The sequence below is a fragment of the Arvicanthis niloticus genome, unplaced genomic scaffold (genome assembly GCF_011762505.2).
Source record: "Arvicanthis niloticus isolate mArvNil1 unplaced genomic scaffold, mArvNil1.pat.X pat_scaffold_890_arrow_ctg1, whole genome shotgun sequence".
In the NCBI taxonomy this organism is placed as follows: domain Eukaryota; kingdom Metazoa; phylum Chordata; class Mammalia; order Rodentia; family Muridae; genus Arvicanthis; species Arvicanthis niloticus.
The window spans coordinates 1-53,423 of record NW_023046466.1 but is presented as its reverse complement, the minus strand read 5'-3'; the positions used below and the strand labels follow the sequence as shown (position 1 = coordinate 53,423).

General features: G+C 41.5%; 9 non-coding genes across 9 annotated transcripts; 2 read left to right on the top strand and 7 right to left on the bottom strand.

Moving 5' to 3' along the window:
- Positions 1–17,888: 17,888 nt before the first annotated feature.
- On the bottom strand, positions 17,889–17,961 carry Trnam-cau (transfer RNA methionine (anticodon CAU)). The gene has a single exon. It is a non-coding gene; the product is annotated as a tRNA-Met (tRNA).
- Positions 17,962–23,450: 5,489 nt separating this feature from the next.
- Positions 23,451–23,524, top strand: Trnai-aau (transfer RNA isoleucine (anticodon AAU)). The gene has a single exon. It is a non-coding gene; the product is annotated as a tRNA-Ile (tRNA).
- A 2,122-nt stretch (positions 23,525–25,646) lies between these two features.
- On the top strand, positions 25,647–25,720 carry Trnai-aau (transfer RNA isoleucine (anticodon AAU)). The gene has a single exon. It is a non-coding gene; the product is annotated as a tRNA-Ile (tRNA).
- A 1,739-nt stretch (positions 25,721–27,459) lies between these two features.
- Positions 27,460–27,532, bottom strand: Trnaa-agc (transfer RNA alanine (anticodon AGC)). The gene has a single exon. It is a non-coding gene; the product is annotated as a tRNA-Ala (tRNA).
- A 212-nt stretch (positions 27,533–27,744) lies between these two features.
- On the bottom strand, positions 27,745–27,817 carry Trnav-cac (transfer RNA valine (anticodon CAC)). Its single transcript has one exon. It is a non-coding gene; the product is annotated as a tRNA-Val (tRNA).
- Positions 27,818–31,192: 3,375 nt separating this feature from the next.
- Trnav-cac (transfer RNA valine (anticodon CAC)) lies at positions 31,193–31,265 on the bottom strand. Its single transcript has one exon. It is a non-coding gene; the product is annotated as a tRNA-Val (tRNA).
- A 1,202-nt stretch (positions 31,266–32,467) lies between these two features.
- Positions 32,468–32,540, bottom strand: Trnav-aac (transfer RNA valine (anticodon AAC)). Its single transcript has one exon. It is a non-coding gene; the product is annotated as a tRNA-Val (tRNA).
- A 9,776-nt stretch (positions 32,541–42,316) lies between these two features.
- Positions 42,317–42,389, bottom strand: Trnaa-agc (transfer RNA alanine (anticodon AGC)). Its single transcript has one exon. It is a non-coding gene; the product is annotated as a tRNA-Ala (tRNA).
- Positions 42,390–42,602: 213 nt separating this feature from the next.
- On the bottom strand, positions 42,603–42,675 carry Trnav-cac (transfer RNA valine (anticodon CAC)). The gene has a single exon. It is a non-coding gene; the product is annotated as a tRNA-Val (tRNA).
- Between the last annotated feature and the right edge of the window lie 10,748 nt (positions 42,676–53,423).

The following is a 53,423-nucleotide window of genomic DNA, read 5'->3' as shown; positions in this document are numbered from 1 at the left end:
TGTTCTTATCCAATCCAAGAAATGCTTCCTTTCAAAACTCATAATTAGCCAGACATGGTGGTACATTTCTTTAGCCCTAGCACTCAGCATTTTGCACTTTGGCAGAGGCAGGCAGATGTCTGGTCTACAGAGTAAGTTCCAGAACAGCCAGGACTACACAGAAAACAACTTCCATTTTGCTTTTTCAGCAGATCTCATGTGTAAACCAGGCTGGCCACACACTTGGAGTCTTCATGCCTCAGCTTCTCGATTGTGGGGTTACAGACACACATCATCATACCCAAGACTTTGTTTGCTTTGTTGTTCTAGGTAAGGTCTCTCTGTGTATCCCTGTATGTCCTAGATCTCACTTTGTAGACCAGGCTAGTCTTGAACTTAGAAATACTCCTGCCTCTGCCTTCCAAGTGTTGGGGTTAAAGGCATGTGCCACCACTGCCCATCAAAACTAATTTTTATCTTTGTGTCTGCTTGTCTAGACATGCACCACTAGGTGTGGACCAAATGTGTCCAAGTTCCCTGGAAGGCCAGAAACACAGTACCAGATTCCTGAAATTGGAGTTAGAGGAAAGCTGTGAGCTGCCCAGTGTGGGTGCTGGGAACTGAACCAGGCAGGATCCTTTCAAAGAGCTGCTGGTGCATTTAACCATTGAGTCATTTCTCCAATTCCCCAAGACTCTTCTTGATTCAAAACGATTTGGGGGAGCATCATCATTGGTTCACAACTATCTATAAATTCAGTTTCAGAGAATCTGACACCCTCTTCTGGCCTCTATGAGCACATGCACATATGCCCTTGTGAAATTTCTAGAAGAGAGAGGATTGGAATCATTTTAGGAAGTGAAATTAATTTCCAAAAGAATTGAAATCAGGAGATTTGGAGAGATGGATCAGCAGTTAGAAGCACTTGCTGCTTTTAGAGAGGTTTCAAGCATTTAAGTCAGGTGACTCACAACCATCCCTAACTTAAGTTCCAGGGCATTTGATGCTCTGTTTGAACTTCTGTTGGTCCTGCATACACATGATGCACATAGAAACAAGCAGGAAGATGTACATACACAGAAATGTAAACTAGTAAATGAAACGTTAAAAGTTTAGAATTGTAATCAGGATCTCATATTGACATGGTTTCTTGCAACATTTTGATATCCGTGATATGCAAACAACCTAGATGTACACTGCTGGATGAATGGAGAAAATGTGACATGTCTATGCAATAGACTATTCACTGAGCCTTAACAAAGAAGAAAATCCATCTTCTATGACAATATGGAAAGGCCTGGGGAATATAGTAAGTGAAGCAAGCAAGTTATAGAAGGGCAAATACTACATAGGACTACTTACATGAGCTATCAAATGTAGCAAAACTCATTTTAATAAATAGGAGAATGTTGGTTATCAAGGGTTGAGATAGAACATTGATGTTCAAAAGAATATATTCATATTTCTATATGTAACTTGAAAGTAGATGAGGAAATAATACCAATTACCTATAATATTGCATTTATTGTTAATACTGTCAACATAAACCCTGCCAGGATACAGAAGACCAAGAGGTCACTGGCTTCCATTTAATTATAGGCAATCTGCAAATACTTCTGTTTTTCCATTGCATATGGGAACACATTAAATTTAAAACTTTTAAATTTAATAAACCATTGTCTCTAGTTTGGGTTGTCCATATCCTTCTGGATGAGGGGCCATCTACTGAAGTATGGTTACTCTACAAGGAGCCAAACCTTTAATGAGAACTGACTATATCCTTCCCCAGAATTCAAAGTATCCATATTTCTTTAGTTAAGAATGAGAGCACACAGCCCACTTCCTATCTGTTCTAGACTATTAACTGGCTTGATTTTGAGCAGGTCTTAAGCAGTGAACCACTGTGGCTCTGAGTTTATAAGTGCAGAAGTTCTGTCATATCTAGAAGACATTCTTTCACTCTGATATTCATTGATCTTTGCCTCTTATAATATCCTTTTCCCCAATAATTACTGTGATTTGGGGAAGGGGTCTGATAAGATAACCCCATTTAGACAGCCAACCATTCCACAGTTGCTTTTTCTCTGCTTTGACTACTTGTGAGTTTCTTCACACAAGTTTCTCTTATGAGCTCTCAGAGCTAATCTTTTTTGGTAAACTAGGGGTGGGTTCAAGACAGGGTTTCTTTGTATGTAGCCCTGGATGTCCTGGAATTAGTTCTATAGACAAGGCTGGCCTTGAATTCAGAGAGATCTGTCTGCTTCTGCCTCCCAAATGCTATATTAATATATAATAAAGCCCATCTGAGCTATATTAATACATATATGTGAATTTAGAAGTCCGTTTGATACTGAGTTCATGTAGCATAATAATACTAGTAGTCACCAGTGGGGCCCAAAATCCTTAACCATGGGTTCTCAACCAGATTAAGTGATTCAAGCCAGTTTTTTTGTTTTGTTTTGGTTTTTTGTTTGTTTGTTTTTTTGTTTTTGTTTTTTTGTTTTTTTTTTTTTGTTTTGCTTGTGGATAGGCCTTAAAACCAATAAGAAAACAGTTGGTGACTCCTATAACATTTGTGCCACTATTGTACCCATAGACATATCTTGCCATGCTGGTCATTACTGCATGTGAAAACATTCACAGCTATAACACAACATTTTGTATTCATAAATAAACATTTCAGTACTGAGGTCAAAATCATTCACTTGTTTTCTTACCTAATCACTTCTCTAAAGACAGGGTTTCACTGCATAGCCCAACTTGACCTCAAACCCAATCCTGTTGTGGGGGAGCCTGCCAGTACAGTCAACTCGAGAACCACAACTGGGAAAGTGAGAATGATTATAGGAAAGGCAGAAAGAAGATGCAAGAGACAGATATGGGAGGATGCTGGTCAATACCATGTCAGCATCAAGTGTATTTTCTCAGTAAGTTTTAAAGGGAAGCAACAGAAAGCATAACCAGCTCTAGGAAGTTAAACAATGACTACAAATGCTTATGAGGCAAGCTTATGGTACACAATATCTATGTTTGACTAAGGCCATTTTATTCAGGCTTGAACAGTCTCTCAAGGATGTACACATAAGCAGAGGAACTCGGCTGGATATAACACTTCTTAATTAAAAACAAAGACAGATGTCAGCAGACTCATTCATGATTAATCACAAGCAAGAAGTCAGCCAAAGTTAACTCTGGATGGGCTCCCCACATGTCCCCCGTTTCTATCTATACAAGCCAAAGCTGTCTCAAGTTACTGGTGTAGAAGACTATACCTGTCTTAGGTATCCCCTCAAGAAGTGTGAGCCTTGCTGGGTGGTGGTGGCGCATGCCTTTAATCCCAGCACTTGGGAGGCAGAGACAGGCAAATTTCTGAGTTCGAGGCCAGCTTGGTCTACAGAGTGAGTTCCAGGACAGCCAGGACTACACAGAGAAACCCTGTCTTGAAAAAACAAAACAAACAAACCCCCCCCCCAAAAAAAGAAGTGTGAGCCATACCCATCATTGGCACATGAATCCTAGCATTCATGCCCTGTCTTACATTGATCCACCTCTGAGGGAATCTTACCCATCTTTTTTTTTATATGTAAGAGCTGTGCACTTTGTCAGTCATGGAACAGAAATTTGTGCCTGTCTTATGTTACCATCCAAAACCACAGCAATGTATACATCATTGGTACAAAAATAATCTTGTATTTATGGCTTGTCTTAGGTTGAGAAGGTTTTCAAGACAATCTTACCTTTCATTGACTACTAACTTCTGCTAGTGAAAACGCTGGAGCTTGAACTTTTGTAACACTTCTTTGATTTCTGTACAAGCTCTGATGATTTCTCCCAAAAGAACAGGTAATAGACATGCCATAAAAAGGATCATAAAGCCAAGTCCTGCTAGTCCCAATAAGAGAGGTGTTAATGAAGTCCATGAAAGAAAAACAGCCTGTAATGTTTTTCAGAATATCATTTGCAATGCTAGCAGCATCAGAAGACAAAGGCGTTGCATTTCTTAAATTCACAACCTCCTTGTGAAGGGCTAAAGCAGTATTAGTATTATGCCATCTACCTTGAAGGTGCCTTTTTATTCTGGTCCAATTATGCTGATTCTCATTGTCCATTTTTGAAGTTATATAAATCCCTACATATTGAGCATGACATTTCAAATGGCTTCTGACTTTTATTCCTTGTACCTCACCTCTCATGATCTTCACTATATCATATAATGTGTCAATTCTTTGTTATAGCTGTCTAAATCCTCTTGTATGCTCAGGGCATTGGTTACATTTTCAGGAAGATGATTGACAAAACAAGCTGTTTGTACCTCTTGTACTAAAGCTTATGTGGAAGTAGTAGCACTGTTTATATAAGTGTTATGAGTGCAATAATACTGGCAATGATCAGCCCAACTGTATGCTTGCTCCTTGCCAGAGCAAGATCTAATTCTTCCAATATTTGTAAGCCTTTTTCAGAATACCAAGGTTCAGATAAATTTACAGGAATTATAATAAAAGCTGATTGGTGTATTACCATCACAGATAGACCATCATTCAGTGCAGAAACACAGTTGGACAAAAGACAATTAAAACAAGAAACATCAAACTCATTATCACAGCCAATAACAAAGATTAGGTGGGGTAATACAGCATGTCACATTTACCTTAACCCAATAAACCATTTCAATTTTATCCACAATAAACATAACATCATACAAGGCAGCTGTTAATTTCCAAATATGTCTCTTCAAATGTCCAGAACCAGTTCTCCAAATGCCCACTGTTATTTCCTTGTTCAACATTGAATTGATTTCTAGACCAGTTCATGATTGAGTCGGAATAACTAGTCACATTAAAGGAAAGAGGAGGGTCATTATAATAACTCCATTTGATTAAATTTTTTGAAGGCAGATTCCACAGTATCCATGTTCTCTGTCCCACAAGGTCTAAAAGTCCAAGGCAAGGCAGCTTGTCCAGTCTGGCATATATGCATTCCCATCTTAATGATTTGCACTATAGTCTTAGAGATATTCTTCCTCCAAGTCTGGGGGTGCACAGAAACATATCCAGGATTGATACTATTCCTAGTAAAACAAATAGGCCCTGACCCATAGCAATGTAATTCACTGATTTGAAATACTTTTCACTCCCAGACCAACAGAATCTTAACAGCTGAGTATTATTAGCAGTCACAAGTACTTCTGGCCTTGACCATACAGCATTTAGCAAAGGTGGGTCAGGAACATATGTCCAACATAGCTTCTCCATCACCATTCTCAGGGCACTCATCAAGATCACAGTCAGCGTATTTTATAGGAGTAGTGCTAAAATTATGGACAAATACAAACTCATGAAGACTAGTTATTTGTAACAATTTATGGCAAGGATAATGATTATCAGTTTTCCTGGAAAACTGGCAAATACCATAGACCAATCATTCATTTAATCTTTTTAATTTATCCTTCTTCAGCTGTATTTTTTGAGGTTAAAATAGTTTTGGGATATAATTGGTATCCTAAATACCTATGGGATGACCTCACATTGAGTGTTCTCCGAAGCAATAATTAACCCTTTTTCCTTTAATACCTGTTGTAATTGGGCATAGGCTTGCAGCAAAGAACTTTCATTTTTGTTAGCTAACAATATATCATCCATATAAAGAACTATATAACATGTGGATATAAACATCTAACAATGGGAATTGCTTAAGCTACAAACTTTTGGCATAAAGTGAGACTGTTAGTTATGCCCTGTGTTAAAACTTTCCAATGGTATCTTCTCACAGGTTCTTTAAAGTTGGTAGATGAAACACTAAAGGCAAATCACTTGCAATCTTGGGGATGAAGGGAATGGTATAAAAGCAGTCCTTTAAATCTAGTATAATCTTAATAAGCATTAGAGGGAATAGCAGAGGGAATAGGTAATCCGGGTTGTAAAGTGCCAATTAATTTCATAGTTTTTTGACCTTTCTTAGATTTTGCAATAGTTTCCACTTCCCATATTTCTTTTTAATCTCAAATGTATGAGAGTTCCAAGGAGAATTGGAGGGTTCAGTATGACAGTTTCTAAGTTGCTTCTGCACTAACTGTTCTGCAGTACTGTTTTTTCTGTATTAAGAGGTCACTGATCCACCCATATAGGCAAATCATTGAATCAGGTAATCTTATCAGCATGGTGTATAGGTTGGTCAGTGGCCTCTACTGAAAATACCCCAACCTGCTTCGGAATCTCCAAATTCCAGGTATAATAGTGTCCTTTCTGCCCTGACCCTGTACTCCTAGACATCCTGTTGGTTAAAAGCCCTGGATGAACATTTGTTGCATGACTACATCATTAGGAATAAATAACATAACACCCATTTCCTTCAGAATATACTTTTGCTATAAATTTAGAGGCAGTCCTGCCACAAATATGGCTGAAATGGACACTTGTGCCCCTCTAAATTCTCCCAATTAAGGAGATCACTGCTTTGTTCAGGGCTTTGACTCTGCCCTATCCCTTGTAGTTGAGTCACAGTGGCCTGCTTAGGCCAGGTACCAGGCCATTGTTTGGCAGCAATGACAGATACATCAGCACCAGAATCTAAAGGATCAGAAAGAAAAAATTCCCATTAATTTTTAAAATAAGGTCTGGTTATTGAGAAGAAATGCTTTGTACCCAATAGGCATCAGAGGATCCAAAACCAACATGCCTTCTGTGTTTTATTTTACTCCTATTATGTGTCTCTATTATGGATAATAAGAGTAATTGAGCTATCCTCTGTCCTGATTGTAGCACTTATATGGTCCCTAGAAGGGAGATCATAATTTTTATTTCTCCTCCATAATCTGTGTCAATCACCCCTAAGGCTACTATGATCTGTTTCATGGTGATATACTGTTTCTACCTAGCAACAAACCTGCTTTCTGAGGGATAGGACCATAGACACCAGGAGGCAATGCTTGCTTACCCATTTCAGGGGTCAATACTATGTAGGTGGAGGAACCAATGTCCAATCCTGTGCTTCCTGGGATGGTTTGACAGAAATCTCAAATGGATTTTCTTGTTGTGGGAATAGACTCTGTTACCCCTTAGTATTGTTCTAGGACCTGGGGCTGGCCTCTTCCCTTGTTTCCTGAAAGGAGAATGTTACCCAGATTCTCTATCTTAGATTTGCATTCTTTAGCCCAATGTTTTCTTCTTTTAAATGGAGACATAAGCCTGCATCTTTTATATGTGCAATATTAGACTTTACACTGTAACTCTCTCTGGATATTGCCTTATTTGATATTCCATCCGTCCACATCTAAAACAACTGCCTGGAGGTCCAGGATGCCTATGAAAATTTCAAAGTTTTTGTTTGCTGAAACAAAATTTGTTTAATAGTTTTTCCCTTCAAGGCAGCAGCCATAGCACATGCAGCTTCTAAATCCTTAAATTGTTTTAAAAAAGTGTAGATTGATGAACTCTAACAAGATTGCCCTGTGGTGGTACTGTAAATGAAATCCTTGTATATCCTCTCCCTGGAACACTGCAATCCTGCCTGCAATGTAGACATAATAGTTTGATTGAGGGCAAGAGCCAGCCCACCCTATCCCCATCTTAGGGTACATCAATGTCACTAGAGGATCTTGTCTTTTCGCTGGTGGATGTAGGCCTGCTATAATACTAGGCATGATAATATCCTCATCATCCTCCTTTCCTTCAGGCTATAACTTCCCTAAATTTTTTTTCCCGTTAAATGGGTACAACCTTGTAATGGGTTGTTGGAATTGCTCCTCTGTCCATCCTTATCCTTGTATCTGCGAGTTATTGCAAAAGCCTGAAAGGCCATTTCTCATTATATTCTGCAGGTTTCTTCCTCTAAGTTTTCTTCTTCCTCAGGGTCAAGACACTCCTCTTTCAGTGTTGTTATAGCCTTTTTAGTATCCTCATAAAGAAGAAAGGCCGTAAGTTCGGTAGCACTATCTTTGTTTAATCTGAGTTTATCAGTAATCACTACTAGAAGACCTAACACTACTTGGACCTTTTTTTTTTCTCTCATGTCTAGGGTCCAAGCTGTCCTTAATTAAAGCTCACAAGCCAAAAAGTGTTCACGGGGATTTTCTCAGGCCCAAGGATATCATAATGGATCGTGCAATTTTTGTCTTGCCTTTATCCAGGTTTTTAAATTTATGATCCCTTCTTCAGGGAACCAAGGACATACTTCCTGAATAAAATCTAAAACTTAAGCAACTACTACTGGTGTACCTTAGCTCCTCATGTTCTAAGTTTATCTCTCAGCATATGTACAAAAAGCAAGCAACTATTTCCTTATCCCATTTTTCTGTCTCTTCTCTATTGTTTTAAAATTTTTTCTATAGTTTTTGTTTTTTTCTAGATCCTTTACTTTTTCTGAGCTTCCTTACTTTTTCTGAGCTCCCGTATCTACGTTTCCCTATGTCTTTTACTCCTGAAAGTTACTCACTGCTGCCAACACACTTTGACTTTTCCGGAGTGCTCCACTTCCAGAGGTGTTCTTCATTCATTGCTTCCATGTAGTAGTCACCTAGGGCACCACTCTGCTTCAGCCAGTGCTGACATTACAGGCATAAGCCACTGCTCTGGCTCTGGCCTTTAACTATAGACTGGTTGTAACTATAAAGCATTCATTGCTTGAAATTCTTACCAAGGTAAATCCCTAACCAGGAATCTATGAGAGGTGGTCAGACTGTGGCTGCTTTGTCTTCATGAGTGGGATCAGTACATATAGAACTGAGAGCCCAGAGACCTAGCTTCTTTATTCCATCATGTGAGGATATAGGAAGTAGATGGCATTGCCATAGCAGAAAGCAGACCTTCAGACAATGAATCTGAAGATCTGATGGTGCCTTCATTTGGACTTCCCGGTCTGAAGAAATGGGAAATAAATTCACTTTGTTTACAAACAGCCTGGCATGTGATATTTTGTTCTAGCAGAATGAATTGACTAAGCAGCACAACTCTAAATGGAAGCAATTAAAAATATAGCTAAGAGATCTGGGATAAAGTGCTTGCCCCACACTACAAAATGTCAATAATGTGAATTTTTAAATAATGTGCTGTTATTACTGCAGTGCAGATGTTTAAACCCAGGGTCTTCCTCAAGGTAGGCATTTCATAAGTAAACCTCATATTGGCATCATGTCCCAGTCCCATGGGGCATTGAACTGGGATCAGGAGACCTGGAAGAGAGAACTGGAAGACGGGATGCAAAGAACGGTGGCTTGTCTATAGTCTGATCAAACTGCCGTTTTAATTTTTTCACACAGGGGTTATATACACATAGAGGCAGGATGTGGGGAAGAGGATGACACAGGAGTGTAGGTGTTCTCAGGGGGAGTACAGATATCTTCCAGAACAGGGTATCTGCTGGGTGAAGAAGCAGGGAACAGGTCACTATGACTCTGTCTATGATTCACTTGTTTCTTATCTAAGCTGGTACTCTCCAGCAAGGCTACCTATCCACAAGGTCTATGACTACATGTTCTTATCCAGGCTGGTAGTTTTTCACTAAGGCTGCCTGTTTACAAGATCTATAACTGTGCTAGGGTCAGTGTTTTTCCACAGAGACCAAGACTGCTAACATATATGTTAGCAGGCATATATGACTAACTTAGGCATATGGCTGATTTTAGGCCTTCAGCGTATAAGCAAGGCTGCTCCTGACAGTATCGTCTCAATATTTTAGGGTGTTTAATAAACAAGACCTATACAAAAGCTAAGGGGATATAGCTGTTGAAAGATAGTACAGCAATTTTTAGAAATAAACTATTAATAATGAACACTAGCAACTAACCAACAACCCAAACATAAATGAAATGCAGCCCTTCTATGTGGGATAACAGAGAAAGCAGCTGTCAATCTATGTGTACAGAGGTTGGAATGTATACTAGTGAGTTGAGATCTGAGTGCTGGGATACTAAGGAACATTACAGTGCTAAAGTATTTATAAAATTTATGTATTTATAAAATCAGTAATTCTGTATAGCCCTGGCTGTCCTGGAACTCACTCTGTAGACCAGGCTGGCCTCGAACTCAAATATCCACCTGCCTCTGCCTCCCTAGTGCTGGGATTAAAGGCATGTGCCACCAATGCCAGAAAATCAATAATTCTAAAAGGGATTTATTCTCCCCTTCGTTTTCTCTCACAAAATTCCTTAATGCTAGTCTCAGTAGCCAGAGAGTCAGCAAAGTTTATGTACTTTCCATTGCTTATATGAAATTTCATTGCCTTCTTTCGAAGTCATTCTGATTTCAGTTCAATTCTTAAATCTGTGATGTTTTGCATCTGTAGTCACCACAAGCAAACCAGCAAGGTCAGTGGTGTAGCCACTAAGTCATAAGCCGATCTCCAAGCAACTAAAATTGTTCTCTGTTTATTGTAAAGGTTACTCTCCATCTTGTCATTAATTATCAGCTTGCACACAGAAACCACATCCTTCATAAATTCTGGTGGATAGAGTAGTCTTTATGACCTTTGGTTAGCCATTAGTTTTTGTGTATGTGTGAAAAATTCTAAAAAATATATACCTTTGAAGTACTTAAGGACTTGTACATAACTGATGTAAGATGTCCGAACTGGAGCTTAAGAATTCAGTACCATGCAATTTAGAGCTAGGCTTCAAAGTCACTAAATTAGCACAAGAAAAAATAGAAATAATATATCATGAAGTAGGTATGATATGGAGAATAAATGAGTCAACATTTAAAAGGCACCCAAAAACACATAGGGAGGGACCCATGACTCCAGCAGTATATGTAGGGGAGGATGGCCTTGTGGGGCATAGGTGGGAGAGGAGTTTCTTGGTCCCATAAAAAACGAACACAGAGTGGGGGGGGGATGTGAGGGTGGGGAGGGAGTAGTGGGGGGGGTAGGTGCGGGCATTGCCTCATAGAAGCATAAGGAGGGGGGATGGGATAGGAGGTTTCTGGGTGGTGGGAGGAAGTGGGGTAAGGGGATAAAATCTGAAAGGTAAATAAAATACCCAATTTTTAAAAACAGAGAGAGAGATGAGAAGAAAAGAGAAAAAAAGAAAAGAAAGAAAAAAAATAGGAGATTTAATAACACAAAGGGAAGGATTTAGAAATTTTAGAGGCAATTTATGTTAATGGAAACAGCATCATAGAAACTGGAAAAAATCACACCCTCATAGAAGCACAAGGAGGGGGGATGGGATAAGGGGTCCCTGGGTGGTGGTGGGGAATGGGATAAGGGGTTAAATTTGAAATGTAAATATTACAACCAATTTTAAAAAGGGGAAAAAAAAAGAAAAGTTGTTAGAACCAACATCTTTAAAAAAATGTCAGCCCTCTAGGAAAAAAATTTTTTTTTCTTGATACTAAAACTTGTTCTGAGAATTGTATATTGCAGAATACACAACCTTGGTGTATCTACTCATCAAGCATACTGAGCAGACCTGCCCAAACCTTCGATGTCCTGGAATTCCATCTGGATGCAGTGAAGACACAGCATCAGAGGCTTATCAATTTACTCTTCCTCCCACCCCTCTTCTAATATCTCAACGCCCGTAATCAGCTTGAAGAAGTTAAAGAAGAGTCAGCGCCCCTATTCCCTGGGCTTGGGGACTAATGTGGTTAATAATGGTCTGTCTTTCTAGGGAAAAGTAGTGGTTTTGTTGGAACAGGGAGGATTAGCTAGGACTTATTGCATAGCCATAACCTATTGGTAGAAATCTGTATAATTAATATCAAGATGAAGTTATAATTTCTTAAATGGTAAAAATAAATAAATAAATAAAAATAAAAAATAAAAGGTGCCCAAAGTAAAAATACTTGCAAGTATTATATAAAAGCATATTGTATGCATTATAGGAAAATACACAATATTGACTGACTGAGCATAAGTATTGATTGGTTACTGCTCTTTTCCAAAATACAAAGAAAAAGAAATGTCTCTGTAACCATAACAACACTGACTGTCCTGGAATTTGCTTTGTAGACCAGACTGGTCTTGAACTCACAGAGATCCACTTGCCTCTGCCTCCAAAGTACACCTCCATGCCCAGTCTTTTTTAAAAATGAGTTTTTATAAATTAAGTTTATCTTTCATTTTTTTAAAAAGTTCTTTAATTTCTAATTATGTATCTATGTGTGTGCATGTCTATGTGGTGATATGTGCATGTGTGAGTGCAAGATCTCTAGATTCTAGAAGAAGCCGTCAGATCTCCTGGAGTTACAGGTGAACATGAGCTACCTGATGTAGGTGTTGGAAATCAAACTAGAGTCCTCTGCAAGAGCAACAAGCACTCTTAATTTTTGAGTCTCCAGTTCCAATTGCATTTTTTTTTAAATCTCAAAGGAAACAATACCTTATTTCTATTATAAATATTCATAGTAAGCAAAAACACTTTTAAAAATACTGTAGAATTTTTTTTCAGGGTGAGTGTGAACAGTAAATACATAGAGGAATCAGCAATATTAGTGTTGTACTGTGTTGTTGAATGCTGAGAGGCGAACTCAAGCTCTTGCTCTACCTAAGACCCACAGCCCTGAGATACTTCTTATGGTATAATAAGCACAGGTACAGAAAATAAGAGACTTCAGAATGCTCAGCCCTAAAGAGAATAACTCCACTCCCATGGTTCACAGATCACTGTGAAATGGGCAGAAAAGAGTATTAAAAAAAAAAAAATAGAAGAACAAGCAAAACAACCCCCACCCCCCCAGAGCAAGAGAATGACAACAAAGAATTACTGTCTTTTGGATACATTAGGATAACTGCACATATGAACTCACAGCATCTACAAAACCCATTTTGTGATATGGGTTTTTCTGTTGCTATGATAAAGCAGCATGACTAAGGCAATTTATCGAAGAAAGGGTTTAGCTTAGTGTCTTGTGTTCTAGTGCTGTGAAGAGACATCATGACCAAGGCAATTCTTATAAAGGAACACATTTAATTGGGAGCTTGCTTACAGGTTGCAAGCATCATTAGTACATTATCATGGCAGAGAGCATGGTGGAACACATGGTGCTGGAGAACAAGCTGAGAACTTACATTCCGATCCACAAGTAGAGAGAGACGGGCGGGGGGGGGCAGGGAGGGGGAGGCATTGGGCTTTTGAAACCTCAAATGCTACCCCTAGTGACACACTTCCCCCAGTAAGGCCATACCTACTCCAATGCCACACCTCCTAATTCTCAGACAGTTTCATTCCCTGGTGTCTAAGAATTCAAATATATGAGCCCATGGGAGGCCTTCTCATTCGAATTACACTTGGCTTATTATTTGACTCCATAATGGCTGACATAGCATGGCAGTAGACAATGTGCATTGAAAGCAGCACCAGAAAGCTCAGAACTCACATCCCTCAGGTGCTTTTCTACTCCACAGTACTAAAGTCTTCCACATTCTTTAAAACCACCACCACCACATCAGGTTCTGCACAGCAACAGCCAATGCTCTGATACCAACTTCTACATTAATTACTTTTCTGTTGCTGTTGTTGACTATAGCCAAAGACAATTTAAGGAAGAGAGGATTGATTTTGGCTTACAATTCAAGAAGGATAAGAGTCTATGATGACATAGAGAAGACATGGAGACAAGCTCAGGCATGGTAGGAAGAACAGAACACTTAAAGCTCACATCTTGAACTGTGAGCATGAAGCAGTATATGACACACTGGCACAGAGCACACTGGCAGTATATGACACTTTTTAACCTGAAAGCCCACTCCTAGTGACCTACTTCATGTTCTTCCTGCAGTAAGACTGAGCCTCCTAATCTTCCCTCCTGTGACACCAACTGAAGACCAAGTGGAATATTGGAGCCCAGGGGAAACAGTACTCATTCAAACCACCACACTACCTTAAAAAATATGTTTCCTAAAACAAACACCCAAATTTATGTCCTATTTTTTTAAACTTCAAAACAAATTTGTGCTACCTATATATCCTAGGATGCCTTTAATCCCAGCACTTGGGAGGCAGAGGCAGGCGGATTTCTGAGTTCAAGGCCAGCCTGGTCTACAGAGTGAGTTCCAGGACAGCCACGGCTACACAGAGAAACCCTGTCTTGCAAAAACAAAGCAAAACAAAAACAAAAAACAAAACAAAGTCGTCCCTGGCTGTCCTGGAACTCACTCTGTAGACCAGGCTGCCCTCGAACTCAGAAATCTGCCTGCCTCTGCCTCCCAAGATTAAAGGCATGCGCCACCACTGCCCGGCCAGAATCTTATTCTATGGGTTTAAACTAATCAATAAAATTATAAATTACCATGTATGGAAGACAAAAAAAAAAAAAAAAAAAAAAAAGCAAAATCTCTAACTTGGTGTAGTGGCACCGGCCTTTAATCCCAGCATTTGGGAGGCATAGCAGAGCATGCTTATCAGAGGCATGCAGATATCCTCAGTTTCAGGCCAGTTTGGTCTACAGAAGGAGTTCCAGGACATCAGGGTTACTCGGAGAAAACTCATCTTGAAACAACAACAACAACAACAACAACAACAACAAAACAATAAACAAAATACAGATGAATGAATGAATAAATAAATAAATAAATATGAAAAACCCTTATAATGGTTCTGCTTCACTCAGCTGGGTCCTCTTTTCCCTTTCATCTCTTCCATGTGGGTTTCATACTAACTAATCTCAGCCCTCATACACCTCCCTGATCCCCAGTACAATAGGAAAGGATATGAGGCCCAACCACTTGGTACCCCGTGAGCTCCAAGCTCCTCTGAAAGCTTTACTAAATATCTTCTTTTTAAATGGTTTTAACATGGTGTGTGTGTGTGTGTGTGTACACAAGCATGCCACATTGCATATATGGAAATCAGAAGACAATTTGTAGAAGTGTTTTTTTGTTTTTTTTTTTAAACTCCTTCTACCTAGGTCCTAGGGATCAAACTCAGGTTGTTACCGTTAACAGCAAGTGTCTTGCTAAGCCATCTCACTGATCCATTTGATGAATTTATTCTTGGTTGACATTTTCCCTCCTTTAAGACTTTTAAATAAGTCCTCTCTCTGGCTTCTTGCTTTATTATTTCTGAGGAGAAATTAGCTATTAATCTCATTGAAATTTCTCATTGTTTTTCTAAAAAAGTAATTGCTTCTCTTTTGCTGCTTTTAAATTTCTCTCTGTGTACTTGCCATCTGGGGTTTGATTGTAGTAAGTCTTTGTAGCTCTTTAAGGCAATCCTATTTGAAATTTGTTGAAATTCTTGGATGTGAATATTCATGAGTATTGTCAAATCTGAGAAGTTTTCACCATTAGTTTTTCAAGTACCATCCCTGCTTCATCTAATTCCTCCTTCAGAGTCTCTCATAAAAATTGTCAGGTCACCTGACACTATCTACAGGCAAAGTCAGCTTTTTTTTTTTTTTTTTTTCCATACCTTCTGCTTGTTTTCAAGGATTTTCTGTCAAGAGACAGGAACATAGAGTCTCCTAGTCTTACTGCAAAAGTTTCTCATAGAGCAATTCAGACTTTTGTAGAGAGCTATTACTGTATTGATTTTAAAAAAAAATTCATTGTAACTGGAGTCCTTCCTCTCCTACAGCTGAAGAACACTACCTTTCAACTAATAAAAAATAATTCAAATTTCCAGCCACACAGTCAACCCTGCTTTGTTCATCTGAGACAAAATAAGCCCTCAAAATCTTAGAAACTTTAAGAAGTGGATGGAAAGAACAAAAAACAAAGAGAAAAGCAGGGAGCCACTTTGTATAAGACAGTTGGTGGCTCTTGTGTTTGGAAAACAACTGAATAGAAACTCATCATTCAGCTGCAGCTCCAGCTGGACAGTGTCAGGTGAACAATTATGTTCATTCTCTTGGGTACAATGAGAGCACATTTACTCATCTAGTAAGGTTGTAACAGACTCTTGGTGTGAAGCCATGCCTGTGAAAGAAGTTGTGTCCTAACATTTCCTTACAAGAGAGGAGTAGCAATTCTCAAAACAGACACAACTGATCTCTTCTGTATACTCCAAAGAGAATGGATTATTGTTGCTAGCATGTATGTCTTCAAAGATGCTGAGTTAAACAATGTGATGACTATAATGATGTTGATGGTTTTATCATCCCACAGTTCTATAGATCAAGACTCTGCCTAAGTGTCTCAGTTATAACTGAGTGTTGTCTGTACATGTTCCATCAGGAGACTCCTTCTCTTCCCAGCTTTCAAGTTTCATCTCTTCCTTAGGTATAGCCCTCTTCCACCATCTTCAAATCCAGCAATGAAAGATTGGTTCCTTCTCACATCTCTCTAAATCACCTGCCAGCGAATTACTTTGGATAATATCAGGGAGAGGGTCTTCATTCTTACTGACTCATTTGATTATATATGGGCTGGCCTGGGTAAATCCAGGCAATGTCTCTGTGGTGATTTGAGTGAGGAATGTCCCACCTTAGTCTCTGGTACTTTGAAGACTTGGTTTCCAGTTGGCAGAGCTGTTTGCAGAGGTGGTCCTTCTCAGAGGGTCAGCTTTGAGACTTAGTGACCCACCCTGCTTGCAGATTCTCTGCTTGCTGCTTGCGGTTGGGATTCCTCAGCTTCTTGTTCTTGCAGCCATGGCAGAGGCTTGCCTTCCAGCCTCCCACCATCTTGGCCTCTTAGCCCTGTGGAACCCAAAGCTAAATTAAACTCTCTTCCTGATTCTGTGACCTTAACATACCTATAAAGTCATGCATGGCAATTCCTCACAGGTTCCAAAACTTCAGACAGAAGGATCTTTGGAAGGGGCTTGTACAATGTGTAAAAGAGGAAATTTTGTTTTTCTCATTTTCCTTCTTCCTAGACTGATGTGTTGTTAGAATTTGAAAACTCTGTTTTGCAAGAAATTCCAAGAAGGTCAAGTAATATTTATTACAATGCAGCCTGAAAAGTGTCCAATTTCAGGTCAGATGACTGCATTATAAGAAAATCTAACAGGCCTCAAAGCAGAGACATCTGGAAGACAGGAATTATAATTATAGGTTAGAGATTTAACAGAACACCTGTTTTGTCTGCTCGTTGGAGCTACTTTTAGAGAAACACTGTTTTCCTGAGGGTGGACGAAGGGCAGGAGGAATATTAGCTCAGCAGCACCACACCTGGTTGCTGCCACGCCCCTCCTCCTCCCCGCTCCCCCGCCGCGCTCCGGTCCCTCAAGGCATAGGTGTTTTTTTTTTTTTTTTATCCTTTATCATTTTTGACCATCAGCGGTTTTTTCATAGCAGATTACCCTGATGTCGTTGTGGAAGCATGGCTAGTCATTTTGTTTTTCTCTGAAGTTTGAGGAATTCCGAGGCTACAATTGAAATAGATAGAAGTGCAATGCAAGGAGTGCAACTAACTCTTACTTGAAGACTGCTTCTCGGGGTCAGATCTCTTTTGGACCACTCCTACAGGTTCCTTGGGTGTCATGTCCTCCTTAGGAACTCAGAAGCTTTGCAGTCCCCCCCCCCCACTCACCCCCAGATAGCTCCACCTGACCCTCAAGCCAATGTCCTCGCAGTCTGAATTTTCCCTATTCTCGCCGCCCTTCAAAGCATTCGTATCTTGCTTCTCTGCAGCACTAGCAGGTCTGTGGTTCCATTAGGGGACAATTCAATTCACTAACCTCCAAAACGCCTCTGTCCTCTATGGCTCTGAGCTCAAATAAAGATGAGCATAGAAAGATATTTGGGCTGGTCTACAAAGTGAGTTCCAGGACAGCCAGAGCTACACAGAGAAACCCTGTCTCGAAAAACCAAAAAAAGAAGGAAGGAAGGGAGGGAGGGAGGGAGGGAGGGGGGAGGGAGAGAGGGAGGGAGGGAGGGAGGGAGGGAGAGAGAGAGAGAGAGAGAGAGAGAGAGAGAGAGAGAGAGAGAGAGAGAGAGAAAAAAATAGATAAATATTTGGGAAGGTAGTTTTCGGTCAGTAAGAGTCCTAAAGTTGTGAAGCTAATTTCAGGAATGTGTTGACCTGTTAGCAAAAACTGCCTTCTCTGAGGTTCGAACTCAGGACCTTCAGATTATGAGACTGACGCGCTGCCTACTGCGCTAAGAAGGCTACAAAGTCCCGTTTCTTCCTTTATCTCACAGGTACTTTACAGGAAGTATTCACTATCTTCTGTCCTAGTACTGCCTCTTGACTGCAACTGGGAACTCTTGCATTTTGAGGTGTTTGTTTTGTTTGGAGGCGGGATATTTCCAAGATAGTCAACACAGGTACTTTTGAAGAGCCTCACAAGTCTCAAAAACAAGATGTAGGTCTTAACAAGAGTATCTAGTCTCTGCTACTTCTTGTGATCTTACTTTGTTACTTCATTGTTGTCTATCTTTTTTTTCTCTCTGAGTCAACCCTACCCTGTTGGAACAGTGCCTATCACAGAATACTTAAAAATATAAACAGCTCACACCAGTCCTGGAAGAGGTATGCAGGGCAGCTGATGCAAATTTTCAGATCCAATCATGTTCTTTGAAAATTTTCCTCAAAATGCCACAATTGATATTAGCACATTATATTGATATTAGCACATTATATTGATATTAGCACATTATATTGATATTAGCACATTATATTGATATTAGCACATTATATTGATATTAGCACATTATGTTGATATTGTGTTTTTTGTTTGTTTTGTTTCTTTTTTTCCATCTCTATGACCACCAAACCTATTAAGGATTTTATTGACATTATTTCTCTCAATCTATTTTTCATAAGCCTATATATCATTATTTCTATCTTACTGATAAAACCAAGGCTCCGTAGAACTAATCACACAGTGATTATTAACAAAGACAACACTGGGCAGTGGAGATGCAAGCTTTTAATCCCAGCACTTGGGAGGCAGAAGCAGGTGGATTTCTGAGTTCAAAGCAGGACTAAGGACTCAGCTTTCATTTTTTTTTTCTTTGAGAATTTCATACATGTTGTTCTAGGTAGGGTTATCATTGCTGTGATAAAACACCATGACCAAAGCAACTTTGGAAGAAAGCGTTAGTTTGACTTATGCTTCCACAGCACTGTTCATCACCAAAGGAAGTCAGGACAGGAACTCAAGTAGGGCAGAAACCTGAAGGTAGGAGCTGATGCAGAGGCCATGGGGAAGCGTTGCTTACTAGCTTGCTTCCCATGGTTTGCTCAGCCTGCTTTCTTAAAGAACCCAAAACCATCTGCACAGTGGTGACCTCCCTCCCCCAACACACTCTGTGGGCTGGGGTCTCCCCTATTGATCACTAATTAAGAAAATGCCCGTAGAGGCTTGCCTACATCAGATCTTATGTAGAAATTTCTCACCTGAGGCTCCTTCTTCTCCAAGGACTCTAGCTTGTGTTAAATTGACACAAACCAGGCAGCATACAGGCGTACAACGTATCTTCATCATTTTCCCCTCTCACTCCTTTCCTGCTCACCTGCCCCTGCAACATATCTCACTACAAGTTTCATGTGTTCCTGCAGGCAACACTTTATAGTCTTCTTTCTCTAGAAATTTCTGTTCCTTTATTAGCATAGATCTGAAAGGCCACCCAGAGCAAAGAAAACCAGCAGCTCCACGCTGTCTGATCTAGAGGCACTTATCTCTTCACCCTACCCTGCCTCCGCTTCTCTTGTGTTTACTGAGCCTTATACTCTGCTTCATCCTCCTTGCAGTCTATCTCAGTATTCAAGTGCCAAAGGAGTAGAGGAGGTGTAGAGCTCAGAGAGGTTCCACGTCTGTTTCTCACCCAAGCAGGACTCGGGTTTAATACCGAAGCATGGTTATGTTCTCTGAGCATAGCTGGCAACAGGATGGGGATTTTGTTTAAGATCTGTGGCATGACAAGGCCAGTCTACTCTACATAGTGAGCTCCAGGACAGCCAAGACTGAGAGAGACCTGACTCAATCAAAACAAAATAAAATAAAACAAACAAATAAAAAAAGATTTGCAGAAGAAAGAAATTGGAGCCAGGTAATTTAGAAATCTTTAAGAAGAGTGCAGTTTCATAAAAAGAGTGGACAGAGACAGGGGTCTGAAAAACCCTTATCTAAGAAAGAAATGTCACTATGAAAGAGTAGAAGAGCATTGTCCTCTGAGTGACTGATGGGAACAGACATTAGCAAGTGCCTTCCATAAAACTGGAAGTACCTGGGGAGTGAGGCTTGAGGACTTTGGGTTATGAGGCTGTCTGCTAAGAATGGGAAAGAATGATTGTATGGACTCATGGAAGTAATAGAGTGTGTCTTCTTTTATGAGTCACATCCCACACTTGAGAGGAGTTGAGTCAATTGCATGAGATGGAATGGGGAAAGACACAGATGGTAAGAGCAGGGGCAGGGCAGGGACCTGAAGACAGCCAGCCCTTAGGAATCCAAGACCCTCTGTACCACGCTGGCTGTGCTCCAGATAAGTGAGCTAAGTCACATGTCTGGTGATTAATCCAGAATCTCACCCAGTTTCTTTAAACAGGGAATGATGTTATAATTGAATTACATTGTAGAGGTGGTTAAGAGTATATACTTGCAAAGGAACAGAGTTTGGTTCCCAGCACCTAGTCAGGGCAACCCAATATCTTCTTATCTTCTTAGGCATTTGCACTCACGTGAACTCAAATACACAGAGCATCTATAAAAATTTAAATGAGCAAAATAATTTACACACATATTAAATTATATTGCTCATGTACATATAGATATACAAAATATATATCAAAAAAAGCAAACAAAATTTGTGTCTATGTGTGTGTGTGTGTTCAAAAGAGTAATTACCTAAATGACATTTACATACTCAGGTTTAGAATTCTTTAGGGACTCAGTAAAAAGTAAGTATTTTGTCAGGAAGCCAGACTTCAACCTGTGAATATAAGGTGGGAAATGGCTTGGGAATTGAGTCAAGGGGTGTCATTGATGAAGTGTGCCTGTGACAACCTTTTGCCTTATTCATATCCACAAGCTCTGCTCAGGGAGCTTAGGGAAAGTATTCTTTCAGATTACCTGAGTGTGGGCCAGGTATCCAGAAGGAGGATGAGCAGGATATCATCTGAGAAGAGGGTGGGTCAGAGAGCCAGACTTGTAACTCTGCTCATCAGACACACTCTCACTTAGGAAGGTGCAAGTCATTCTATAAATCCAAGTTTGAGCTTCAAAATAAAAACAAAAGAAAAAAAATTTAAAAAATCTGGTGTGGTGGCTGTGTTTGTAGTCCTTACTCTAGAGCGGCAGAGACAGGAGGGTGCTTGGAGCTTTCTGGACTAGTCTAGACTACTCAGCATGTTACAGGCCAAAGAAATACTGTCACCAAACCAAAACCAAAATACCCAATGGGAGACTTAAGAAGGGAATGTAGTTCCCTGGTCTTGATATGTATATATAAACAGATTTTTAAATTTTTGTTTGTTTATTTGTTTTTTTTTGTTGTTGTTTTTTTTTTTTTTTTTTTTTTTTTTGAGACAGGGTTTCTTTTTGTAGCCCTGGCTGTCCTGGAGTTCCCTCTCTAGACATGGCTGATCCCAAACTCAGAAATTTGCTTGCCTCTTCCTACCAAGTGCCAGGATTAACAGCATGCACCTCCTCTCCCCCAGCTTTTATTTATATTTTAATATAAAATGTATATATGTATGTATGTATGTATGTATGTATGTACATACGTACGTATGTATGTGTGACGTTTGTTTTCTTTTTTAACCAGCGAATACGCCCCAGGGCACTTGAAGATACTTACCAGAGAACAATGCCCATTGGAAGCCTAGGGCTCTAACAGGGCTCCAGACCTCAGCAGGCCCCCAGACTGTAGCACAACAGACTCCATGATGAAAGTACCATTCAGGCCACAATCTCAACTGTAGACAGCACCATCTGCTAAAACAAAAACAAAGACCTAATCAATCAAAGTCCATACTTCTGGGAAGATCTCTAAAATGTTGCTTTTGAGCCTCTGTAGTTCTGCTTCTGGCTGGTTTTGTGAACTGAAGTATGTCAACCAAGGACACGGTTTTTGTGCTTAAAAGCTCACCATGTGAAAGGTTCGGTGCTACACTTGGATCCTGAAACTCATTGTAGTCCCTGCCGCCTAATGACGGCTTTCTGTTGGCTGAAATCCATTTCCGAGAAGTCTTCTCTGGTGAATTCCCTATGACATAGCTGGAGAGGGAAAGACATAAAGAGCAGGATCTCTTTCCTCTCATTCTAGGTCAGTGAATGAAATGTCCATTTCCCCGTATCTCCCAAAGAAATTAACTATTCTGCTGAAATGTAATCAAGCTCGCTGTGCGGAAGTCTTCTGTGCACACTCGGCAGAGGCTCAGTAGTTTTGATAATCGAGTCGGAGACGCAATTCAAAGGGATTGTAGTTACGAGAATTTCCTGGGTTAACCTCAGAGAAGGTTTTGTAAGCTGCGCGCTCACGGGTTTTCTAACCCTGGACAGTTACTAAATCAATATTCCTGACAGGGCCTTGGTGAAATGACCCAGCAGAGCTTGTGGACCAGCCGTCGGAGACAGCCTGGTGGTAAAAAGCAGCTTTAAGTTTAGAGTGGTGCAGTGGCTTGTGACGTTTCTAGGAACTGTGCCTCACGCTTCACGCGGCGTGCTTTTTTCGAATCCTCCTTTGTTCGTGTCTATTTTTGTGATTGTTGTCACAGCAAGGTCACCAGTTAGGGAACTGGAGCTCTGAAGGTCCCTGGAGACCAACGGTGTTTTTTTTTTTACCAAAGAACGGAAGAACAGCGTCTTTTCAACGAAGAACAAACGTCTGGGGAGGTGGAGGCCGATGCACTGCGTTGGCCTCCTCAGTTACAGTCTTGGAGGTTGCGAGCGACTTCGGAGTCACAGATATTCGTTGTCACCAAAGCTCTTTGTCTTAACGACGAGGGTCTTCTGTCTTAGACGACAGGATGAGGAGACTTCAAGCTGGATCACTATGCCCTGGTAGATAAAGGGAAAACGGGCATCGGGTCCTGGAGTGGTCAGCGCTGGCTCCGTCCGACCCCGTGTGAGTCACCTTGGGTTTGTCCCTTTTGTCGCCGAGGCTCTGGATATGCTCAGACAGTAAGTGCCCGAGGTATTTCCTGGGTGACCTGAAAATACTCATTTCAGAGTCTCAAGTTCTTCATTCCTTCACTACTTCATTGAAGGAGGACGGAATGAGCACGGATAACCCCACTGCGTTATTCAAATGTTTTTGGTGAATGGATTCCGAAATTCGGTAAAATTGGATAAAATTCAGTAAAAATCAAATTGTCACTTAGGGGCAACTAGGAGAACTGTGCGGCAGACGAACTCCGTCGTGGCTAGAGAGCGGCTTGCCGTCTGTGTGATTACTGAGCAAGTAGGTTGTGCTGTAACCAACTCTGGGTTCCACAAACTGGTCAGGAATCATTGTAACGAGATGTTTGTTGCTTTCTTACAGAATTTTCTTTATGCTCATAGAGACGTTCTAGTTAGAGCAACACGAGGTTCGTGATTTTTTTCGCTTCAAGAAAATCTTGAAAATCGAAGTAAAGAAATTCAAGAAAATTTATCAACTGACAAGTATGTTACACATCTATAGGGGTAGATAGGAAGATCTCTTCCAGTTGGCCGGTTAGCTCAGTTGGTTAGAGCGTGGTGCTAATAACGCCAAGGTCGCGGGTTCGATCCCCGTACGGGCCATACAGTCTCTTTTTAGCCTGCTATAAACCCAAAGCAGAACTAAATTTGTTGTACAACAAAAAACAGTTTACATCTACTCAGAGGCATTTAAGGAATAATGGAGTCACTCCCTTTCACCTGTGGTGGCTTTCAGTCTGACCTAGTGTGTCGGACTTCTTTAGAGTTCCACAAAACAGCGTCAAGAATAAACCTTACTTTCTTCTAAGAGTTCAGGCTTAGGACAGTGCTAGGTTTGTAACCTTTTTCAGGGAGGAGCGTTGTCTAAGATTAGTGGAATGGTTCATGTGGATAAACACACACATAATTTTAAACCCAAGATAAAACGATATAAATGTATTTCTATTATATTGTATACATGTGTGCACATTTAAGAGGATAACTGGTCCCTACTAAACCTTCCAATTGGTGGTTTGGGTTTGTTATTTTTGTTTTTGGTTTGGAATAGTAGTATATCTTTGTCCTGTGACTTTCTGAATAGCTCCAGTCTGTGCGTCTCAAGAGTAAGGATTACAAGGACAGCTTAGCATACTTGGTCTTTAAAATTTTTTTGTTTTAGTTTTAATTCCGGGGATCAAACTCTCCTTCTCTCGAAGAAATTAGCTATCGCGCTAAAATGTAGTGATTAAGCTCGCTTTGTCCAAGAGCTACACTTCGGCTGAGGCTCAGTAGTTTTGATAATCGAGTTCGATACTCAAATTTAAGGGGCTTGTGGAACAAGGATTTCCTGAAACAACTTCCCTTGCGCACGCCCAGGTTTTCTAACCTTGGAGAATTACTGGATCAATAGCGGGGACAGGGCGTTGTTGAAATGAAGACCCAGCAGAGCACTTGGACTGGCAGTCGGAGAGCTTGTCCCCAAGAGTCCTGACAGTCTGGCGGTAAAAGCAGTTTGAGTTTAGAGTGGTGCAGTGGCTTGGGACATTTCTCAGAGCTGTGCCTCACGCCTCACACGTCGCGCTTTTTAAAATCCTCCTTTGTTCGTGTCTACTTTTGTGGTTGTTGCCACAGTACAGCCACCAGTTAGGGGACTGGAGCTCTGAGAGTTCCTAGAGAACAGGACCAACGGTATCTTTTCAGCAAAAGGTCCCCGAAGAACAAAGACTGGGAGGTGGAGGCTGATGCGCTGCGTTGGCCTCCTCAGTTACACACTCAGAGATTGAAGGCGACTTCGGAGTCACAGATATTCGTTGTCATCGGATAAGTATTTTCTGGGTGACCCGAAAATTCATTTCAGAATCTAAAGCTCTCAACTGCTTCGCGACTTCATTAAAGAAAGACCAAGCGACGCGGGAGGGTATTCCTGTCGCCTCTTCCGGTTCCCGCTAAGGCAAATAAAAACATCACGAAGCGCTGGCGTCCCCAAAACTTCTGGAACAGCTAGCTACAGATCTAGTGATGATGGTAAATCCTAGTTCAAGCTGAGCAGAGCTTGGCATTACTGCGACCCAGGACAAGCGTGTATGCTCCGAGAGGTCTTGTTCCTGCGACGGACTAGGGCGCGCTGGTCCCGCACCCTTCTCGACACGCAGCTACTCCACCGCGATAGGGTCGGGAGAGACCACGTCCCGCCGGCCCGGAACATCGCATCCGGTCTGGGCAGGAACATCGGGTCTCTCTGGAGCCGCTGGTCCAGAATCCTCGCCTCTACAAGACTTAGGGAGATGCGCTAGCAGCTCAGTAGAGGGACGCGATCTGGGGGAGGCCTGGCATCCACTGCGTTTTCTAATTTTTTTTTTTTTTTTTTTTTTTTTTTTTTTTTTTTTTTTTTTTTTTTTTGCGAATGTGTTCTGAAATTGTTTAAAATTGGGAAGACTTCAAATAGTCACTTGTGGATAAGAGGGAGAAGTAGTCTGCAGAACTCCGTGTTGGTCAGATGACGGCTTGCAGTCTCTGTGGGTCCTGCAGACCGAGTTGAGCAATGAGTGAGCACAAGGTGACATTTGTTGCTGTGGTACAGAATTTTCTTTCTGCTCACAAAAACTTTATATTTAGAATAAGAAATTTGTAAATCTTTTACATCTTAAAAAAAAATCTTAAAATTCCAAAAAACAAAACCCTCTCTCATATAGCAAATTTATCATTAAATATCTGTAGAGTCCGTAGCAAGACCCTTCTCATGTATGGCCGGTTAGCTCAGTTGGTTAGAGCGTGGTGCTAATAACGCCAAGGTCGCGGGTTCGATCCCCGTACGGGCCACGTAAATACTTTTAGCTACTGTGCTTTGCCTTCAAACTAAAAGATGAAGTGAATGTGGCGGTATAGATCTATCTACTCTGTATAACTGTGTAAGTAAGGCATACTATTTTTAATGTGTTTCCTTTTTATTGCCCTATTCCATCTAGCTGCGTTTTTATTTTGTGGGTTAGCGTTCTGGAAGCACACTTCGTAGAAAACCAGAAAGAATCAATCTGGAAACTGAAAGCCGTGGGCAACAGCAGTGAGTACCTGGGTCTTCTTGTCACGTTCCCGCCTCCTCTCCAATCACACTGACTTCACCAGCTGACTTCCTGCAAAGCTGTGTAGATTAGAAGGCTAGGTAATGCTCCCAGAAAAACGCAGTCCTGACCTCTGGCTGACCCTTCGTCTCTGCCTGCTGTTATTCTAGAGACACTGAACTGAGGAATGTTGGGTTCAGAACTTCAAGCCCGTCATCAATGTCCAACTGCTTAGTGAGGTCCAAAGCATCTTGCAGCCAAGATCTTTCCTGACAGTTTTGTGAACCTGGGCTTTGTCCCTCCCAGCATTCCCAGGGAGCCCAGCAGAGGTCTGTGTTGTGGCATTTACAGGGATCCTTTTAGTGAGCTTCCCCTTCACATTATAGAAAGTAAATAGCTAGCTGTACCCTAATGGTCACTGTCCTTGGTCCCTTGTTCCTGATGGCTAGCAAAGCATGCCTGCTGCTTCATTCTTTCAGAAAAAAACAAAACAAAACAAACAAACAAACATCATCATCATCATCATCATCATCATCATCATCATCATCATCAACAACAACAACAAAACCAACTGTCGATAATCTTATTTCAAATTCCGGAACAGAAGAAAAATCTGTCCAGGATCTGGATAGTTCACAGAGGATGTCCCGGGTCAGATTGTCTATTCAGGCGCCATGGAACCAAGGGTTTCCACTCAGGTTTTTCCAGCTGCCCTGGTGGAGGTGTCCTTTGTGGGTTTAATGGTTGTTTTTCACACTAGGAACGTCAGCAGGGAGCATTCTCAGTCAAAGCCTCTGGCAGGAGGCAGGGCAGACATTCCACACTGCCTTCTGAAGGTAAAGACAAAAGGGGTTATTGCAGGGGAGTGGCACCTGTGCAAAACTCAGGGAAGAAAGGGGAATGGAAGAGCTGAGACAGTTGGAGACACCTGCAGGAGAATGTTGTAGATGCCAGAGAGCTTTTGAGGGAACCCAGGCAAATGGCTCAAATGGTCTTAGCAAAGCGATTCTCAGTTTTTCTCAGAGCTTAGAAATGAGAAACTTAGACGAGTGGGGAGGGGCCACAGCCCTCTGGCCAAGTGGAGGTTTGTCCACATTGATGATAATGGTGGTAGTAGAGGTGTGTGGGACGCCCCCTGCCTTCGAGGTGCAGCACTCCACTCACGCGGTACCTGTGAGCAAAAGGTGGAGGAAGAAAAGGAAGATTGCAGAGAAGCACTGAAGTGCTCACAGGGCAGCACGATATGGAGAATTAAGGAAGAAGTCCTAAACCTGGTGGCACAGAAGAGGTTCTGAGCCAGTGTCTATAGAGTGAAAGAACACATATAGACACTCACAAACTTTTGTGAAACGCACAGACTAAGGAGTACATGCTATGTGTCTGAGAGACTGGCAAGTGAGTGTGTGCCGAAGGGAGCAAGAGCATAAGGCTGTTTAAAGCCTGCAATTTCCAAAATTGGAAAGGCAGATTGTCAGACTGGGGACGTGCTGTGAAAAGAAATGGAGGATGTGGGCATCGATCCCACTACCTCTCGCATGCTAAGCGAGCGCTCTACCATTTGAGCTAATCCCCCACCACACAAGAAGATGTTTTTTTCTTTTGTACTTTCTTTTATGCTAAGAGTGTCCACTGGTCATCAGAGAGGTACCTGGTATAACTAGGGTGCAGGAAAGCATGATAGTGAAGGCTGAAACCGTGGAGTTGAGATTGTTTCACCTCCCCAAAAGGGTAAGGAGTGAGCTGAGAATCTGAAACCACAAGAGGAAGTGAGAAGAAAAGTAATGTTGTTTCCGCCCGGTTTCGAACCGGGGACCTCTCGCGTGTGAGGCGAGCGTGATAACCACTACACTACGGAAACCCCCCACAGCTGCCATTCTATCACTTTACCATCCAAGACACCATAAATTTGCTACAATGTTATCTGGACGCCTTTACAGTGAGAATTGCAATGCAACCAAACCAAAGATTAAAAAGCCACAGTGGAGAGGCGACATCCTGTACAGGGAAGGATTGAAAGTTGTGTCTTCCACGGCGCGAGTAAAAGAGCTCAGCGGAGAAGCTTGTTGTAGGAGTGGAGACTCATCAGTGCCTCTCAGGGAAATCTGTAACGTGTCAAACACAGAGAAAGAAGGAGGATGGAAGGGCCTGATCAACTGGAGACACCTCGAGGAGAACGCTGTAGATGCCAAAGAGCTTTTGAGCGACGCTCCGCAGGTGCCTCAAATAGTCACAGCATCATGTTAAGGGAAGATGCTCAATCTGTCACCGCGCTTAGAAATGGAAAATTGAGACTAGTAGGGAGGGGGTAGGTTCCACTCAAGCCGAATGGGGTTTTTGTCCTCACCATGCTGGCGGCAGTGGTGCAGGGTAGCTCCCTGCCAGTGAGGCGAAGAAAAACCTCCTACCATGGCGGTGGAATGTGTAAAAGATGAACGAGTATGGGGAACATTCCAGAATGGCGGGCAGAGCAGCTCAGTTTAAGGGGAAGAGGGGGCTCTAAGATGGTCTCACAGAAAAGGTTCAGACTTTTGTAAATGCTTAGAAGCATTGTTTAAATGCACAGATCAATGTATGCGCGATGTAGATGGAGGAATTCTGAAGAGACTGGGACTAATCCTTCTGGGAATTATCCTTCAGTGAATGCGTTATGCTTCAGTGAATGTGAAGGAGAGAGTGTCTCAGAAGACAGTGATCCGTTATGGTAACCAAGCAAATGTCTCAGAACACCTTAATTCCATTACTGTGGCCACGTGCCCAGTGGAGGGAAGGCTCTGTGGCTCTGTTTTCAATTTCTAAAGAAACCGTTAAGCTAGAGCACCAGCTGCTCTTTCAGAGGCCCTGACTTTGAATTCTAGCACCACAGGGGAGCTCGTAAACCAGTTCAGCTTCAGTACTACGGCATCTATTGCCCTCTTCTGGCCTCTACTGGACACTGCATGTAAATACCCATACACGTAAGAACCACTAGACTTTCCTGTGGATCCACTCAGCTTTGCCTTCCTTTGTGTCAGCCAATGACACACAGAAACCCTTTTTACCAGGGATTCCCAGTGACCATACTGAGCTGAAACCCAGGAGCCTGTCCTCCTTACCCCACCTTCATCCCTGGGGACTTGGCCGCTTGGTGGGGCTCTAGGATCCCCTTAGCTCTTTCCCACAGCCCCCTCTGAGCCTTCCTCAAAGCTCACTCCATTCCTTTGTGTCAGTTATCGATCAGAAATGCTTTCTACCATGAACCTCCAGAAGTCACACTGAGTTGGGACAAAGCTGGGCTATTTCACTATCCTTCCTGCCCTCCATTCTGATCTCTCCAGACCTACCCTTAGTCCTGTAGCATCCTGCATGCCATAGCCCCTCCTCCCACCCCGCCGCCACCCAGTGGGGACCGGGTCAAGCCGGGTCCACTAGCTCTTCCCACTGCCCCTCCGATTCTTTCCTCAGAGCCCATCTCCATTCCTTTGTGTCACCCAGCAAGCTATAGGAGCCCTCTCTACCAGGAACCCCACAGCCACCACACTTGCCAAAGAACCAGAGTGAGTGACAGTAACCAAAGAACAGAATACCCACCCAATAAGGACAGGAACACATATCTACACCAAGAAACACCTCAAGTATTTTAAGTTCTCTACCAGATGAACAGGCAAGACAATAAGCCTTCCTGAGAAGCCAGTAACCCTATTGCAATAGACCTTGAGAAATACAATATATGCAAAAGAGCATAATACAAGAACTTTGAAAGAGTAATTATGAATGAATTTAAGGACATTCACCTTTAAAAAGATAAGAAAAATGCCTAACTGTAAAGTGTAAAAACACAATTGAATGAATGTGGTAGTTTGAATGGAAGCGACCCCTAAAAGCTCATAAGGAGTGGCATTATTTGAAAGGAGTAGGACGTGTGTCCTTGTTGGAGTAGGTGTGGCCTTATTGGAGGAAATGTGTCACTGAAGGTGGGCTTTGAGGTGTCAGAAGCACAAGCCAGGCTGAATCCCCACACTTTTTTCTTGCTGCTGCTTGCTGATCCAAAAGTAGAACTCTCAGCTCCTCCAGCACCACGTCTGCCTGAGTGTTCCCATGCTTCCCCTCATCCTGATAATGAACAAAACCTCTGAACTGCAACCCACCTCTAACTACTTTCCTTTATAAGAGTTGTCATGGCCATGGTGTCTCTTTACAGCAATAGAAACCCTAAGACAACGAGATAAGAACAACATTTTAAGACAAGAAAGTAGAAATAGAATCACTAAAGAAAATCCAAACTGAACTAAAACTGGAAATTAAAAAAGGTAAGCCGTATCAACAGTTTACGAGAGAATCAAGAGAGAATTTTAAAACAAGGTAGAATAAATTGCTTAGTCAAAGAAAATGTTAATACTAAAAACATCTAGTTAAAAAAATCCAGGACATCTGATCAAAGGCTGACAAAGTTTTTTTTTTTTTTAAACAAAATCATAGAAAAAAATTTTCAGATCTAAAGAAAGAGGTGCCTGTCCAAGTAGAAGTAGGTCACAGTATACCCAATAGTCAGGACCAGAAAAGAAATCCCCCAGACTCATAATTTATTCAAAACTTTAAATATGTTGAATAAAGAAACAATGTTTAAAATAAAGGCATGCTCCTTAGAATATCACCTGATTTCTCTGTGGACACTGTCAAAGCCAGTTGGGCCTGGACAGATGATATGTAATGCTAGAGAGACTACAAATGCCAGCCCAGACTACTATACCCAGCAAAACTGTCAGTCACAACCAACAAGGAAAGAACAACATTCCACACACACATAAAAAAATAAATAATTTCTGTCTACCAATTCAACTCTACAGAAAACATTACAGGACAAATTTCACTCTGATGAGATGAGCCACATCCAAATAGACACAGGAAACAAATAATAAAGGACAAACTGTAAATCAAAGGATAGGGGAAAAAAACTCAAGGCGCAAGAATTATCAGAAATCATTGATAACAGACTAACAGATTAGAAAACAGAATCCATTTTAAGATTAAAATTGGCACTTGCTATTTGCTGCGGTTTCTGCCTGTTTCAGATTCAGCCGCCTTGTTTCTTTGCCTTGCAAAGAATGGATTTCTTTGTCTGTGCTTGAAAAGGTGTTTGAGTATTCTGTGACTAATCTGGGGCCCAGAGCGGGACACCGCACAGTGAGTGCCCATCCTTTCAGATGGGTGCTTGCTCTGTTGAAAAATCTGAAAACTACAAAGAAGTAGGGAGTGCTGTTTCCGCCCGGTTTCGAACCGGGGACCTCTCGCGTGTGAGGCGAGCGTGATAACCACTACACTACGGAAACATACACAGGACCCCTTTCTATCACTTTGGTATTCAAGATGTGCACTGTATCCTTGTCCAAGTGTGATCCAGAAGTTACAGATCCACACTAACGGAGACCAACGCAAGGAAAGCAACCAAAGCAAAGACAAAAATCATAGTGGAGAGGCGAGATCCTGCTACAAAGAAGGATTAGATGAATAAATGTGACTTGGGCGGCGCGCAGAACGGAGAGAGCTCTTGGGAGGGAGAAGAGTAAGAATTCCTGTGTTGAGACGCAGCGGTGCACCTCAGGGGAATCCGGCGCACGTACAACTCAGTCAAGGAATGAGGTTGGAAGAGCCTGATCACCCGGAGACACCTCAAGGAGAACCTTATAACCTCTTGAGAGCTTTTGAGAGAAACTGGAAAGGTAGCTCAAATAGTCACAGCAACTTGTTAAGGAAAGATTCTCCCCACCCCGCCCTCCAACTTTCAACAGAGTTTAGAAATGGAAAACCGAGACTAGTGGGGAGGAAGCCACATCCCACTCAGGCCGAGTGGAGTTTCGTCCATGAAATGCTGAACTCCAGGCAGTGCTGTGCTATGGGAAGCTCCCGTGAGGCACAAAACAACCCTCCCATAGCACGGTTGAGTGAGCAAAGAGATGGAGAAAAAGAAAGATTCCAGAGAGGCAGGAAAGAGAACAAACAGCACAGAATGGTTTCAGAGGGAAAGCCTAAACCTAGTTACACAGAAGAGGTTCTGACTTAATGTCTGGCGAGTGAAAGGACAAATTGGAGACGCTTAGAAACGTTTGTCCAATACGTGATGTGGATGTAAAAAACTCTAGTTTATGCTTAGAGTGTCTGAGGAAAACCTAAGACTAAGAAGGTTAATTTTTATTCCCCAATTTAAATAAATGAGGTAAGATTATGAGCCTCTCTGTAACATAATAACTGGAGGATGTGGGCATCGATCCCACTACCTCTCACATGCTAAGCGAACGCTCTACCATTTGAGCTAATCCCCCAACATGAAAGAAGAGTTTTTTTTCTTTTGTACTTTTTTTTTTTTTTATGTTAAGTGTCTCCACTGGTCTTCACACAGGTATCTGATATAGCTATTGAGCAGGAAAGCATGATAGTGAAGGCTGAAGCCGTGGAGCTGAGATTGTCCTAACTGCCCCAAAGTGTAGGGAATGAGCTGAGAATCTGAAACCACAAGAGAAAGTGAGAAAAACATTGTTTCCGCCCGGTTTCGAACCGGGGACCTCTCGCGTGTTAGGCGAGCGTGATGACCACTACACTACGGAAACACCCCATAACTGTGCGGTTTCCTACTTTCTCTTCTCCAAAGGCATTCAAAACTTGCTTAGTAAATGACCGGGGGGGTGGGGGGAGGGGGGGGTGGGGCGGGGGAGGATGATATTCTTTGTATATGTATGTTATCATGGGGTAGCTAAAACTCAAAGTAACTAAGGTGGCTGTCCCTCCCTAGCCGTTGGTGACCACACTCTATTGTATTACTGCCAAGTGAACAGTCAGATTGCACACTGTAAGTGAAGTCCTGTGGAATTTGTCCCTCTGTGGCTGATCTACCTCACTTAACACCATGTCTCCAGCTTCTTCATTCCAGTGACTGCAAGTGACAGAGCCTCTTTAGAAAGGGCGGAGTAGCTAACGTTCCATGTGAGTCTGCTGTGTTGTCATCTGTCCATTGATAGACAGTGGCTTGGTTTTGTATCTTGGTTATTAGGATTAATCCTGCTGCAAATGTGAAGGCACGAGTGTCTCAAAAAGACACTGAATGTTTCAGAACACCTTGATTCCACTACTCTGGCCATGTGAGGGGCAGGCTCTGTGGCTCTCTTCTCATTTTCTAAAGAAATTGTTCTGTTAAAGCTCTAGCTGATCTTCCAGAGGACCTGACTTTGATTCCCAGCACCCACAGATCATAATGTAGAGTACTAGAGAGCTAGTAAGAAAATTATTAGTCATGAAATTGGTCATGAAAACTTATCAATTCTTCTATAATGGGTGATATGGCATTTTGTAAGCCTAATTGAAAAGGATAAGTAAGCCATGTAAGATATATAGATGTAAGTCTAATTTAACTTTGACAAACTAATGTAAATAATTTACTAATATCTCGAGACATCTGCTGCCTCCTTATGGCTATTTGTGGACCTGCATGCAAATATCTTGATTCCTTTGTGTTAACCAATGACACACAGAAACCCCACCCCCACCCCATGCTTTTTTTTTTCTTCAATGTCTTAGGTTTTATTGCTGTAAAGAGACACCATGATTACGGCAATTCTTATTAAGGAAAACATCTAATTGAAGCTGACTTACAGTTTCAGACGTTTAGTCTGTTATCTTCATGAAAAGAAGCATGACTGTGCAGGCAGACATGATGCTGGAGAATTCTATATCTTGATTCACATGCAATAGGAGGAAGACAATGTGTCTTACTGGGCATAGCTTGAGCATACAAATCCATCCCGATGGTGACACACTTTCTCCAACAAGGCCACATCTCTTGATAGTGTCATTTCCTATGAACCAAGCATTCAAACCCATAGTCTGTGGGAGCCATTGCTGTTCAAACCACCACATCCTACTCCCTCACCACTATAGGCTAGTAGCCATGCCATATGCTGAAATTCATTAAGCTCAACTTCAAAAGTCCCTATAGTCTATAGCAGTCTCAAACTTCCTTTAAAGTCCAAAGTTCAAAGTCTCTTCTGAGATTCATGCAATCTCTTAATTATAATTCCCTGTAAAATTAAAATGAAAAAGCAGATCACGTAATTCCTACATACAATGACCCAGGATATACATTACTGTTCTAAAAGGGAGCACAGTGAAGAAATACTGGACCAAAACAAGATGAAAAACCAGCTGGGCAACTCTATGTTTGATGTCAAAGTGTTCTTCAGATCTGCAATTCCTTTTAGCCTTGTTGACTTCAACACACTTCTTTCTCATAGGCTGGTTCCATTTCCTGTTAACAGCTTTCCTAGGCAGGTATCCTAGAACTCTTTCATCTCCAACAGCCCAGACTACTATACCCAGCAAAACTGTCAATCACAACTAACGAGGAAAGAACAACATTCCACAACAAAACAAATGTAAATAATTCCTATCTACCAATCCAGCTCTACAGAAAACATTAGAGGGAAAACTTCACTCTGATGAGATGAGCCACATTCAAATAGACACAGGAAACAAATAATAAAGGGCAAACAGTAAACCAAAGGAGAGGGGGAAAACCTCACACAATAATTATCAGAAAGCATTGATAACAGACTAACAGATTAGAAAACAGAATCCATCTTTCTACTGAATGTAAGAAATAAATCTCATCATCATGGATAGACAGCATCTCATGGCAAAAAGATGGAAAAAGATATTCCAAGTAAGTGGTCCCAAGAAGCAAGCAGGTGAACTTATTTTAATATCAGACAAAATAGACTTCTAATCAAAACTGACCAGAAGAAATAGGGAAGGACACTACATAGTCTTTAAAGGAAAAATCTATCAAGAGAATATTGCAATTGTAAACAGTTATACACCAAACACAAGGGCACCCAAGTTCATATTAGAAATACTACTACAGCTAAAATCACATATAACACACAGTGATAGTGGGTGGCTTCCATTCTCCACTTTCCTCAATAGGTAGGTCACTAGACAAAAACTAAACACAGAAATACTGCAGTTAAATAACATCATAAGTCAATTGGACCTAGCAGATATCTACAGATCACTCCAATAAAATACTGAAGAACATACTTTTTTTTCATCCTCTTATAGGACTTGCTCCAAAACTGGCCACATACCAGGACAGAAAGAAAGACTCAACAGATAAAAGAAAATTGAAATAACAGTCGGCTTCTTTTCTGACCACTGTGGGTTAAAGCTGAATGTCAAGAGGAAAAAAAAGTATATGGACTCATGGAAACTGAATGACTCACTATTAAATGAAAAATGGGTCAAGAAATGGGTCAGAAACCAAGAAAGAAATCTCTTTTCACAATTGAATAAAAATAAAAATACAACATACACACACATACTGGACACAAGGAAGGTGGTTCTAAAAGGCAAGTTCATAGCACTAAGCATTTCTTACACAGACACACACACACACACACACACACACACACACACACACACACAGTGATCTCACAGCAGTAACTTAGTGATACACCTGAACGCTCTAGAACAACAAGAGGAAATAACACCCAAATAAGAATAGACAGTAAGAAATTAATCAAACTCAGGACATAAATGATATAGAAACAAACAAACACACACACGAACATATAAAAACAATTAAAAGAACCGATGAGATAAATTGTTTCTTTAAGAAAATTAACCTGATTCACAAACTTTTAGTCAAGTTAGATAAAATACAAAGAGAAGATCCATGTTAACCAAAGTAGAAACAAGAAGGGAACATTACAGCAGACAGTGTGGAAACTGAGAATCATGAGAACATAATTTGAAAATCTATATTACACCAAATTGAAAAAATGTACACAAAATGGATGCATACTTTTTATGTAAGACCTACCTATCAAAGTTAAGATCAATAAACAATTTAACCATATCCATCCCATAACCTCTATTAAAATAGAAGTCCTGTCTCCCTCCCGCCCCATAAAAGGCCTGAGCTAGATGGATTCAGCGCAGAATTCTACCAAACCTTCAAAGAAGAATGAATAATACTAACTCAAATTATTTCACAAAATAGTAACTGAAGGAACACTTTCTAATTCTTTTTACAAAGCTACTATTATCTCATACCAAAATTATGCAAAGACCCAAAAAATTATAGATAACTATCATTTATGAACATAGACACAAAAATTTTAAATAAAATACTTGCAAAATAAATCTAAGAACATATCAAAAAGTTTTTTTTTTGTTTTTGTTTTTTTTGTTTTTTTTTTTTGTTTGTTTGTTTTTTTTTTTTTTTTTACCATGATCAAATTGGCTTCATCCCAGAGTTGCAGGGTTGGTTCAAATATGTAAATCAATAAACATAATCCACTCACAAACAGTCTAAAAGACAAGAAATCCAATCCTCTCATTAGACGTAGAAAGGGCCTTTGACAACATTCAGCACCTCTTTATCACAAAAGTCCTGGAGAGTAAGAATGCAATGGACGTGTCTCAGTGTCACAGGAGCAATTTACAGCTAGCACACAGCCAAAGTAAGACAGAAATTCAAAGCATTTACACTAATATCAGGAACAAAGCAAGGATGTTTATTTTTTCCAATCTATAGAATATAGTACTTAAAGTATTATAACAACAAAAAAAAAAAAAAAAAAACAAAAAAACGAAGGGGATACAAACAGGAAAGGAAGGAGTCAAAGTATCTTTATTTGCAGATGACATTTTATTCATAAAAGTTCCTAAAGACTGCACCAGCAAACTTCTAGAGCTGATAAAATTTTCAGCAAAGTTTCATGATACAAGCTTAACACATGAAAATTAGTAGCCTTCCTACATACAATGGAGCAAGAAGTCAGGGAAACAGCTCCTTTCACCGTGTCCTCAGAAAACATCCTGGGATGTAGCAATAAAATCTTTAAGACACTGAAGAAAGAAATTGAAGAAGACACTAGAGGATGGAAAAACCTCCCATGCTAGTGGATTGCTAGAATTGATATTGTGAAAATGGGCACCTTGCCAAAAGCAATGTACAGATTCAATACAATCTCCATCAAAATTCCAACACAATTCTTCATAGAAATTGAAAAAAATTCAAGTTCATATGGAAATTAAAAAAACCCTCAGGATATTAAAGCAATCCTGAATGATAAAAAGAACGGTTGAAGATATCACTGCCTCAGATTTCAAGTTGTATTATGGCCCTGTGGTAATAAAAATAGCATGCTGTCTACATAAAACCAGATGTGTTGATCAATGGAATCAAACTGAAGACTCATGCATAAGTTCACATACCTATGGACAACTGATTGTTGACAAAGAAGCAAAACAAACTGGAAAAGAGACAGAAGTCTGACTGCATCTGCATCCTGATTGCTTGCAAACTGGACAGCTGCATATACAAGAATAAACATAGATCCACATCTATCATCCTGAACAAAAACAAACAAAACTAACCAAACAAAAAACTTCCAATGGATAAAAAATGTCAACACAAGACCAGATACCCAGGATCTGACAGAAGACAGGGTAGGGAATAGGTTTAAATTCATTGGCTTGGGAAAGGTCTTTCAGAACAGTACACTGATAGCACAGGCAATAAGATTTGTATAATGGAACCTCATGAAGCTAAATACCTCTGTACAGTAAAGGACATCGACCTCTGGCAAAGCAGTAGGCTACAGGATGGGGAAAATTGTTTACAAATTATAAATCTCATAGGCACATAAAGCACTAAAAAACTGAACATTAAGAGAATGACAAAATTAAAAATAGCTACAGTACTAAGCAGAGAGCTCTCAAAAGATGAAATATAAATGGTGAGAAACTAAGAATAATTAACACTGTTAGCCATCAGGGAAGTACAAATCAAAACTACTTTGAGATTTTATCTTACTTGAATAAGAATGGTCAAGATCAATAAAGCAAATGACAGCACATGGGATGAGGATGTGGGGAAAGGGGAGCACTTACTTATGGTTAGCAGGAGTACAAATGTGAAGCCACCATGGAAATTCGTGTGGTGCTTCCTCAGGAAGCTGGAAATAGATTTGCCTCAAAATCCACCTAAAACTGGCGTGACGGTGCACGCCTTTAATCCCAGAACTTGGGAGGCAGACGCAGGCAGACCTCTGTGAGTTTGAGAGGAGTCTGGTAGTCTATATTGTGAGTTCTAGGATAACCAGGACTGTACGGAGAGAACTTGTCTCAAACAAACAAACAAACAAAGAAACAGGCTAATAAGCCCCATCTGTACCACTCAGAGGCATATATCGAAAGGACTCTACATTTTACTATCGAGATACTAGCTCATTCATGTTCACTGCTGTTTTATTCATAATATTCAGAAATCAGAAACAGCCTCGATATCTACTGACTGATGAATGAATAATGAAAATGTGGTCCATTTATACAGTGGACTATTATCCAGCTGTTAAGAGAAATGATATTCTGAAATTTGCAGCTAAATAAATGGAGGTAGAAAAAATTATCCTGAGTGAGATAACCCAGATGCAAATGAGTAATACTGTATGTTATCTCTCTCTTATAGGTGGGTGTTGCTTTTAAGCTTTTGATATGTGTTATAATTTGAAAAAAAAAACACAGAGCTTAGGTATTAGTAAAGGACAGAGGTGAAAGAGAGGGTCTCTCTAGGAAGGGGAAACAGAATGTAGTTGTTATGGCAGGACAAAGAGGAAACTAGAATAAGAGGATTAAATAGGTAGCTGGGTGGAAGACAAGGGTAAAGGAGGGAGTATAGGGAGGGACAACTAACAGCAAGAGCCATTGGAATAACCACAGAGAAACTTACTACTGTAGAAGCTTCCTAAAAGATATATGAAAGGAATCTAAATGGAGTCACCAAGAATACGAGAGGATGCTATAAGTAGATATCTAATGACACCTCCGGGGCCAGGAATGGGCTACATCTTGTTGAAACATTGGCCTAAGGGGCCCCATGGAAACCTTCAAACATCACAGGCTATTCCCAAGGCCATTGGTTACTCCTGGTAATCTGATGGTTAAGGCAGATTGCTGAATGACTTTTGTCATTGAACATGGAGGTGCTGAGGTGGTTTTGAGAAGGAGATAGGTTTCTCCTCCATACATTATGGTAGAAGGGAAAGCCTCAGTTGATCAAGTCAGCTCTCAACATTTCTGAATTTCATTTACTTTTGAAACACTACAACAGTAGCAATCATGGCACAATGGAAATTGCTAGGATTAATTTGTTAGAGAAATAAATAGAGCGAATGAATTCATACCCTCTGTTGTGCCTTAATTGCAGCCAGGCACATTCAGAATACCAAGCTGAGAAGGGACTGGTCCTGTTTCCTCCATCACATGATAGGGAGTAAGAGCAGACGTTTACTTGCAGTGTCTATTGTGGCCTAAATCTTCTCATTACCCATCTGGTCAAAACACTGGCAATTGATTTCAATGTGATCACTAACCATCGGTGGTTATGATTTTTTGTTGTTGTTTCAAATGTGCTTTAAAGTTCTCTTTAGTCCTTTCTTTTTACCCACTGTCAGCCTGCTACACAAGCAACTAATAGACCTTGGATGGAAAAGGAGGTCTCCTTGGCCTCTCTGAGGTTGGACCTCAGGATCTTCTTCTGGTCAGAAGTTTGACAGACCTGCAGCTGTACTGAGACTGCCTCTTCCATCCACAACTTCACATTAGAAACGTCTTTGTCTCCAAGCACCCTGTATCCACTTGCAGCTTTTAGAGAACAAAGCTTCACTTGGATTTTGCTCCCTAGCAGCTAGTGCTGCATCTGAAGCATTTCACATCCAGAATGATGGCGTCCACATCCCTCTGGGATTCATCTAAACCAGACCCTCTGAGCTGAGGGAGCAGGTTCACTTGCAGCTGCCCTGTGCCCTCCCTGACCTCATGTTTCACTCCTATGGCACTCTTCCCTTGTGAGTCTTTTCTTTTCGCTCTTCTCTGTCCAAAATAACACAGGAGGTTATCTGTTCATTGACTGAATGAGCAAGTAAATAGTCTTCAACTCATTCTTCATCCACACCATTCTGTTGTATCCCTGCTTCTGTCAGCATCTGCATGTGATGGCTAGCCTTTGTTGTCAGGTTGATTGTGTCTGAAATTAACTAAAACTCCCAAATGGCTAGGAAAACCTGGGAAGTTTTTGTTTAGCTATATTATTTGAAGTGGACTTCTGATCTGGATCTTTGAGTCCGTAAGACTCAGATCTTTAATTAATTTAATTTAGTTTAATTCAGATCTTAGGTGAAGATCTTAGGTTTAATTCAGATCAGGTGGGAAGATCCACCTTTTGCTGTGGTCTACATAAAGGATATAAAAGAAGGGGATTTTGGTCTTTTCTTGCTTGCTCTTGTTTTGCTAGCAAGTCCATTTCTTCACTGGCATCAGAGACTACTTTTCAGGGTTCTGATATACACTGAAATCCAGCAGAGACATCCAGCCTTGTAGATTCAGCTACTGTACTCTTTGACTGGACCACAACCTGTAAAATAAATCCACTTTCTTTCTCTATAGTTTCATTCTACAAGTTCTGTTACTCCAGAAAACCAGGACTAATACTCTACACAAGTGGACACAGTCCCTTTAAATTCACAAAATATCCTGTGATTTCTAGTTACATATGCCCTTAAGTACTCTAAAAGATTTGTTGAGTTTATTCCATGTAGTGCAGTTGAACTTTGGCAGCAAAAGGTCTTGTGCACATCTGCTCTTTCCAGATGCAATGTAGGCTCAGGTAGATTGAGTGTTTTTCACAGGGTGTCAGAGTGGGGAAGTGACAAGGCCCGAATATGGAAGCAGAGGTTGAGTGTCAAATAGTGAGCTCTTCTCTGCCCTAACTCCCCCCTCACTGCCCAGTCTGCACAGTAACTCATCTGTTAACACTCCAGATATCTAACCTCCCTGACCTCCACAGCCTTGAGTTTAGACTGGGCTTCTGGTTATAGTCTCCTGCTCCAGAGCTGGGCTCTATCGCTGTGGTACTCTGCCAGGGTGTTTCCAGACCAAGTTGACATTTAGGCCCGGGCTGCAGGAGGAAATTCTCCTGTGGAAAAGAACAACTGAGTATGTTCTCGCCATTACAGCTTCGAGAGGGAAGAGAGCAAATTGTTCATCTCCAGACCCAGTGTCCTTCTCTGGACAGGACTATGTGTCTTCCAGCATTTCAGCAAGCAGAGAAGCCTGCAAATGAGCCGTGTGTCCAGACACTGCTGTTTCCTTACTTGTATAGGTTTGGAAGATTCCTCAGCTGAGGTGTGGAGGTAAATCTGCAGACTGTGTCTCCAAACCCCAACCCAGAGCTTCTCTCCCTCTTCTTCCCCTAGCTGTACCCTAATGGTCACTGTCCTTGGTCCCTTGTTCCTGATGGCTAGCAAAGCATGCCTGCTGCTTCATTCTTTCAGAAAAAAACAAAAACAAAAACCAACTGTCGATAATCTTATTTCAAATTGTGGAACAGAAGAGAAATCTGTCCAGGATCTGGATAGTTCACAGAGGATGTCCTGGGTCAGATTGTCTATTCAGGCACCATGGAACCAAGGGTTTCCACTCAGGTTTTTCCAGCTGCCCTGGTGGAGGTATCCTTTGTGGGTTTAATGGTTGTTTTTCACACTAGGAACGTCAGCAGGGAGCATTCTCAGTCAAAGCCTCTGGCAGGAGGCAGGGCAGACTGCAGGACATTCCACACTGCCTTCTGAAGGTAAAGACAAAAGGAGTTATTGCAGGGGAGTGGCACCTGTGCAAAACTCAGGGAAGAAAGGGAGATGGAAGAGCTGAGACACTTGGAGACATCTGCAGGAGAATGTTGTAGATGCCAGAGAGATTTTGAGGGAACCCAGGCAAGTGGCTCAAATGGTCCTAGCAAAGCAATTCTCAGGTTTTTTTTTTTTTTTTTTTTTTTTTTTTTTTTTTACAGAGCTTAGAAATGAGAAACTTAGACGAGTGGGGGAGGGGAGGGGCCACAGCCCTCTGGCCAAGTGGAGGTTTGTCCACATTGATGATGGTGGTGGTAGTAGAGGTGTGTGGGACGCCCCCTGCCTTCGAGGTGCAGAACTCCACTCACGCGGTACCTGTGAGCAAAAGGTGGAGGAAGAAAAGGAAGATTGCAGAGAAGCACTGAAGTGCTCACAGGGCAGCACGATATGGAGAATTAAGGAAGAAGTCCTAAACCTGGTGGCACAGAAGAGGTTCTGAGCCAGTGTCTATAGAGTGAAAGAACACATATAGACACTCACAAACTTTTGTGAAACGCACAGACTAAGGAGTACATGCTATGTGTCTGAGAGACTGGCAAGTGAGTGTGTGCCGAAGGGAGCAAGAGCATAAGGCTGTTTAAAGCCTGCAATTTCCAAAATTGGAAAGGCAGATTGTCAGACTGGGGACGTGCTGTGAAAAGAAATGGAGGATGTGGGCATCGATCCCACTACCTCTCGCATGCTAAGCGAGCGCTCTACCATTTGAGCTAATCCCCCACCACACAAGAAGATGTTTTTTTTCTTTTGTACTTTCTTTTATGCTAAGAGTGTCCACTGGTCATCAGAGAGGTACCTGGTATAACTAGGGTGCAGGAAAGCATGATAGTGAAGGCTGAAACCGTGGAGTTGAGATTGTTTCACCTCCCCAAAAGGGTAAGGAGTGAGCTGAGAATCTGAAACCACAAGAAGAAGTGAGAAGAAAAGTAATGTTGTTTCCGCCCGGTTTCGAACCGGGGACCTCTCGCGTGTGAGGCGAGCGTGATAACCACTACACTACGGAAACCCCCCACAGTTGCCATTCTATCACTTTACCATCCAAGACACCATAAATTTGCTACAATGTTATCTGGACGCCTTTACAGTGAGAATTGCATTGCAACCAAACCAAAGATTAAAAAGCCACAGTGGAGAGGCGACATCCTGTACAGGGAAGGATTGAAAGTTGTGTCTTCCACGGCGCGAGTAAAAGAAAGAGCTCAGCGGAGGGAGAAGCTTGTTGTAGGAGTGGAGACTCATCAGTGCCTCTCAGGGAAATCTGTAACGTGTCAAACACAGAGAAGGAAGGAGGATGGAAGGGCCTGATCAACTGGAGACACCTCGAGGAGAACGCTGTAGATGCCAAAGAGCTTTTGAGCGACGCTCCGCAGGTGCCTCAAATAGTCACAGCATCATGTTAAGGGAAGATGCTCAATCTGTCACCGCACTTAGAAATGGAAAATTGAGACTAGTAGGGAGGGGGTAGGTTCCACTCAGGCCGAATGGGGTTTTTGTCCTCACCATGCTGGCGGCAGTGGTGCAGGGTAGCTCCCTGCCAGTGAGGCGAAGAAAAACCTCCTACCATGGCGGTGGAATGTGTAAAAGATGAACGAGTATGGGGAACATTCCAGAATGGCGGGCAGAGCAGCTCAGTTTAAGGGGAAGAGGGGGCCCTAAGATGGTCTCACAGAAAAGGTTCAGACTTTTGTAAACGCTTAGAAGCATTGTTTAAATGCACAGATCAATGTATGCGCGATGTAGATGGAGGAATTCTGAAGAGACTGGGACTAATCCTTCTGGGAATTATCCTTCAGTGAATGCGTTATGCTTCAGTGAATGTGAAGGAGAGAGTATCTCAGAAGACAGTGATCCGTTATGGTAACCAAGCAAATGTCTCAGAACACCTAAATTCCATTACTGTGGCCACGTGCCCAGTGGAGGGAAGGCTCTGTGGCTCTGTTTTCAATTTCTAAAGAAACCGTTAAGCTAGAGCACCAGCTGCTCTTTCAGAGGCCCTGACTTTGAATTCTAGCACCACAGGGGAGCTCGTAAACCAGTTCAGCTTCAGTACTACGGCATCTATTGCCCTCTTCTGGCCTCTTCTGGACACTGCATGTAAATACCCATACACGTAAGAACTACTAGACTTTCCTGTGGATCCACTCAGCTTTGCCTTCCTTTGTGTCAGCCAATGACACACAGAAACCCTTTTTACCAGGGATTCCCAGTGACCACACTGAGCTGAAACCCAGGAGCCTGTCCTCCTTACCCCACCTTCATCCCTGGGGACTTGGCTGCTTGGTGGGGCTCTAGGATCCCCTTAGCTCTTTCCCACAGCCCCCTCTGAGCCTTCCTCAAAGCGCATCAAACCTTTCCCAGTTATAGTCGATGGTAGGAGGCAGGGCTACCTACATATATGTACTGTTTTCTGAGACTGAAGGCATAAAAGTGTTCCCGGTCAGTTTTGAGTCGAGGACCTTTCTCGTGTGTCGGCGAGCGTGATAACCACTACACTACGGTAACGACCACGGAACTTTTTTCTCTCACTTTACAATCCAAGTCAAACAGTATAATCTTGCTAAAGTGCAGTCCCGAAGTTACAGATACACATTAACGAGAGAATTTTAAGGAATGCAAAGAAAATAGAGATTAAAAACCCTAGTGTAAAGGCGAGATCCTGTCACAGGGAGGGAATAAGAAAAGCACTTCGAGTGTCGAGGCGGAGGGAAGAAGCGCGGGAGTAGGGATTCCGGGGTTGAGTCGCAGAGCTGCACCGCAGGGGAATCGCGTGGGAGTAAAACACACAGAGGGCGGGAGGTTGGGCGAGCCGGATCACCTGCAGACACCTGGAGGAGAAAGTTGTAGATGCTGGAGAACTTGTGAGAGAACCCGGGCAGGCGGCTGAGCTTAGAAATGGAAAATTGAGACTAGTGGGAAGCCACATCCCATTCAGGCCGAGTGGAGGTTGGTCCATGCGATGCTGTAAGGCAGTGCAGGAAGGTGAGGAGCAGAAAAAACCCTCCAATAACGCGGGTGAGTGAGCCAAAGATAGACGAGGAAAAGATTCCAGAAAGGCGGGCAGACAACTTAGAGCACGGAGTGGTTTAAAAGGAAAAGCCTAAACCTGGTTAAACAGAAGAGGTTCTGCACCAGTGTCTGTCGAGTGATAGAACAAATGGAGACGCTAAAATGCTAAATACACAAACTAGAGAGTCCACCATGTGAGAAAAACGGCAAGTGAGTGTGTGCTGAAACTTTTGTTTAGAGTATGAGAGGAAAGTGTAATTTTCAGTCCTCAATCTAGCTAACATAATAGTTGGAGGATGTGGGCATCGATCCCACTACCTCTCGCATGCTAAGCGAGCGCTCTACCATCTGAGCTAATCCCCAAGACACAGACTTTTTTTTTCTTGTACTTTCTTTTATGCCAAGTGCTTCCACTGGTTTTTCACTCAAGTTACTTGCTATAAGAAAACCATGCTTGTCAAGGCTAAAAACAGAGGGCTGAGTCTAATATTTTTTAACTTCTCAAAAGTGTAGGAAGTGAACTGAGAGTCTGAAAACACGAGAAAGTGAGAAAACCAACCATGTTTCCACCTGGTTTCAAACCGGGGACCTCTCCCGTGTTAGGCGAGTGTGATGACCACTACACTACAGAAACACCCTAGTAAGGGCTGTTTTCCTGCTTTCTAGACATAGATTCCAAGATTTCTTAGCAAATGGTTTGATGATGGCATTCTTTGTATATGTATGTATTACGGGGTAGCTAAGTCAATGTAAGTATGGTCTCTGTCCCCCTCTATCCCTAGCCTTTGGTGACCCCACTGTTCTCTGCTATTGCCAATCGAATACTCAGATTTCACGCTGTAAGCGAAGTCCTGTGGAATTTGTCCCTCTGTGGCTGATCTACCTCACTTAACACCATGTCCCCAGCTTCTTCATTCCAGTGACTGCAAGTGACAGAGCCTCTTTAGAAAGGGCGGAGTAGCTAACGTTCCATGTGAGTCTGCTGTGTTATCATCTGTCCATTGATAGACAGTGGCTTGGTTTTGTATCTTGGTTATTAGGATTAATCCTGCTGCGAATGTGAAGGCACGAGTGTTCCGGAAGATAAGGATTCATTACCATGGACAGAGCAAGTATGAGTCCAGGACTTTGGTAATGTGCCCTATTGCTAAATTTCTAGAGGAATTATCATGGTTGTGTCTTTAGTGTGTTATAATTTATATCCCATTAAAATTATGCAAGCATCTTCTTTTCTCCATACCTCAGCAACACCAGCTCTTTTCCGGTTTTTGAGGATGGATAGCAAATGCCTCAAGTGTGATGCTCCTGCCTGCTCGCTCAGCTGTCTCCCTTCTTCCTGGTTCATTCCTTGGAGCAGCACCCTCAGTGTCTACAGTAATTAACATTAGATTAACATCTGCTTGCATGAGGGAAGGGCTGAAGCAATGTCAGCATCGGGGAAAAGATTAACTCATGGTCTGAGTAGTGCACAGGCATCTGACTGTATGCTATCCCAAGTTGGGTGTTTAAACAGAAGCATGGTGGGCGACCACACAATACAGTTATGTTTTCACTTCTCAAGGAAGGCTCTGGCTGTCCTGCTGCCTGGCACACAATTTGCATTTTGACATTTTACCTTCAGAATTTTCTTTCCATTTTAAGTGGCTGTTTATCTTTGGTGGGTAGAGTTGGTGCTGGGCAAATGTCAATTAAGAATAGATATTGACTGCCAAGCAAGAGTGGCTCCAGTCAATAAAAATGAAGTCCTCAAAAAAATGTCCAGAACAGTACTTTGTGTATGTGTGTATCTGCTTGTGTCTGGGTGTGTCTCACTGACCTGCACAATTACAGACTGTCACTGACTCAAAGTTTTCATGAGATAGCTCAGAGGATTGGGACGTAAGGTTCCGATACTGAGTTATGAGAGACCTAGCCTAGGAGTCTTTCAGCAGTAAGCAGCTTAAATGAGGTGGTTTTATTGTCACACCACAAACCTGGGGACAGAAATGACAGTGGCTACTGCAGTGTCTTCTGATGTCATTGGGACCTATGCTCCTCCTGATGACCTGGGCTCCTAACAGTCACATGGCAGTTCACAACTGTCAGCATCAGGGGATGTAATGTTCATTGTGCACAGACATACATAAGAGTAATCACCTATACACATAAGAAATTTTTTTTTTTGTTAAAGATCACTTTTCAAAACAAGAGCACTCTTCCTTATATTTAACCCACATCAGTCTGTAACTAATTTCCACGGATAGCCATCACACAAACAAACTAATCCATAGCCCATATTGCCAACTGAGATGCAGCAAGTTTGGGCACAATGATGTTAATTGCACAGGACTCCACACTGCATTACAAGTAGGAGTCAGCTAGCTTTGGCTGTAACTCCACACCACAGATCCCACGGCTAGTAATGAAGTCACAATGCACTTTCTGAACTGGAAATACCCTAAGAAGGCAACATACAGAGTTCTTAAGCCAGTTGAAGTAGCAGGCTTCATTTGCACCACAGGACAGGGCACAAACCTTAAACACCCAACTTTGTAAACTGGTAATTTATCTACAAAATATCATGTTTAATAACATATCTCTTCTTCTTCTTCTTTTCTTTCTTTCTTTCTTCTTCTTCTTCTTCTTCTTCTTCTTCTTCTTCTTCTTCTTCTTCTTCTTCTTCTTCTTCTTCTTCTTCTTTCTTCTCCTTCTCCTCCTCCTCCTCCTCTTCCTCCTCCTCCTCTTCCTCCTTCTCCTCCTTTTCCTTCTTCTTTTTTCTCTTCCTTATCCTCCTTCTCATCTTTCTCTTTTCTTTATTGTTGTTTTTGTTTTTCAGACAGGGTCTCACCATGTAGCCCTGTCTGTCCTGGAACTAAGTATGTAGACCAGGTTGGCCTTGAACTCACAGAGATCTGCCTGCCTCCCAAGTACTGAGATTAGAGGTTTGTACAAAGTCCAGCCAACACTTGCTTTTGTCAACGTTTCATTATTGGGCTCTAGTCACACAGAACAACTACAAATTAATATCTTTCACCTTAACTTTCTCTCTTTTCTTACCATAGTTCCTGTAGAAGTGGCTTGATGTGGACAGAGTAGGCTTTCAGAGACCCAGAAGAAGATGTAACTGTGCCTTGTATTAGCTATGTGACTGTTTAGACTAAGAACTTCCTGACACTCCTTATCACTGTCACAAGTAGATGATATTTTCCAAATTGGTTGTCAAAGCAAACATCACAGGTAGCAGAGTGCAGAAAGTGTATTACTTAGGATTCTTATAAAACCTGTCCTTACAGCAACTCAAAGAATTAGTGAATGTTTATTTACCAAACTGAAAGACTAAAGAGTCAAAGATAACGTTGGATCTTCATACTGATAACACCAGGGTAAAAACTCCAATAATTACCGTAAAACAGGAGGAGCTACTCCAGAGATAAGACAGTGCTTCAGCCCCACAGAAGCAGGATGCTCACCTTAGGAGGGGAAGTCAGGGGAAGCCAGCCTAACATTCTATGTGACTTAATTTTGAAGGAGAAATGCACTTGAGCTTGTGAGGAAGGGAACAAGGGGCCAGGAGTTCAGTCTGTTGGAAGAGAAGTTTCAGAAGGTGCTGAGGAAGGCAGTCTGTGTGATAGAACCATGGTGTGATCTGGACTGAGGAAGGAGAATGGAGATAGGAAAAGTGGCTGGAAAGGTAGATGAAATGGATCCATGAGGAGCTCATACACTAGTCAGTCTTTGTTTTCTAGGTATAGTTTTGCATTTCTTGTTTTTCAAATTATATATGTATGTACACATATCTACTTTCTTGTATGCATGCCATATGCTAATACAATGTAAAACATTAAAATGATTATGTTAATGCTAAGTCATCAGCATTTTTTTTGTTTATTAAGTTAAATGATTTCCCTCACAGATGAGAAGGTAACATAGCATTTGCAGCTTGGTGGTTTAGAAGATTTGAGGGTAACACTACTGCCAGAGGTAGACACCAGGGTGGGAAAGCCATTCCAGGTGTACTGATAGTCTGGACGGAAATGACTAAGTACTGTTCTGACCCAAAGGTAAGAGCAGGGCCCAAAGAGGAGCAAAAAAATAAGACAGTGGTAGAAGAGATAGGCCTAAATAATTTATTAAAATGCTACATATTAAGAATTTAGGATACTTCTAGTATTTAAAGACCAGGAAATTTTGTAAATCTTCATTGAAGGCAAAGATGATTTGGAACAGAACGTCACTAATATGAAACTTCAGGTATTGTCAAAATTGCTACTGATTTTTAACATATTCCAATCTCTTCTGTTTTTTCTCTCACATGTATAAATAATTATACATAATTTTTACTGGCTTCTCCTCCATCCTCTGATTATATAATATGTTAGGTGACTGGTATCCTCTGTACTATCAAGAAATTATCACATCTCCCATCTTAGTTAGGGTTTTTACTGCTGTGAACTTGCTATGACAAAGGCAACTCTTATAAGCACCACATTTAATTGGGGCTGGCTTACATGGTCAGTGGCTCAGTCCATTATCACCAAGGTGGAATTGTGGCAGCATCCAGGCAGAGCAGGAGGAGCTGAGAGTTCTAGATCTTCATCTGAAGGGCACTAAGGGAAGACTGACTTCCAAGCAGCCTCAATCAGGGTCTTAAAAGCCCATGTCCACAGTGACACACTTCCTCCAACAATGCCACACCTACTCCAACAAAGCCACACCTCCAAACAGTGCCACTGGGCTAAGCATATATTCAAACCACTGTATCCCCAAACTAGACTTTTCTTTTGCATTGATTTTGCTCCTGATTGTAACTTTTATTGGCTGTGTCAACTATCAAGGTAAATACAAATCATCTAGTGGCCTCTTTCCCCTGTTTAAAATATAGTCATTAGTTCATTTTTCATGTCATTTGTATAATTTTTGGCTTACTTCTGTAGCTTCTTCATGATTTTCTATGAATATTTGTGAGTTAGTCAAAACATCATCATCTTTAATTGTCAGAAAGCTTACAATTAATTGTCCTCCTCCCAGTTCCAGTTTTATAGTTAAAAACACATATCCTCAAATCTTTGCTCCAAACTGGTCATGTTAGTAATTCTGGCTTGTTTCCTACAGTAAACGAACTGACTACAACTTATTAGGACCTCAATTTTATATTCTATGCCAGTGAGAATAACTGTCTTCATAACAATGAGAATAACTGTCTGGTTAATGTCTTCATAAATATCTTTTGCATTCTGACATCAGAAGGGAGAGAATTCCACCAAAGCATTGTACAAAGTCATTTCCATCTCCTGCTTAACATTTGTCTTAAAAAAGATTATGGCATGTTATCTGTCTGTCTGTCTGTCTGTCTATCATTTATCTATCTAATTTTAATATTGTGAACAGACTTTGGGTCATAAAACTGGCCATCTTCCAAGTGTGGCCAATCAGAGCTCCTTAAGTTCATACACTGAAGCCAGAAGAAATTCACCATTTCCTATTTCCAGAGCTGCCAGGGACATGCCAGATGCTTTGTTCTCTGACAGCGGCAAAACTGTGAGGGAAATAAGGTAAGAAGGGCACGGTGTCCTAACAGAACAAGTTCCAGGGACTATTCAAAAAGTCTCTTGAGTAGCCTTGGTCTCATCCAGCTTCTTTAGAGTCTGTCAGCTACCTCATTGCTCTTTGATTGTAGAAGGCTTTGCTGTCCATACTGGAAAGAATATGGATTAATATAATGACAGAAATGTTTTATTTATAAAATTTACTGAGGCAGAGACTTCTTAATTAGAACCCAGACTTCACAGGTGGAGAGAGCACATTACCAATATTAGAAACAGAAACTAAGGGTCCCAGAGATGCTGGTGTAGGGAGGAGTAGGCTTATGGAGTCTTCAAGAAGAGGAGAATGCATTTCATTGAAGTCTTAAGAGCCAGGATACATTCACCTGTTTCCTCCTCACAGTTAGTGGTGTTTTCTCTTCTTGTGAAAACCTAAGTTCTTGCTCCTAACCAATATCTGATTAGTTACTCTCTCTAGTCTTACACAGTAGTTAACAAGAGTAAGTATGTGGCTGTGAAGTCTTAAACATAGGTAAGACATGGCATTGTAACTGAAATTAGTTTTGTCATCTGATGGATATCATCTCTCTTCAGTTCCTCTCCCTTTTTGTGAGTGACTTCACTTCGATCACCAATATTCTTTTGGATTTGACTTGTCTTGATTGCCACGAAGCAGCACCTCAAAGACAGTGGTGAGAGCTGAAGGAAGAAACAGAAGTTCCTTGAGGAAAAATGATAATATTGGAAACAAATACTTGATACTTCCTATGATGGCTGGTTCTGTCAATCTGGCACAATCTACAATTATCTGGGGGAACAGAGTGTCACTGAGGGATTATGCAGATCAAGTGAGCCTGTAGGCTTGTCTCTGTGGGATTATTTTCTTGTTTTATTTTCTGTTTTCTAAAGACAAGTGTCTCACTATGTAGCTCTGGCTGTCCTGGAACTCACTATGTAGATCAGGCTGGCCTTGAACTCACAGAGATGCTCCTGCTACTGCCTCCAAGTGTTGGGGTTAAAACGTATGTGCTACAACCCTGGCTGGGGTTGTTTGGTTACATTAATTGTGCTCAGAAATTATCAATGCTCACGCAGGCAGTAGACTCTGAACCCATCCTAATTTCAACAGAAAAAGTGCCAGGGCCACTTACTGGATGAGGACCATATGGCGCTGCACGCCAGAGTGAGAGTGGAGTGAAGGCAGGCTATTGTCAAAATCCTGGTGGTTTATTTAGTTTCAAAACATACAGAAAGTACAGCAGCAATGCAAGTAACAATTAGACACTTGTCACTCTGATAGAAAAAGGAGATGATAATTCATCAGCTATCCTGGCTATTGCACACAGATGAAATTATAAAAGCTTTGGTTGTTGTTATATAGGTTCCTTGTACTTTAATTTTTTCTTTTTTTCTGGATCCTCCTTTTTCTTCTCCTGAAAAGTTTTCTGATAGACAAGACTAACTCCATTTTAAGATTAGAAGCCAAATTGTTGCAAGTTCAAAATAAGCTCATTCCTGTTTTCTGTAAAACTTAGGTTTCACCCATTGTCTTGACCCATTTTTGAAATATGACATGTTCTACACTCTATGGAATTTGACTCACTCCCTGTGTTAGGATTTCTATTGCTGTGAAGAGACACCATGACCACGGCAACTCTTATAAAGGAAAACATTTAATTAGAGCTGGCTTACAATTCAGAGGTTTAGTCCATTATCACCATGGCAGGAAACATGGCAGCATCCAGGCAGATGTGGTGCTGGAGAAGGAGCTGAGAGTTCTCCATCTTGATCTGCAGGTATCAGGTCAGAGAACTGACTTGAGCTTCTGAAAGCTCAAAGCCTGCCCCCACAGTGACACAAGTCCTCTAGCAAGGAGATGCCACTCTAACAAGGCCACACCTTCTAATAGTGCCGTTGCCTATGGGTCAAGCATTCAAACACATGAGTCAACGGGGGCCATTTCTTTTCAAACCACCATAATCCCCGAGGGTATCCTAACCTCCACCCTGATAAGGTATCCTGCCAAATAATTTTGAGCTGTTCTGTCAAGTTTCTATGTAACTAAAATAATTACTCTTAAAATCCCCCACAACTTGAAAATCCGCTGGCCTTTTAATTTTGGAACTGTAAAAACCCCACTTCTCCTGAGTTTGGGGTTGACCCCTCAAATCTCACATTTGGGGACAAGCAGTTGCCACTCTTTTTATATATGTGCACATATAATAAAGCTTGCTATAAATTTGGTGAATTTGGGTGATGGCCTTTGCTCTCATTCAGTGGGATTGACATTTCAAAAGCTATGCCCAGTGTAGTGCCACTTGGGTCTAAAACCAGGACAGTTGAGGGAATCCCCTTCCTTCCATCCCCTTCCCAGTGTTATTCAAATTATCCTGAAAACAAAGTGCTGTTTGTTTTCTGTTTCTGAACGTTTGTTTCCTGGTGTCTGAAAGAAGCAAGGAAAGGTCAGAAGGCCAATGTACACATGGCAGTGATCATGAACATTTTACAAAAGCTGGAGTAGTCAGCATTGAGGAGGGAGATAATAAAAGCCAGCAGCTCTCCATGGCCTCCTTGCTGAGTCTGATGAGTCTGAGTACACAGAGTGCCAACAGGAGTAGCATAGGATATGAGACAGAAATCACTTCAGCTGGAAGGAGGCTTAGTGATGGAGGAAGAAGGACACTGCAACTATTCTACCTTGGCTGGTGGACCCAGAGGAACCCTAGCTAAAATGTACTTCAGGCACTGCCTGGGATCTTTGTTTTCATTCAGGTGGAGAGGCTGAAGGTCCACCACAGGAATACTGAGAAGATGATAAGAATGTGATAAAATTTAACTTTTGTACATTTCACACAAAAAAATAGCCTGGACAAACAATAAAAAAGTTAAGAGTTGGGCTTCCAAAAAAAAAAAAAAAGAGTTGGGCTTTCTCAGTTCTGCTGGGATTCCTCAGTCCATCCAAACTCATCTACCCCACTTTGTACTTGGTCTATCATGTTGTTTTCACTACCCTGCCTAAGCTCTGGGAACAGGCCATGCTGCCAGCTCCCACCCAGCTTCCCTTGAATCCATGGATAAAAGACACACACAGGATGCTCATTTTCAACTTGCCTTCTGACACAATTGCTGGGTGCTACTATCTCCAGCCTGGAAAAGCAGGTCTTTATCAATATTCTTATCTCCATACCTTTCAATTGCCCTAAACTTCAGTTGGTTCATTACATCC